The sequence below is a fragment of the Sus scrofa genome, chromosome 1 (assembly GCF_000003025.6).
Source record: "Sus scrofa isolate TJ Tabasco breed Duroc chromosome 1, Sscrofa11.1, whole genome shotgun sequence".
NCBI classification, from domain to species: domain Eukaryota; kingdom Metazoa; phylum Chordata; class Mammalia; order Artiodactyla; family Suidae; genus Sus; species Sus scrofa.
This window is the reverse complement of record NC_010443.5, coordinates 252646505-252718593: the sequence shown is the minus strand read 5'-3', so window position 1 is coordinate 252718593 and position 72089 is coordinate 252646505. Positions and strand designations below refer to the sequence as shown.

General features: G+C 41.9%; 1 protein-coding gene across 2 annotated transcripts; it reads right to left on the bottom strand.

Annotated features, from left to right (window-relative positions):
• UGCG (UDP-glucose ceramide glucosyltransferase) lies at positions 27777-66744 on the bottom strand. 2 transcript variants are annotated; one of them, XM_001925267.7, is made up of 9 exons: positions 66197-66408; positions 48078-48219; positions 40466-40568; positions 39350-39451; positions 36978-37090; positions 33998-34176; positions 32422-32508; positions 31459-31648; positions 27777-30364 (listed from the first exon to the last, which is right to left on the bottom strand). In XM_001925267.7, exons 1-9 carry the CDS (start codon positions 66292-66294, stop codon positions 30194-30196), a joined length of 1185 nt encoding a protein of 394 aa, XP_001925302.2. In that variant the 5' UTR covers positions 66295-66408; the 3' UTR covers positions 27777-30193. The 2 variants fall into 2 exon arrangements, with proteins under 2 accessions (XP_001925302.2, XP_020923191.1); XM_021067532.1 differs by lacking the exon at positions 39350-39451 and having other exon boundaries at positions 27784-30364; positions 66197-66744.

Here is a 72089-nt window from a genome sequence, read left to right as displayed (position 1 = left end):
TACAAACCCCTGCATTTATCACCCAAGACTCTCTGGGAGAAGGAGACCTGGAGTCTGCAGATGCTTCCTAGGGGTTTGCTCATCCCAGCCCAGGATCCTGTAGCGAGAAGGGGATGGAAGAGAGGATGGGAAACGGGGAGAGGAGGAGGGGAGAAGAGTGGCAGAGAGCAAAAAAAAAAAGGCGGGGTGAGGAGGATAAGAAAGTATCGGAGCAGTAGGTTGGGGCAAATCAGACCAAAGCTAGAAGTTATATTTCTTAGCAGATCAGTGGCTTCCTGTTCTCTGCCCACTCCGCTTACGTCCCTCCATCCCACACATACATTTCGCCCCAGCAGCCCCACTTCCTGTAAATAGGGAGTTATGTTCTGGGCATTAAAGCATCTTGACTGCTCATGCCATTCTAGAACCTCAGGACAGACATTAGACACAGATGCACCGATTGCCCAAGAATTCCTTGCTTAGAGTGTCGGGGGTGGGGTGGGGTGGTTGGCTGGGGGGAGAAAGGAGCTGGTGAGGCTCTACAAGGAGGTTTCTAAAGCTGATTTATTTGCAATGGAAAAAATGACCACAGGGAGTTCTGGGTTAATCAAAGAACCTCAGAGGGGTTAAAACTATTGGATTAAACATTCTAATCCTGGAGTTCCCATTGTGGCTCAGTGGAACTAAACCCGATTAGTATCCATGAGGACAGGGGTTCAATCCCTTGCCTTGCTCAGTGGGTGAAGGACTCAGCATTGCTGTGAGCTGTGGTGTAGGTCTCAGACACGGCTCTGATCCTGTATGGCTGTGGCTGTGGTGCAAGCTGGCAGCTGCAGCTCCAATTTGACCCCTAGCCTGGGAACTTCCATAAAAAGCAAAACAAACAAACAAACAAACAAAACAAAAAACCTCTAATACTAATTTATATGGTTGGTACAGATGCAGTTACCAGTAAAAAAGAAAAAAAAAAATGGGTTTGCCTCTTTAGGTTGTAACATACAAAGGGGCTTATCCAGATTACCCTGAGTGTTGAAGGTTGATGAAGTATTTTGAGGAAGGGAGATCGCTTTTTTTTTTTTTTTTGCCACACCCACAGCATGTGAAATTTCCTGGGCCAGTGATAGAATCTGAGCCACAGCTGCGACCTATGCCACAGCTGCAACAATGCTGGATCTGAGCCCCGTCTGCGACCTGCACTGTGCTGGGCTGGGGATTGAACTGGTGCCTCCACAGAGACAAGCCAGATTTTTAACCCGCTGCATAGCAGGAACTCCCAGGAAGGGTGATAAATTGACCAAAGAGTCAGATCTCTGGAGAACCTATAAACAGCACACTAGCTAGTGTCCCCAGGGCCCAGAACATAGCTTGGTAATTAGAAGGTCATATAGGATCCTATGTGGGTCTGGCAATGGGGTGATCTCTGCCCCTCCTCCCTCAGCAGCAGAAGAAGCGAATTTCTCCTCCAGAGCTTCACTACCCTTTGGATCCAGCTCCTCCATCTTTTCTTCCGTGGTCCACACCTCCCTCTAAAAAAATGCCCTTTACACCCCATCTGATCTCACAATCTCTGCTCACTCATACCTCCCTCTTGACAATCTCTAAATGTCCAATGTCTCACGTTCAAAAATCCTCCAAAGACAGAATCTGATGAATTCAATCTGTCACCAGGGTTCCTACTGCCCAGTTTATAGACAGCGCATAGCCTGGCTATCCTTGCATCAGATGCCAATTCAGCAATGGCCAGGCTGGAGGTGTCAGCAAGGTCCACTTGGGACCTCAAAATGAGACAGCCTTGGAAGGCGGTCGTGAGGATGGGGCTGAGGTCATCAGACCTCTTTAGGATGGCTAGACCAAGTGTCTGGGTTTGCTTCCCAGCTCCCACATGACCTTAGCTTCTTCCTGTAGAGCCTTGAAAAACAAGCCCATCAGGTACGCAGGTATTTATTGCGCATTATCTCTAAGGATCTTTACGGCCTTGACAATCTAATTCAGTGATCCCATCAGTCCCCACATAACACCTCTACTCTTCTGGGCTTCTAGTCCTCCCTCCTATACAACTGCCACATGCGCCTCCTATTCCCGATAAGACAGAGACCACTGTCTCTCCTTCCTCATCAGAAAGGATGATATGAGTGCATCCGCAGATGGCCCCTGACTTAGGATGTTGCAATGGAGGAAGCACAGTGCTCCGAGGAAGGCAGGCTTGCTCCCCCTTCCTTACACTGTCACAGAGAAGAGGGAAAAGTGGGGACAGGTATGTCCAGTTCCTCTGCCCTCCCCGAGGTGCTCCCCGAGGGAGGAAGGGTGACTAATTGGAGCAGTGAGGATGTGGATCTCGTCTTTGGGAGCAGCCTGTTCTCAGCACACTCAGATTCTCTGCTCCTTCATGCAGCAAACTCACCAGTGTCCTGCCCCTCAGAGAGCGAGGACTACAACTAGGGGGATAAAGAGTAGGAAGACCAGGGAAGCCACGATCTCCCTTATCAACCGTAAAGCTAATATTTGGATCTGAGTCTATGTAATACCTACAATTACATCTCCATTGTTTTGGGAGCTGGCTTAGGAGGGAGGAGTATGGGTAATCACCTGTTGCCCAATACATGCCATCCCTGGAGGTCTGAGAAAGCACGCCACACCAGTTCTGAGTACAGGATAGGGTGATTTGTCTTAAGGGTCCCTAAGCAAGCTGAGGAATGAAGGAGACCCATCAGGAATACTAGCCTCCTACCAGCGAGTCCCGGTTCCTTGACTCTTCCCAGACAGATGCTGCATCCTTCACTGTCCCCCGTGGCTCAGGACACTGAAGAAATGCACTGGCTTTGGAGTCAGAGGATTGGAACTCAAACTTCAGCTCTGCGGGTTATTCGTTGCATGACGGCACACATGTGAGTCCTCTTCTGAGTCTCAGTTTCTCCCTCTTTAAAGTGGGCCTCATGATACCTGCCTCAGAGAGTCCTTCTGAAGATTTCAATCGGTGAGAAAACAAGTTGGTACCATGTTTGCTAACTCTGCAGATGGGAGTGGTTGTCATCAACCCTACTGAGGATGAGCAGGCTTTCCTAACCCACCCAACTCCCTCTGTTTTTCCTCTTAGGTCCTTGAGGTCCCAGGCTGGAGGTGAAATTGACACAATGGTTTCTTTCTCTCCTCACTTCTTTCTTTCTCTCTTTCTTTCCTTCTTTCTTCCTTCTTTCCCTTCTTTTTTTGTTTTTTTGTTTTTTTGTTTTAATGGCTGCATCCGTGGCATATGGAAGTTCCCAGGCTAGGGGTTGAATCCAGAGCTGCAGCTTCCAGCCTGTGCCACAACCATAGCAACCAGAACTGAGCCAATCTTGGACCTACACCACAGCAACACTGAATCTTTAACCCACTGAGCAAAGCCAGGGATCAAACCTGCATCCTCATAGAGAGAGAGTGTGAGGTCCTTAACCCGCTGAGCCACAATGGGAACTCCCACAGCAGTTATTTCCATGACTGTAGCATTGCTAAGTTTCCCATGAGCCCCTTGATAGAGAACAAAAAAAGAAGAACTGGAGTCTCTGCCAGGCCAGCTGGGGCTAAATTAGACTGGCTGGCGGGAATTCTGAAAAGAGTGGGGAGCCCACTTGTGACTCTTATCATCTGTAAAGTGAATATAATCATTCCAACCTCGGAAGGTTCCTAGAAGGAATAAACAGGCTCGTGGATCTGGCATATGATTAGATCGTCAAATGCTACTTCTCTCCTTTCCTTTAAACTCTAAGATGCTACTCTCAGACGTGTTGCCTACAGAAGGGACTTGTTCTGCATCGGTCCAATTTTTAAGGACCTCACAGCAAAGCCTACCTGGAATCCGCATTGGGAAGATACTGTCATGTGGCAGCTAGATAGATTTGACTGTGATCATTCCTTCAGTCAAAGACCAGGAAAAAAAAATGATTAGCAGTGACTTATTCTTTCCCTTCTTTTTGGCTGCCCTGTGGCATATGGAGTTCATGGGCCAGGGATCAAATCTGAGCTGCAATTGCAACCTATGCCGCAGCTGTTAAGCTGGATCCTTCATCCACTGTGCTGGGCCAGGGATTGAACCTGTGTCCCAGCATTCCAGAGACCCCACTGATCCTGTTGTGTCATCGCAGGAACTCCTAGCAGTGACTTATGCTAAAAATTGGGATTAGGAAGCCGTGTGAGAATTTTGCCCACCATCAAGCTAGAAATGAGACTGCCAGCCATCTCTGCTACCCTGGACCTCGACTCCTGATCTAGTCTAAGCCTCAGTGTTCCTGCCTTGACTATAGTGAAGATCTTTTCCCTGGCCTGGTCTTGGCCTTGTCTGAACTTCTCTCAAGTCCTTTGTTAATACAGCTTCGCCACTGTTGCCAGTTTAATTCTCCCAAGGTGATTATATCAGTTTCTTGCTCAGAAACTGTAACTGGTTCCACAATCACACTTTCTAGATTTCCATTCCTTCTTTTTATGTGTCCTTCCACCTTTCCAATGGAACTAGTACCTAGATGGAATGGGCAGAGTCACCAGTTGCAAGCAACAGAAATCGTCTCTGGATATTGGGCAGTTTGCAGACCAACTGACAAGACCAGAGAATCAGCCACAACTCCATAGTTCCAGGGACCTAAAACCATGCCACCAAACTGGTTTTATGAGAAAAATCACCCAATTTTTCCCCCTGAGACTTAACCAAATGCTATACTTCGGTGTCAGAAATTCAATTTCAGAGCAAATGTGATGGCTGCCAGTATCTGTGGCATCTCTTCACTGAGAACTCAGTCTTGAGGGCTCTGAGAGTCAGGTACTTATTACTTTAGAGACAGGAAAAACCATGCACTACTCCCTCCTGATGTTTGGCGCTTAGAAATCAGTATCTCCGTGGTTACGTCTTACTGATGGAGTCTGGCTTACATGTTTATGTCACATTTGCCAGAAAAGCTGGGAAAGAGAGCCTTTTGGGCGTTCACCTTGGAGGGTGAGGAGTGGGACTTATAAGGTGGTGGATTTCCAAACTATACCAAGGCTGCTCAAAAATCTACTGGGCAGCTAGGAAAGGTGACGATAGCGACAGATAGTCAACCCTTTGTTTGCCCTATACCATTTTTGCATTCCCAGGCTTACCAATAACAGCTTTCCTGACAGAGATAATGTAACTATCCCTTAAGTGAACACAGCCTTGGCGTTCCCTGGTGGCTCAGCGGGTTAAGGATCTGGAATTGTCACTACTGTGGTGCAGGTTTGATCCTTGGGCTGTAGGTAAAGCCAAAAACAAAGAAAGATAGAAAGACAGAAATGATGGCAGAAAGGAAGGAAGGGGAAAGAAAGGGAGGAAGAAGAAAGGAAGAAAGAGGAGTTCCCATCGTGGCGCAGCAGAAACGAATCTGACTAGGAACCATGAAGTTGCGGGTTCGATCTCTGGCCTCACTCAGTGGGTTAAGGATCTGGCGTTGCCGTGAGCTGGGGTGTAGGTCACAGATGTGGCTGGGATCTGGCGTTGCTGTGGCTCTGGCGCAGGCTGGCAGTTGTAACTCCAATTAGACCCCTAGCCTGGGAACCTCCATATGATGCAGGATGGGCCCTAAAAGGACAAAAGACAGAAAGAAAGAAAGAAAGAAAGGAAGGAAGGCAGGAAGGCAGGAAGGCAGGAAGGCAGGAAGGAAGAAAGAAGGAAAGAAGGAAAGAAAGAAAGAAAGAAAGAAAGGGAAGGAAGGAAGGGGAAGGAAGGATGGAAAGAAGGATGGATGGAAGGAAGGAAAGAAAGCAAGAAAACAAACAAACAAACAAACAAGCTTATCCTCTGCCCTAAAAGCAGACAAGTCAAAGTCTCATCAGTTAGATTATCCAGCTTCAAATCTAGAGTCTCTGGACGATGTGTATTCTTTCTCTAGTTCTCTCTGGGTTCTGTCTTTATACCCTGTAACCTGCGGATTAGATTGTGAAGAGTCACTCTCACCACAAGCCTCCATATAAATTAGTACAGGAATAGACAAGAGGGAAAGAACAATTAGTTATGACACATCAAGGAAAACATACGAGTACACTTTCTAGCCTCTCCCTGCCTCAGTGGGTCAAATGGTCAGAGCTGGCATGTATGTGTCTTCTCTCCACTGCCATCTACCCCCTGCTCCTTTGCCCTCAGTGAGCACATTGGCTGGTTGCTTCTATACACGCTCGGTGCCCTCAAGTTTTATTTGCCTGTATTTGGTTTCAATAGTTTTTGCTCAAACTTTCCTGGACAGAGAAGTAGGGAGAGGTACACGGTCTATCCTAGATTTCAGATACCCCTTCCTGCCTCCATGGTGTGACAGAAAGACTCTTTCTCCTTGATGGGCAGGCGACATCACTCTTGGCAACACCAAGACCCCCTATTCTTCAAGTGATAAGCTTAGTCTTCAATAAACAATGTCACTTGTCTTTAAGGCTGGTTGCTTCTGCGTGACCAGGATACCTGATAGATCCCTGAATCCCATGAACACCAGCCCATTTTCTTCTTAAATGGTTAAATGATTTTTTGGGTCAAAACCAATGAAGTCTGTGATACCCGGAAAAAGCGTGGAGAGAAGGGAAGATGAATTAAAACCCAGAAAATAATGTCTCTTCAGGGAGGACTCTCCTCTGTAATGGAAAGAGCCCAATGTAATTAACCTGCTATCAGGTAGCCTACTGGTCCCCCTGCACGATGGCATCGCTTCAGGGGCTTTGGTTTGGTTTTACTGCTAATAATCGAGTGTTTGGTGATGGTAGCAGGCAGGCCAGCCCCGATAGAGGAATCCATGCTTTTGGGGTGTGTAAACCCTTCATTTTTGCCACCATGACTTCCTCTGCAGTGGAGACTTTTGATGAGAACTCACAGGGGACACAGCCTCACCCCTCCACCTGTTTTGTTAGGTTCTTCAGCCAACTTCTTCCATTAACTTTTTGCCACCAATACATTTTGGTCGTTCCAACTTCTTGAACATCTGGCCAAACCATTAGCCCTTTCCCATGAATGTACACTGTACGTTCCCCACCCATGTACACTAAAGATACAGGCTGAGGCCACCTTACTTTATAGGCAAAGTTGTATCTATAAGAGGACTTTCCTTTCTGTCTTTAGGGCCATCCTTCAGGCCGAAAAGGTTTAGCATCCCACTTCTTTCTGGTGCCAGAACATCACAGAGTCCTCTATTGTAGGCCAACTGTATACTCTTCATGAGATGTAGGTATGTGCCAAGGAAGAGGTGGCGGTGTAACAGAGGCACGCCGAGACGTGGAGTTACCTGTGCTTGTAATGTGTTGGCACCTTCAGGACAATTGTGATGCAATTGTTAAGTTATGCTTGACCTTGTGACTTGGTGGATCAGAGAACATCTAGTCCACAAGGGACCATCCGTAGTGCATGAATTCTGGGTGGCCACTGACAGGAATCCAATCACCATGTGCCAATAACAAGCCAAGACGGCTTCCGCACAGGAAAATAGATACTTGCCAAAGAGTACATGGCTTTTCTCCAAAACCTGGAGGCCTTGGTTGGGGTCCCCTGTTGAGGCATCGTGTGTCTACAAACACATATCAAACACCACCGGATCTGCTGGAATCCTAAGTGCAGAATGTTAAAAGCAGCGATGGAGTATTATTCTTGCTCTGGGTCCTGCTCAATCCTGAGAGCCTTTTAGGTCACATGGTAAAAGCATCAACAGCATGCTTAAATGTGGTAGATGGTGCTTCTAAAATCTAAAGAAGCAATGAGGAGTTCCCGTTGTGGCTCAGCAGGTTATGAGTCTGACTAGTATCCATGAGGATGTGGACTCGATCCCTGGCCTCGCTCAGTGGGTTAAGAATCTGGCGTTGCCGTGAGCTGTGGTGTAGGTTGCAGACATGGCTCGGATCCTGCATTGCTGTGTCTGTGGCGTAGGCCTGCAGGGTAGCTCCAATCCGACCCCTACCTAGCCTGGGAACTTCCATATACCACAGGTGCGGCCTTAAAAAGCAAAAAAATAAAAAATAAATAATTTTTAAAAATAAAGAAGTAATGTGCTTCTCTCTCTATTTTTCTTTTTGGCCACACCCATGGCATGTGGAAGTTCCCAGGCCAGGGATCGAACTTATGCCACAGCAGCCACCAAAGCAGTGGCAGTGACAATGCCAGATCCCTTACCTGCTGAGCCACAAGGGAATCCCTCAGGTTCTCTTTGTAAAAATTGAAGTAGAGTTGAGTTACAATGTTTCATGTGTACAACAAAATGATTCACTTATAGATTTATCTATTCTTTTACAGATTCTTTTCCTTTATAGGTTATTACAAAATATCGAATATTGTTCCTTTGCTGTACAGTAGATCCTTGTTGTTTATCTATTTTATATGCAGTAGTGTGTATCTGTCAATCCCAGATTCTAATTTATTTATCCCCCCTCCCTGCCCCATGCTTCTTTCTTTCTTTTTTTTTTTTTTTTTTTTTTTTTTTTGCTTTTTAGGCCCGCACCCTTGGCATATGGAGGTTTCCAGGCTAGGGGGCTAATTGGAGCTATAGCTGCCGGCCAACACCACAGTCACAGCAATGCAGGATCTGAGTTGCGTCTTTGACCTACACTACAGCTTGCCGCAATACCGGGTCCTTAATCCACTGAACAAGGCCAGGGATCAAACCCACAATCTCATGGTTCCTAGTCGGATTTGTTTCTGCTGTGCCATGACAAGAACTCCCGTGCTTCTTTCTTAATGGTAGAAATTATAAGGTACACCTACTCCTTCCTTTGAGGGTGATATCCCAATTCCTGGACTTTAATGAGGTGGCAGCCCTGTATATTTTCATGGGCTGCATCTCTCATTTTAGGCACACTTCAGGTATGTCTCTAACCCAAGGTATCTAAAGCACCTGCTACATCCTGGTTATATTAGTTTGATGTCATCAACGTAATAAGCCAACCTCACGTCCTGCGAAACAGGGAGAAAGTCGAGCACAAACGCAATTATGGCACAGAGGCAGAGTGGGCATAATGCCAAGGCAAGACGGTGGAGGTAGACAGCTCCCCCTGCCAGGTGAAAACAAATTTCAACTAACCTTTCCTTCTCATTTGAATGGATGAAACCGTCACCACATCCAGAGCTGCCTACCAGATGTTAGAAACTGTGCTGATTGACTGCAGTGAAGAGACAACATCTGGAATAGCTGATACAGTTTGAGTCACTAGCTTTTAAGAAGCCTCTGTATGTCTTCGAGATCTGACAGTTGCCTAGACAAAACAGGTACCTTAAAAAGGGATACGAAAGGATGCATCACCCCCACAACTTTCAATTCTGTTTTGATTGCACATCTTTTTGAGGATCTTCCAGGAAAGGGATATTGTTTTTGGCTTATTCGCATAGTGGTGAGGGGAAGCTCTCGAGCTCTGCTGCCCCAAACCCTGGCCACTAGCCACACAAGCGCTTGCAATGTGGTTAGCCTATAATGAGATGTTCTGTCAGTGTAAAAATATGCACCATATTTTGAAGACCTCGTATGAAAATAAATATATTATTAAGGCAACCTATATTGATTAGAAATTGAAATGATAGTATTTTGGATATTTTAGGTTAAATTAAATGCCCTATTGGAGTTCCCGTCGTGGTGCCGTGGTTAACGAACCTGACTAGGAACCATGAGGTTGCAGGTTCGATCCCTGGCCTTGCTCAGTGGGTTAACGATCCGGCATTACCATGAACTGTGGTGTAGGTCGCAGACGTGGCTCGGATCCCGAGTTGTTGTGGCTCTGGCGTAGGCCGCTGGCTACAGCTCCGATTCGACCCCCAGCCTGGGAACCTCCACATGCCGAGGGAGCGGCCCTAGAAAAGGCAAAGACAAAAAATAAAAAAATAAAAATAAATAAATGCCTTATTAAAATGAATTTCACTTGTTTCTTCTTTTTTAAAAATATGACTACTAGAAAATTTAAACTTAGATCTATGGCTCATACTATACTTCTATGAGGCAGTACCAGTTGCAGGCTGCATTTGCCTTTCTTATCATGACAGCCCTCGTGACAGAGGTTAGGAAACAAATTTGGAAATGATGCCAGTGGCTGAATTTACCTATTTCAGCTCTATGCTCAACCACGAGATGGCTCTGGGGTCTCATAGGGCCCATCAGGAGGTTGTTACAATTGAAGCATTTATAATCTGATCGACATAAGTCTGCCACTGACTGGGAATCCATAGCTGCATTTTAGTTTCCCATTATTTCAAAGCCAAAGTTTGGGATATTTTTCTCTCCCTACGTGGACATTTATCCTGCTAAATGGCTGTCTCTGTGGCGAAGAGGAGGAGGAAAAAGCAGAGCAGAAGCCGTCATGCTATCACAGTGTCTTTGGTCAGGGGTCTGGAACTTTCCTTTCATGTAAGGAGCTCTGAGTTTCTGAAATAAATCAGGCCTGAGGATCGAGTGAGGGGGTGAGAATCTCTATCGCAGTGGCCCAAGTAAGGTCTCTTTCCACCAGACTGTGGTTTTTTTTGGGGGGGAGGGTATGGAGGGGTCAGTTCCTAAATCGAGTAAAACCTTGCGGTGGGCTGCCTATCTGTTTCACTTCTGGATCTTCTCTCTTTTTTTTTTTTTTTTTTTTTGTCTTTTTGCTATTTCTTGGGCCGCCCCTGCGGCATACGGAGGTTCCCAGGCTAGGGGTCGAATCAGAGCTGTAGCCACCGGCCTACACCAGAGCCACAGCAACTCGGGATCCGAGCCGTACCTGCAACCTACACCACAGCTCATGGCAACGCCGGATCCTTAACCCACTGAGCAAGGGCAGGGACCGAACCCGCAACCTCATGGTTCCTAGTCGGATTCGTTAACCACTGCACCACGACAGGAACTCCTGGATCTTCTGATTAGGTAACTGGATACCATCCAAGAGCCAGACCATTCAGATCAGCACTGCAGCACCTTAGCCAATTGTAATAATTGTAGATACCATGCCTGGCAGTGTTAAGTCTGATGCTTGGCCTGGCTTAGGTGCCCTGCCCCTGTCCCATTACCTCGTGGAGATTATTTCAGCACCTCTAGTTCCTCACATCTGCATCTTTGTCCTACAAACGCAGGCCAGCGTTTCTAGTTCTTCTGAACTGATGTATTTTTCAACGATAGGAGCGTAGTTGGCCCCACATACGGTTTCTGCATCCGAGGATACAGAAACCCGACTGCACTGTGCCATTTTATTTTATTTTACTCTTATTTTTGGCTGTATCCAAGGCACGCAGAAGTTCCCAGGCCAGGGATCAACTCAATCCAAAGCAGTGACAATGCTGGATCCTTAACCCACTGAACCACCATGAAACTCCCATGACATTTAATGCGAGGAATTTGAGCATTCGCAGATTTGGGTATCCACGGGCGCTGGGGGTGGTCCTGGAACCAATACCGAGGGTCTTGATCTTTATTGGGAGGGGAGGCTGAACTACGTATGATAAATCCACTCCAAAATCCCTGTCTTCCTGTCTTTCTATTCTTCCTCTCCAGTTGACCCTGGAATCTCTGACTTCTTGGATTTATTTGGTGGGGTCCCTCTTTGAGTCACTTTGCCGTCTGCCAACTGAGAAAAACAATTAGCTCCAGCTGCTAGAGCTCTCATTTTCATCCAATATCTCTGGAAAGAATGCCATGTTGAAAAATGCAGCCTAATCTTTATTTATGTCTGTCTTTCCTTGGCCAAGCCCTTAATCTCACATACATTCTCCAGGGTTTTGCTGATAAATTAGGAAAGACTTAAAGGCTTTTTTAAGGTCTTAGTCTTATTCCTGGTTCTGCGTCCCTGGGGACATGCTAGGCTATAATTCTGGTTATAAGTCTGGAGACAAGCGGAGAGGGTAAAGATGAGGCATGGAGAGAACTGGCTCCCTCTTGCCAGGTAAATCCCTACATCAGGATCCTTGTGGATTTCCAGAAAGAAGAGGAGTAGGAGAGGGGAGAGGGAGGGGAGGATAGGTGGAGGAGGAGGTGGTGGCTGGAGGAGAAGGAGGAGCTGAGTCTGCTGCCAAGAGAGGCTCAGTGGGGATTTGGGATACTCTGAGTCACATGAATTCCCCTAAGTTGATTCTTGGCACCTACTTCTTTCTGGTCCACACCACAAATTTTGCAAAAGACCTGGTGAAGCTGTGAATTTCACCAAGGTTTTAATTTAGCATGCTGCAGAATCTAACTTCGACTCTTAGGAAGCAGCAGGGAGCACCCAGCTGGTTATCATATCCAAGAAGAGGTTGTAGGAGACTGGACAGGGAGATACGACAGTGGGATTGAGAGCCAGTCACCTGCAGGAACAAATTGGAGAGTGATGGCCTGGAAAGGTCACATAAAGGCAGGAAGTCAAATGAAGTGCCTGTGGTCCTGTCATGGAATCTTTCTTGGGTGTCAGGCTCCTGGAACTTTTGCGGGGTGGTGGTGGTGTCAGACTCAAAAGGGCACGTGTTGGGATTGGTATGAAACAAAGAAGGATTCTCACTGTATTCCGTGCAAAGTTTATAAGTGCTATGTTCCAGAGGAGTTCCCGTCATGGCTCAGTGGTTAACGAATCCGACTAGGAACCATGAAGTTGCGGGTTAGATCCCTGGCCTTGCTCAGTGGGTTAAGGATCAAGCGTTGCCATGAGCTGTGGTGTAGGTTGCAGATGCGGCTCGGATCGCGCGTTGCTGTGCCTCTGGCGTAGGCCAGTGGCTACAACTCTGATTAGACCCCTGGCCTGGGAACCTCCATATGCCATGGGAAGCGGCCCTAGAAAAGGCAAAAAAAGACTAAAGAAATAAATAAACAAAGTGCTATGTTCCCATCAAAGCTGTACAAAGGGAAAGAAAGAGAAGTTTCAGGCCATATTTGGGTCATAGGGGCAGATAGGCTTTCTGTAAACAAACAGAATTCCTCGCTGGCATTAGAGCAATAACTTTCCTGCCTGTCTCGCTGTCCTGAAGTTCATTCTCTCTGTAAGCTGATTCATCTCCACACAGCAGGCAGGGATATCTTTCTAATGCATAAAGCCTTTAATGGCTCCCCATTGCCTTCAGGAAAAAGCCCAAACTCTTTAACTAGCTTTTTAAGGCTCAGCTCACTCTGGCCCTGCCACCTCTCCATCCTCATTTCATTGTCTCCAGCTCCATCCCTACCCCTAATCTCAACCCTACAGCTTTCCATTGAAAACTGACCCCGAGGAACTGTTCTTGAAAAATGCGCAGCCTTTGGAGTCCCTGTTGTGGCGCAGCAGGTTAAGAATCTTACATAGTGTCCATGATGTTGCGGGTTTGATCCCTGGCCTCAATCAGTGGGTTAAGGACCCGGTAGTGCTGCAGGCTGCAGATCCCAGAAGTGGTTTGGATCCAGTGTTGCTGTGGCTGTGACTTAGGCCTGCAGCTGCAGCTCCAATTCAACCCTTGGCCCTCAGAACTTCCTTCCATATGCTGTATGTGCAGCTCCAAAAAGAAAGAAAAGCAAAGCACGGCATTCTAATGAGGGTGGATGCTGCAAAAAGAAAGACCATAATCAAGGGTTTTAGCAGTCCTTTTTATTACTAAAGGAGAAATTATTCCTTTTGTTTGGCTGAGCATCTTGACGGATTTTTGGATGAGCATAGGTGTGAGTCTGGAGGAAATCCATAGCCTATTTGTAGTTAATTTGACCTGTGCAAACAGTGAGCTGAATACGGATGGGGAAAAAAAGATGAGTGAGAAGATAAAGAAAGGAGATAACCAGTTGAAAGAAGAGAGAAAAAGAGAGATAGCACCACTGGTAAGAAATCCTTGGTGGAAGAACAAAGGACTTTTCTTATCTAAGGAGCAATTTTCAGTTGTTTGTTGTGCACTGCAGCTTCGCAATCATAAACCTCAATAAAGCCTGGAGGAGCTCCTGTCATGGCTCAGTGGTTAACAAACCCAGCTAGTATCCATGAGGAGGCAGGTTTGATCCCGGGCCTCACTCAGTAGGTTAAGGATCCCGGGTTGCCATGAGCTGTGGCGAAGGCCAGCAGCTGTAGCTCCGATTCGACCCCTAGCCTGGGAACCTCCATATGCCTTTCATGCAGCCCTAAAAAAGACAAAAACAAGACAAAACAAAGCTTGGAACCATTTTTTACATCCGGGTTTTCTTCTGTCTCATCCCTACTCCTAGATTTGGAGGTAATTTTAGCCAAGGCTCTTGAAATTTTCCCTGGAGTAAGTCTTTCCTGATTCAAAAGTTCTTACTATTCCATGTCACGCTAGCATCATCCATTTAGATGAGGACAATACAAGGGTCATTCAGCACCACTGTTGTCTTGCATTCTTTGTCATCTTCCACGCAGAGATTTTTGTCTGTGGTTTTTTTCTCTATTATTTTCTTGACTAATTTCCTCAGATAAAGTACATGAGTCATATACTTTCCAAGGCCCTATGTGTCCATAGATGCCTTCTTTTTGCCCACATAGAATAATGTTTCAATTGAATGTAAGATTTTCAGATCTTAATCCACATTCCCCCCAGCAGCTTATAAATAGCATCCGTTTATCTTTCAAGAACCTCCAGTATTGATGACAGTCCAGTGATGCCCTCTCCTTTGTCAATAACATGTTTTTTTTTTTTTTTTTTTTCTGGCTGGCTGATAAAAGTTAAATTAATCCTTGAAGCTGAGAGATTTCACCAGGACACTTCTTTGTGTGAATGTTTCCTTTTATTAAACCCACCTGGGGACCAGGGGAGTCCTTTAAATAATCAAATCTTTCTTTGGTTTTCTTCTCTTTTTTTGGGGGGGGGGGAAATGCCCAGCATCACATGGAATTCTTGGGCCAGGAGTCACAACTGTAGCTTGGATCTGACCCCTGGCCCAGGAATTCCATATGATGGATCTTTAACCCATTGTGCAGGGCTGGGGATAGAACCTGTGTCCTGGCTCTGCAGAGAGGCTGTTGATCCAGTTGCGCCACAGCAGGAACTCCTCTTTAAGTATTCTCCTATCTTCTCCTTTCTCCTTCTGGCACTCCCATTCTTAGACTATTAAAACTCTGCCTAATTGGTCCCCTGTGTCTTATATCAGTGCATTTTTTAAAAACATCGTTAGCATGCTTTTTTTTTTTCTTTTGCTTGAGTTATTGGAACAACCCCCTACGCTAAACACTCATTAATTTTTGGAAGTTATCATTTGCTTTCATTTCTACTTTGAATTTCTAAATTTAGGAATCATGCTCTTTAGTCCTATAATTTCATTTTTTATGCTCTAATTCTATCTTCTTGAAAGTTCTCATTATGATTTTTCCCTCATTATTTTTTTAATTGAATTTCGTGTCTGCATCTCCCATTAACGCTGCCTCTACTTGCCGACATCTCCTGGCCATTCAGATGGGGCTCTTTCCTAAAAAGGACCTGTTCCCTTTGTGTGTAATCTCGTTTGCCTGATAATTTGGCACCTCGGCTGTTGGAATCCCTCACCCAGAGTTGGACAGATCGCCACTGTGACGTGAGCCGGCAGGAACGGGGACAGGAAGACGGGACGTTTCAGTTGAGGATTTGGGTGGTGCTGGTGGTGGAGTCATCGTTCTTGGATGCGAGAAAGCCAGACCTCCCTGGCATCGGTGGCTTCATCTCAGGTTCCCCCAGAGACAGTCACAGCAAGGAGGAGGGGTTAAGGCCACCAGATCTGGATTCTCATCCCTAAATGCCATGTAACGAGCTCTTAGCCGTGTCTGGACTCTTCCTTTGGTGGCTGAGCCGTCCTAGCTCGGAGGGACGGAGACGGGGCGTGACTACACAGGTTGTCACTTTCCCAGGATTCCCTAAGAACGGACAAGGGCAGCAGTGCTGGCCCAAATCAGTGGGGCTTTGAAGGCGGACACTGCTTCCTCCAACGTCTTGGCAGCTCTGGTTCCATCTCATTAGCTACAGCCACGCTACACGTCCACACAGGCTCCCGCTGGGCTGGTCCATGAAAACAGAGCAAACAGTTCCAGTTCCAGGTATGCTGGTGACAAAGATCAGGATTGCAGTTTCTAAGGGAAAGATGCTTGAAGAGAAAGAAAGCCTGGTTAACTTTTCAACACGTTTTCCTCTCTTTCTATTTCTTTTGTTACCAGACCTCTTGTTTGCCGCTCAACATCTGCTGTTTGGTGGAGCCTGAGTTGCAGGCTCCTGGCGGTGGTGGCGACCTCTGGGGCATACACGTCTACAGGGCTACCATTTGGTTCCTGATCACAATTGCAACGTGTGGAGGAAGAGTTTCCGCCACGCTCGGGGACACCAGGCAGGGTCCAAGAATTCAACTTAATTCTGAGACTATCCACCTGGAGACAGTATCAGATTCCACAGGTTAAGGGCTCAGTCCTGCAAGACTGCCGACCCCCCACCCCCACCCCCGCCTTAGACACCGATTTCAAGTCCAGGTTGTCACCTGTGTTTGACCTACTGGCCATAAATGGGAGAATCCCGTGACCCCCTCCTTGGCTTCAGTTTTTGCTGGAGCATCTCGTAGAACTCAGAGAAACATTTTACTTACTAGATAACCATCTTATTAGAAAAGGAAAGAACTCGGGAACAGGCAGATAGAAGACACATGCACAGGGCAGGGGATGAGGAAAGGGTTTGAGGCTTCCAAGTACAGCACTCTCCCCAGGTTCATCAATCTGGAAGGTCTTTGAACTCTGTCCTTCTGGGTTTTTATGGAGGCTTCAACACAAAGACACAGCTGATGATATCATTGTCTACTGGTCACTGATTCAACCTCTTTTCTTTTTTTTTTTTTTTTTTTCTTTTTCTTTTTGTCTTTTGTTGTTGTTGTTGTTGCTATTTCTTGGGCCGCTCCCGCGGCATATGGAGGTTCCCAGGCTAGGGGTCCAATCGGAGCTGTAGCCACCTGCGCTGTAGCCAACGCAGGATCCGAGCCGCGTCTGCAACCTACACCACAGCTCACGGCAACGCCGGATCGTTAACCCACTGAGCAAGGGCAGGGACCGAACCCACAACCTCCTGGTTCCTAGTCGAATTCGTTAACCACTGCGCCACGACGGGAACTCCTTTTATTTTTCTTTTTTTGGGTGGTGGTGGGGCATACCCACAGCATGTGGAAGTTCCTAGGCCAGGAATCGAACCTGTGCCACAGCAGTGGCAATGCTAGATCCTTAACTCATTGCGCCACAGGGAATCTTCCAAACTCATTCAACCTCCAGCCCCTCTCCCATCCCCAGAGGTCAGGGAGGTGGGACTGAAAGTTTCAACTCTCTCTAATCACCTGGTTGGCTCTCCTGGCAACCAACCCCTGTCTTAGACGTGATCCAAGAGTCACCCCATTCACCTAATGAAAGACGGCTTCAGTGCCCTCACACTTAGGGAATGCTGAGGGGTTTAGGACCTGTGTGCCAGGAATGGGGATGAAGACAAAATATGTTTCTTTTTTTTTTGTCTTTTTTGCCATTTCTTGGACCGCTCCCGCGGCATATGGAGGTTCCCAGGCTAGGGGCCGAATGGGAGCTGCAGCCGCCGGCCTACACCAGAGCCACAGCAACGCGGGATCCGAGCCACATCTGCAACCTACACCACAGCTCACGGCAACGCCAGATCGTTAACCCACTGAGCAAGGCCAGGGATCGAACCCGCAACCTCATGGTTCCTAGTCGGATTCGTTAACCACTGCACCACGATGGGAACTCCCAAAACATGTTTCTTATCATAAATCATAACCATTACAATCACTTCACCGGGAGCACAACAAGATAACGTCCTAAGAGCTAAGTCTCAGCCCTCCTGCGCCAGAGGCCACCACCCCTGCTCCACTGTCCATGACCTTGTGTAAATTGCATCCCCTGGGGATAGACTTCCCCTGAAATGTTCCTCAAAGGGGGCTGGAAGGTGCCTGCATCAGAATCTCTGGAGATGGAGTTTCCATCATGGCTCAGCAGTTAGTGAACCCAACTAGCATCCACAAGGACTCAGGCTCAATCTCTGACCCCACTCAGTGGGTTAAGGATCTGGCGTTGCCATGAGCTGTGGTGTAGGCCAGCACCTGTGGCTCTGATTTGACCCCTAGCCTGGGGACTTCTATATGCTGTGGACTTCTTTATGCATCCCTAAAAAAGAAAAAAAAAAAAAAAGAAAAGAAAGCTGGGAACATGCCAGTCTGGGAAAACTCCTTGAGTGTTGCTCACGTCATGAGTGCATCTCATTCCACAGAACATGGAACAAATGCTGTTTCCCTGCTATAAAGTCTCGCTTCTCACAGCCTTTGGATTTTGGGCACTCTTCTTGCAGGAAGGCGGGCCCGTGACCTGAAGCCTTATAACTGTCTGCCATACCTTGCAGCTCAGTCCATGTGTGCTGTGCTAGCGTTCTGGACAGTATTGCATGGGCTACAATAGCACAATTTCTAATCGTTCAAATGAATCAGGTTGATTTCCTCCTTGAAAGCTAGAATGTTTACTCTGAACCACCAAGGGCCAAGGGGCAGTTGCCCTAGGGACGATTGTGTGACCGTCTCCACCAGCTTGTGAACCATTCTTTCCTCAAGCCTGGAAGGAAAGAAGAGCTCCTTTGTCACCTGGGTAAGGAAGCTTTGTTTTTCTTTTTTCTTTTTTTTTTTTTCTGCCTTTTCTAGGGCCGCACCCGTGGCATATGGAAGTTCCCAGGCTAGGGGTCAAATCCGAGCTGTAGCCGCTGGCCTACACCAGAGCCACAGCCATGCGGGATCCAAGCTGTGTCTGCGACCTACATCACAGCTCACGGCAACACCGGATTGTCAACCCACTGAGCAAGGTCAGGGATCGAACCCGCCACCTCATGGTTCCCAGTCGACTTCGTTAACCACTGAGCCACGACGGGAACTCCGGAAGCTTTCATTTTCACTTGGCGACCACAGCCTAACACTGGAGATCCTTATCATAGTAACACTCCTCTTTTATTGAGAATGTAGCTTTGCCTATGCATTATTTCCTTTCATTTTCAGGTTGACCCAAGAAAGAGGTACCACTGGTGTCCACTGAGGCACAGTGAGGTAGAGAGAGCAAGTGGTGATGCTTGCTGGCAGGTGCACCCAAGCCGCCTGGCTCCACAGTTCGCATTCCTAACTCTTACGTGATTAGCTATAAGCATAAGATTCATGATAAAGGCATACTTATCTTTATTTGTTCATTAATTCCTTCAATATAAAGGACTTTGTGTCAGGTGCTAAGCTAGGTGCTTGGGACACTCCCTGCCCTTGACGTCTCCCAGACTAATGATGAACACAACTAAGAGGCCAATTAAAACAATGAGCATTACGTGCTTGGATGTAAGTGAGAGGAAAGGCTGTGGAGGCACAGACACGGGGGAGGAGGGGTACAGAACCCACGGTTAGAGAAGTCACAGAGAAGGGGAGGCCCAGGGCAGGAAAGGGCAGGAAGTTTTCTACAAAGAGAGTGTATCTGAGGAGGTTAGGGCCAGTGGCAAGTGCTGGAGGGGTTGACAGGGAGGGGATCTTTCTTAAATGGCCTCTCCAGGAGTTCTTGTTGTGGCTCAGTGGGTTAAGAACGCGACACAGTGTCTGTGAAGATGTGGGTTCGATCCCCGCCCTCGCTCAGTGGGTTAAAGATCTGGCATTGACACAAGTGCCGGTGTAGTTGGCAGATGAGGCTTGGATCTGGTGTTGCTGTGGCTGTGGCATAGGACAGCAGGTGCAGCTCCAGTTTGACCCCTAGCCTGGGAACTTCCATGTGCCGCCCTTAAAAAAAAAAAAAAAAAAAGAGCCTCTGCAAGGGAAAAGCTTGGGCTTTATCCTGTCAAGCCTTTCAAGTGTTTTAAGAGGAAGAGTAACAGAGCCAGCTTTTTTTTTTTTTTTTTTTTTTTTTTTGCTATTTAGGGCCAAATCCTTGACATATGGAAGTTCCCAGGCTCGGGGTTAAATCGGAGCTACAGCTGGTGGCCTACACCACAGTCATAGCAATGCAGGATCAGAGCTGAGTCTATGACCTACACCACAGCTCACAGCAACGCTTAACCCACTAAGCGAGGCCAGGGATCAAACCTGCATCCTGGTGGATACCAGTCAGGTTCATTAACTGCTGAACCATGAAGGGGACTCCAGCTTCTCTTTGTATTAAGAGGATACTGGTGCCATAAGAAGGGTGGCCTTCCCTGCCACTAAGCTCTTTGATCACAAAGGCCCAAGTTCAATTGGCACAGGTGCTGCAAACATCCTGAACAACAGCGTATGTGGTTGGAAAGTTTGTAAAGAATTATGAAACTGTTAGGTGCATCTCTATGGTGTAAATAACTAAAACTGACTTTTAAAAAGTGTAGAAAATATGGAGTTCTCGCTGTGGAGCAATGGGGTAGCGGTGGTTCTGCAGTGCTGGGATGTAGGTTTGATCCCTGGCTCAGCACAGTGGGTTAAAGGATCTGCCATTGCCACAGCTGCAGTGTAGTTCACAACTGTGGCTCAGATCTGATCCCTGGCCCAGAAACTCCATATGCCCTCCCCCCAAAAAAAAAGAAAAAGAAAAAATAATCTACAATATTTTGTAGAAAATATGAACAGATTATTACCAATGAAACAAACTGAAAATGTTCTAGAAGTTCCAGGCCCCCAAAGTTTTTGGGGTTTTATATTTTTGGCTGCATCTGCAACATGAAGAAGTTCCTAGGCCAGTGACTGAACCTGAGCCACAGAAGTAATCAGATTCACAGCAGAGACAATGCTGGGTCCATAACCCACTGAGCCACCAGGGAACTCTATCCCTGAAGTTTTATAGATAAATTCTTTCAAACTTCCAAGGATCATAAACTCCTGGCTAAATATTTTTTTTCCTAGAGCATAAACTAAAAAAAACAAAAACAAAAACGCCCAAGTGATTTTGCAGTTAACATAAACTCACTCTACAGGTTAGAAAATATTTCATAAAATATGATCAAATAAAGTTCAGAAATTGGAGTTCCCATCATGGCTCAGTGGAAACAAATCTGCCTAGTATCCATGAGGACAAAGGTTTGATCCCTGCCTTGCTCATTGGGTTAAGGATCAGGCGTTTCCATGAGCTGTGGTATAGGTCACAGACACAGCTCGAATTCTGTGTTGCTGTGGCTGTGGTGTAGGCCAGCAGCTCCAGCTCCGCTATGACCCCTAGCCTGGGAACCTCTACATGACACAGGTTCGGCCCTAAAAAGACAAAAATTAAAAAAAAAAAAAAGTTCGGAAATTATTAAAAAAAAAAAACAAAAAAACAGTACCCCAAAGCTTTAAGTAAGCTTTATTTCATAAAGATAAATATATGTAGACTCTGAAAATAATGTTTCTTCAGAGCTGAAAATGGTTCTGTGTTAAAAAGGGAGAGAAATAACATTTGGGAACACTGATCTTGGATCTGGACACTTGTGTGGGTGGTTTGGTTGCACAAATGCTGATCAATTATTTCCATGCCTATCCCATTTTATCTTGGAGAATTATTACCCTAAATGCAAAGATTTTAGCAATATGTTTTGGTTGGCAATATAAATTGTTTTATATGGTGAAAAAGAAAAGTGTAAAAAGCAATAAGAAAGCCTGAAGACTCTCATATCAATAAGATTAAGAAATGGAAAATTCCAACGGCTAAAAATCGTAAAGACAAAAATACGCATTCTTACCAGTCATTTAAAAAAATCTGTGATGTAATTGGGGAGATACAATATTTTCATCTGTCAAACTTAAAAAGATTTAGAAAATGGCAATTCTCCACTTGCTTAGGATAGAACATGATGGAAGATAGTGTCAGGAAAAGAATGTATGGCTGGGTCCCTATGCTCTACAGCAGAAATTGACACAACATTGTAAATCAATTACACTCTAATCAAAAAATAAAATAAAGGGGGAAGAAAGAAAACGGCAATTCTGAGCACTCACAAGGATGCCAAGTGAACAAGTTACACACACCCTCTCATCAAACAGTTCAGCAATATGTGTCAGAACACCGGAAGGAGGGATTAATAGTGTTTTTCATTTTTTTCTTTATTTAAAAAATTAAGCTGTAATTCACATGCCATAACATTTGCCTTTTAAAGCGCACAATTCAGGTTGCCATTGTTGTTTTGTATATTCACAATGTGCAACCATCACCACCATCTAATTGCGAAACATTTCATCACGCCAAAAAGAAACCCTGTGTCTGATCGGCTCAGTCCCATCCATCCTCCAGCCCCTGGCAGCCACTAATCTACTTCCTGTCACCATAGATTTGCTTATTCTGGAGAAATGGAATCATTACTATGTAGCCTTTTGTATCTGGCTTCTTAGCATATTTTAATTTATTTATTTATATTTTTAGGGCCGTATCCGCTGCATACGGAAGTTCCCAGGCTATGGGGCGAATTGGAGCTACAGCTGCCAGCCTACAGCACAGCCACAGCTCACAGCAACACCGGATCCTTAACCCATTGAGCGAGGCCAGGGATCGAACCTGCAACCTCATGGTTACAGTCAGATTTGTTTCCACTGCACCACAACGGGGACTCCTACTTAGCATAATTTTTTTCCAAGGTTGTGTAGTGGCATGTATCACTGCTTCGTTCTTTTTTGGGCGGAATGCTATTCATTGTATGGGTATACCACACCGTGTTTATCCATTTATCAGGTGATGGACGCTGAGTCGTTCCCACCTTTGGCCATTATGGTTAATGCTGCTGTGAACATTTATGCTCCAGTTTTTGTGCGGTTATAGATTCCTTGTTTCCAGTTCTCTTGGGTGTATACCTAGGAGTGCTTTTACTTGCATACATTTCAGTGCTTCCATAGGAAATGTGTACTGTTTTTATGATTCAAAAAGCAATGCGTTACCTTAAAAAAACAAACAAGAACCAATAGATTTACAGGGTGTCAGGGACAGGACTTGCCATGGTCACGTCTGATGCCTGGCTTCTCAAAGTTAAAAACAAAACACACAAACAAAAAACAGAACTAGAAGATTCCAGTAGAGTGAAAAAGGAATGTAGTATTTTTCTCACATGGAGAGAAATCTTTTCATCAAGCAGGGGGTTGGAATGAAATAGCAAATGCACTGCTCACACAATGAGCAGGTGAGAAGATGTTAATATTTGAACGAAAGTCAGTAAGTTTCTTCTCACTTAACAATAACAAAACATTACTGAATAACTATTATGTGAAAGTATTGGGAGGCAGGGAAGGGTGCAAAGAGAAACAGGTTACTTAGTCATCAAAAATGACAACTGAGAGTTCCCTGGTGGCCTAGCTGTTAAGGACTCGGCATTGCCATTGCTGTGGTTTGGGTCGCTGCCGTGGTTCCTGTTCTATCCCTGGCCCAAGAATCTCCGATGCCCTGGTGGGCATGGCTAAAAAAATAGCTACTAAGACACATCAAGTTCAGACCCTTAAAAAAGCTGGAAATAACTTGAAGGCACAAAGTAAAAGCAAAATGCCTGCTAAAAAGAAACAGACGGTCACGTAAGTACACAGCACCCTGGAGAGATCCTGGAATGAATGTGAGTGGAGGGTTAAAGGGCAGAGGATTCCCAAGCAGCAGAGCAAATGAAGGTGGAGGGAGGGAGAGGAACCTTCAGGCTACGGAAAGAGCATGAGAGCAAGGAAGCACCAGTTCAATTTGGAGAACAGAGGCTGGGGGTGGCATGGGAGAGAAGGTGGAATGAAGTGAGAAAAGGAAGGACTTTCAGTGATGCTGAGGTGCATGGGGTCAAGAAGGAGAAGCCAATGGAGTTCCCGTGGTGGCTCAGTGGTTAACGAATCCGACTAGGAATCACAAGATTGCGGGTTCGATCCCTGGCCTCGCTCCTTGGGTTAAGGATCCAGCATTGCCGTGAGCTATGGTGTAGGTTGCAGACGTGGCTCGAATCTGGCATTGCTGTGGCTGTGGTCTAGGCCGGCGGCTACAGCTCCGATTGGACCCCTAGCCTGGGAACCTTCATATGCCGTGGGAGCGGCCCAAGAAATGGCAAAAAGACAAAAAAAAAAAAAAAAAAAAAAAAAGAAAAGAAAGAAAAGAAAAGAAGGAGAAGCCAAGTTCAGAGGTTAAGCTCTAGGACATGATAGAAACAGAGTAGGGAGCAAAGGAAGAAGAAAAAGATCAGAATATAAATGTGCAGACTATGGGCAAATAAATGGACAGGGCTGAGGAGCTAAAAACTTTATTGGATGCTGATCATGGTGTAGACAGATGGGTCTTAAATAGTCACAGGACTGGAAGATTGGGAGGGATGATATATCTTCATTGTCTTTTTCTGACTTGAATTATTTTATTTATTTATTTTTTGCCACCCTTGTGGCCGGCGGAAATTCCTGAGCCAGTGATCAAACCCCATACCACAGCTGTGACATGAGCCACAGCAGTGAAAAGGCCAGATCCTTACACTAGGCCACCAGTGAACTCCCTGACTTGAATTCTTAAGAAATTCTTTTAGCCTAGGATCACTGAGACCTTAGGTGGAAAATGCATCACTGTTGTAATTTCCAAATATCTGTTTTCATAGCTATCATTTCCTCCTCACATGCTTCTTAAGACCCCATCATCTGAGGTTTGTACTTTCCACTCTACTGAACAGGCTTCCTAGGAGTGGCCTTAAACCATTTTTTTTTTTTTTTTTTTTTTTTGGGCACATGAGCCAGATGGTTATTCTCAGGGTTGGGAGAGATTTCTGGCTCTGGCTGAACATCCCACCCTTTTCTCTTTCCCTGAAGAAAATATAAACAAGAGAAACCATCCATAAAGAAGCTGTGTTCTCACGCGCTGACGCTTCACCTGTCATTATGAGCCAATTCGCAATGGCCTGCGAGCCAAGTCTGGTGACACTGCAGGAGGAATGTCTGCTCTTGAACTCACTAGCCTTCCTCATTCTTTTTCCGTTCAGGACCCCACGGAGCACTGCCTTTTTGAAATGTCTCTAAGGAACTCATGGCGTTCCTTTTACTTCTTTCTTCTTTGAAAGGGGACAGGAACTACCCATCACTTTATATACATTGCCCCCCCCCCCCCATTTCCACATGGTCAACAAGTGGAAAATGAAGGAAATGGCCTCAAATCCCATAGCTCCCAAAAGGCTTGACTCAATATCAGTAGTCTCTTTTCCTGGGTGTTTTTCTCCCATGGTGTGTCTAAACAGGCCCCCAAGATTCTGCCCTGAGCTCTCATCCATTGATGCTCTGTCCTTGGTCATCACATTCACTGTCTTCAACTGGCACATTTATGGATGTGACCCCCAAGTCTCCCCGCCCTTTTTTAGGACCGAACCGGTGGGCATGTGGAAGTTCCCAGATAAGGCATTTAATCAGAGCTGCAGCTGCCAGCTTAAGCCACAGCCACAGCAACACGGGATCCAAGCTGTGTCCACGACCTACACTACGGCTCACGGCAAGGCCGGATCCCCAGTCCACTGAGGGAGGCCAGGGATTGAATCCACATCCTCACAGACACAATGTTGGGTTCTTAACCTGCTGGGCTACAGTGGGAGCTCCATCAAGTCTCCACTTCTAAATCTACTCCCTTGGTGCTCCAGGGCCACCTGTCAATGGTCTAACATCTTATGTTCCTCCCACTGGCCTGATGTTGGAAGGTGACACAAGTTTCAGGCTGATGCCAAGGGAAGGGAAACAAAGTAAAAACAAGGTGACAATGGGAGCTTTGGAGGCCATAGGGAACAACAGACATTTCCAGTCCTGGTAGAAAGGAATGATACCCTGCAACTGTTTAATTACAAGGCCATGCTATTAGCACAGATGTCTTAATGACTAAGAGATTAAACAGCAAAGCATATGAAACTAATCTGAGTCTCTGCAAATCTCTCCCAGGATAGGAGAGGGGTCATGTCAAGTGTTTAGTACATTTTTTAAAAATGTATTATTTTAAAAAATTCACTGTTTTTGAAATTGGAGTTATAGTTAATTTACAATGTGTCAGTTTTACATGGACAGCAAAGTGGTTCAGTGACATACGTACATATATTCTAAGATTCTATTCCACTGTAGGTTATTACAAGATACTGAATATAGTTCCCTGTGCTGTGCAGTAGGACCTTGTTGTCTATTCTGTGTAGTAGTTTGTATCTGCTAATCCCAAACTCCTATTTTGTCCCCTCCCCCTTTGATAACCATGTTTGTTTTCCATGTCTGGATCTATTTTTTTTTTAAGTGTAAGTGATATATATCTATGATAGTCATCCTTTCTCTGTCTTACTTCACTTAGTATGATATTTAGGTCCATCCATGTTGCTACAAATGGCCTTATTTCACTATTTTTTATGGCCAAGTAATATTCCACAGTAAACATGAACCATATCTTAAGTTATTCATCTGTTGATGGACATTTAAGTTGCTTCCACGTCTTGGCTACTGTGAATAGTGCTGCTATGAACACTGGGGTGCATGGATCTTTTCAAGTAAGAGTGTTCTCTGGATACATGCCCAGGTAGCACCTTTTGGTTCTTAGGCAACTAGCTGCTTATGTATTCACAAAATTTGTTTTTAGAAAATGTGGAGATAGTAATTCTAAGCTATCTTGGAGAAATTAGTATATTTAAGGCAAATTACTCAACCAAACACATTCTTTGCAGCTTTGCAGAAATAACTACTCTTCTGCAATGTTTTTCTTTCCAGCAAAAGTTGATGTAATCATTAAGTATAACTTGAATAAATAATCCAAACAGTATATCCTACTAAACTTCAGAAGGAAATGTCTGAACTATTTTCTTCCAACTGATCGTAATCTTGTGGTTACGTTCTAATCTTATCTATCAAATAATATATGTAAGGCATTTACCTTAAACCAGTTTATAATGAATTACATTTCTTGTTTGGCAGGTTTGAATCTGGTTCTCTAGAACAATTTTTAAGAGTTGAAATATATCTTTTTTTTTTTTTGGTCTCTTCTAGGCCCGTGCCCATGGCATATGGAGGTTCCCAGGCTAGCTATTGGAGCTGCAGCTGCTGGCCTACACCACAGCCACAGCAATGCCAGATCCAAGCTGCATCTGCGACCTACACCACAACTCACGGCAATGCCGAATCCTTAACCCACTGAGCGAGGCCAGGGATCGAACCCGCAACCTCATGGTTCCTGGTCAGATTCATTTCCGCTGTACCACGACGGGAACTCCCATTCCACACTTTTCCTTGGGTCTGCCTTTCCTGGTTGTTGGACTGCTAGGATCACAAAGGTTGTGTTTAGGTTGGAAGCACAGGAGGGAAGGGACTAAAGGACCACAGAGTCTTTTCTAAATGTTATGATGGGCCAGTGCTTCTCAAGTCTGCCTGCAGAGGACAAAGAGCAGTGCTCAGGCCCCCATCCAGAAAAATTAAACCATACTTTCTGTGGACAGGGCCCAGGCACCTCCATTTTTAAAGAAGTTCTTCAGGTGAGTCTACCAGGCAACCAACATAAAAAAAGCCTGGCTTTAAGTCCCAAGTCTCACCTTACGTAGCACAGGTAAAGGGAAGATTTCAAAATTAACACTACAGATGTCTTCAGATAATTTTTTTTTTTTTTTTTGGTCTTTTTAGGGCCACACCCAAAGCACATGGAGATTCCCAGGCTAGGGGTTGAATTGGAGCTATAGTCACTGGCCTATGCCACAACCATAGCACTAGCAGATCTGAGCCACATCTGCGACCTGCACCACAGCTCATGGTAATGCTGGATCCTTAACCTGCTGAGCGAGGCCTGGGATCCAACCTGCGTCCTCATGGATGTTAGTCAGATTCGTTTCTGTAGAGTCACAACGGGAATTCCTTCAGGTAATTCTGATGTGAATGGTGGAACATGTTAGATTACTTATAACAATATAAAATGAAAGGAAAGACAGGAGACAAAAACACAGTATTGCTAATGTTTTGATTGTATTCAAATTTTTATTTTTTGAACAAAAAACTTAAGACAATGATTTTAAATAATAAACATGGTATATTCTAGACACTTGGTTTTTTTTTTTTTTTTGGATGGTTTATTAAATTGGGACTCCTACAGTTCTGTTGTGATGCTTTCTTCAACATTTATATTATTTCTTACAGTTGTATCATCACTCTAAACTTGCTAAACAAAAAACATCACTGTCTCCTTCAGTGAAGCTTCACTTGAAGGAAATACTCCACTATCACATAAAAAACACATATACAGAACAGTCATTTTTTTATATTTACAAACACAAGAAGTCTGTCCAGCCATTTTGGTTTTGTGGCTACACTGCCCATACCGGGATCGGCAAATAGCTAAGTAATTAATAAGCAAGATTTCACTTCAGCAGTGCAAAGGATGGCATCAACCAAACTTCGTTAAGACAAACCAACAGATTACAAACATGGTCAGCAAAATTCAGTTTGTGTGATAGTGACTTAAAAAAAAAAAAACAAACTTAAACACAGAGTGGGTCACAACTAGACCGGTTTTCACTGTGCAATTTTCCTCAGGGAACAATACTACCCCCGTTTCACGCAGAAAGGAATATGCATCAAAGCCTTTGTTCTGAAGAAAATGCCCTTCAAACAAATTCATCATAAGGCAAAGAAGAGAAAGGAACAAAAAAAAAAAGAAAAAAGAAAAAAGAAAAAAAAAGTGAATGAAGCAGTTTGGCCCAGAGAAAGCTTGTATATTGTGTGTATAGGCTGCATATACACATTCACAGATATACCATGATTTCAACCATGCAGATACTTACTGGACAATTAAATGAAATTGGCTCAGTGAGGTGAAAGAGTGTTCATCAAAAAAAATAATAATAATAAATACGTAGTTATGGCTAATATGTGACACATCAGGCTTGGACATGGAAACTGGAGGAACTTAAAGAGTCTAAAGCTGCCATGTGGCCAGTGTCAGCCCTGCGGGAGGCGTTCATATGGACAACATGCCATCCAATCCTGAAGAAAAAGCAAAAAGTCGGCTACCGAAAAAAAGGCAAAAATAAAAAAAAAAAAAGAAAGAAAGAAAGGCTTATGCACTGTCCTTTACATGTTTGCCTGTTTTTTTTTTTAAACAAAAACAAGTCCAGTTCACCACAAGATAAGCACAACCTGACAAGCAAGTTTAGCGGCATGATGGAAGAGAAGAGAAACACAGCATGCATGTACAACCAGCACTGATCTAGTCTATTTTGTCATACAAACTGGAAACAAAAGTCCAGTTTAAATAAGACTAGACTAACCGTAAATTAAAAAAAAAAAAAAAAAACACACACAGTAGACTTAGTTTGATACTGATTAATCTGAAGAGTAAAACTCAGCCTGTCCCCTCCTAATACTCTACTGCAATTTATTTATTGATGGCTAGAATATTTATTTACTTAAAAAAGATATTAAATACCTGTATCATGAAATTACATTCTTTTTTTTTAACAATAAGACATACTGTGTAAGAAAATAGCTCATGTGTGAAATGTGTCTGAAATGCAATTTTCCTCACAACTATCAAAACATCCACTCACACTAAAATAACCCCCCCCCCAAGAACGTTAAGGAAAGACGGGGGTGGGTCAGGTGAAAAGCAGGGAAGGAAAGATTTACCAGCACAGTGATTAACAATGGTTCAAGACAGAACCAACAAGAGTTGGTCAAAAAGATGCCTTTAAGACATGGCTACCATTAAAAACCAAACTCAATCACTTTTGGTTCATTGCAGTGAGACCAAAAAAATATTTCTCACAGATTCATATAAATACTAGACTCCAGCTCTCTTGTTATTATTATTCTCTGTAAAGTTTTTCCATTTGTTTTTGCAAGGCCTAGCTAGCTACCATATTACAATTTATATTTGCTCTGCAACGACTACAAGAGGTAGGCATAAAGCATGAAAAAGTTTCTCAGTTGGTACATCCCTCGGGCTGTTGGCTGCATAATAACCTCTTACTTTAGACATGCAAAGGGATTACCTTCTAGTCTTTTCTAACCCCCTATGCAAAGCTGCGGCCACCCCACACATGATCCAAAAGAGTGTACTCACCAAGAAGAAACTTTCTCTACTGAAGGATACTGTCATAGTGTTTGTTGCAGAACATTCATATACATATATATTTATGTATGTATGTATTTTTAAAAAAAACAAACAAACAACAACAAAAACTGAACCCAGGTTCCTAGAACCAATTCTCTTGATTCTCTACTTCCACAAAATAAACTATAACCATTTGGCCAAGACTACGGATGTGTTTTTTTTTTTTTTTTTCCTCCTTTTCACGGATGCAAGTGCCATGCAAAATAAATTAAAGAACAGATACCAAAACATACATGTGATAAAACTACTGAAGGTAGATTTTTTAAAAGCATTTATATAAACATAATTTATAATACTTCTCTTTTTTCCTTTATGTACAGTCACAGAGTTGCAGTTATACATCCAGGATCTCCTCGGCTGTGCCTCCACAGCGCAGTCTGTAGCGGCCAGTTCTCCAGCTTATTGTAGGGTCCCATAACGCCGACAAAAAAATGTATATTGTCATGGATTCACGGATGAACCAAGCGACCGCGTAATCAAGTTTTGAAAAACACAGTGCGCCGCCCTAGGAATTTTTTAAAAAACGAAAAATTATTTTACTGCCAGACCAAAGGCACAGTTAAAACAAAATGAAATTCTTCAGTTTCACCTTGATTTTTATTTACTTATTAATTTTATTTTATTTATTTATTTCAGGGGGAAGTTTCTGGGTCAGGGATGGACCCCTTGCCACAGGAGTGACCAGAGCGGCTGCACTGACAATGGTAGATCCTTAACCTGCTCTGCTACAAGAGAACTCTGTGTTTCACTTTTATACCGTATATAAAATCGAGTCTCCTTTTTTTTTTTTAACACACCAATGTAAATTAAGAAAACCGGCAGTATAATTTGAATCATCTTTACATTTCATTCTAGCACAACATGAAGCCACAGAACATTTGTATATGCTTAAAAAAATAATAACATATGTAATACCCACATTAGATCTCCCAATTATATTTACACAGATGGAAAGTTGAAAATAGAATAAAATATTTGGTTTTTTTTAGTGTTTAGAAAGCTTAATCCTGGCAAATATAATATTAATTATACTGCATCAATTTGTTTGACTCGGACCATGCTAACTAATGGATTTGTCCTTTGGATCATCTTAACAACTGCATGGGTAGGAATTATAATCATGCACATTTTACAGATGAGAAAACTGTAATAGAAGAAGCATAATTTCTTCCAGAACGTAACCACTGGTCCTTTGTAAAACTGAGGCTGCCTGATGTCAGAATGTGTGCTTTTGAAAGTCTCCTTCTTTAGATGACTTAACCATCACGCGCTAATGATTAAGAAAATATTAATTAGGAGTAGAAGCAGCATTAAAATAATGGCTATCCTAACATATGCTTAGTTGCAAGACTTATTGATTTGCTAATACCATTTTTCTGGCTCCTTAATAAAAAGTGATTGTATAACCAACTGAAAGTTGAAAATCAAGTTCCGTTTTTGTGTCCACATTCCACTAAGGAAAGTAATGCTTAAACCTGATTTTAACCTTCACTGGGAAGCTAAAGAATGGCTCAGATGGATTTTTTTCAACGTTTTCTAAATCAAAAGCGTTTTAGTTCCAACCAAAGACTGCCAGCCTTTTTGTGTCTGTCCACATACCTGGACACCCCTGAGTTGAATGTAGTCAAATATAAACCACGCCAGGCAATGACACATGAAAAATACCATAATATCCCATCTAAATACATGGTGGGCTGCCCATCCAATAATTAAACTGGCAACGAAGCATTCTGAAATTGGCTCACAAATTATTGTAGCAGGAAGCATGTTAATTCTCAATTTGGTCCACCTTAAAAAAAAAAAAAGAAAAAAAAAAAGGATTTTCTTTTAAGTAACAGCCTAGGTAAAAAACTATCAATTTTTTCTCACAATGATCAGCATTTCACCTGTTATATAAAGGTCTTTTATATAATCTTTAGAGAGAATTTAGTGAATATCTTTTCTATTTTTAGTTAGTAACTCAAAAGTCTATCAATACATTTGTATATCGAGTTCCTGCCATGGCTAATGGGAAACGAATCTGACTAGTATCCAAAAGGATGCAGGTTTGATCCCTGGCCCTGCTCAGTAGATTAAGGATCTGGGATTGCAGAGAGCTGTGGTGTAGGTCACAGATGCAGCTCGGATCCCCAGTTGCTGTGGCTGTGGTGTAGGCCAGCAGCTGTAGCTCCAATTCAATCACTAGCCTGGGAACTTCCACATGCCTCAGGTACGGCCCTAAAAAAGTTAAAAAAAAAAAAAATTGTATGGTCTACACTCTGACGAATAAAAATCATAAAATTCAAAGCATAGAAAATGAGAAAAGCATATAAAAAAATTCAGTCTCAACATCTCTTTTTTGAACACTTTCAGTGTTATATAGAAAAGGAAATATATTCAAACATTAAATTTATTTTAATAAAGAAGTTAACCCCTCTTTTCTGAAATTAACAAATCAGATTTTTAGGTTTTTTTTTTTTTTTTAAACAAGTTAAGACCATGTAAAAATTACTCCCCCCTCCTTTTCTTTCAATAAAGTATATTTAAAAAAAAAAAAAAAAAAGAGGAAACCAGTTGATTTACCTGATCATTCTGGATTGAAATTGAGAAATCGAATATGAACCGGAGTTTTGCATTGCAACTTGAGTGGACATGGCAAACCTCCAGCCTCTGAAAATTAAAACAATCGTTAAATGAGCTATGATGATGAACACATGCAAACATGATTGATTTTGTAGTTATTCATCACATAAAGTGTAAGCAGCACTATTTACAAGAGCCAAGATATAGAAGCAACCTCTATCAACAGAGGAATGAATAAAGAAGATGTGGTATATATACTGAATGGAATATTACTCAGCCATAAAAAAGAATGAAATCCTGCCATTTGAAACAATGTGGCTGGATCCAGAGGGTATTATGCTTAGTGGAATAAGTGAAACAAAGACAAATATTCCATTATTACTTCCACCAATATTCAGAGGTGGACTCTGAAAAATAAAACAAATGAATGACTAAACAAAAAAGAAACTGACTCACAGATTTAGAGAACTGGTGGTTACCAGTGAGGAGAGGGAGAGGCAAAATAGGGATAGTGATGAAAAGATACAAACTACTATGGATAAAATAAATAAGCAACAAGGATACAGCACAGGGAAATACAGTCATTATTTTGTTTTAACTTTAAATGGTGTTTAATCTATAAAAATATTGAATCACTATGTTGTACACCTAAAACTAATACTGTAAATCAACTGTTCTTTAATTTTAAAAATATTAAAAAAGTGAACAACTGCCAGTGTTCAGGGTAAGCTTGTCCCAGAATAGCACCCTGCGTAGGATGTATTATACTTACAGGTTTTAGCCATTTCCGAGGCCCATGACAGAATCGCTTGAACTGGAAGGAACTACAACTCCTCAGTTCACAGTTTAATAAACTTAAAATACAGACTTTTTGCAAGTATTAAATGGAGTGGGTTCTGCATTTAACTGTTTAGTCTCTGAACAATTAACCAAAAAAAGGCAGGGAGAGGGGCATGTGTGTGTGGATATTCAAGAAGAAATGTAAACAAAAGGTTATATTCTGTATCTCATGGGAAACACTATGAAATCATGGCCCCCATGAACACCAACAGGAGAAAAATTTAAAAACATTCCAATTTTTAAGACTGCATCTTTTCAGTAAATTATCACACAAGGAAATGACCTCCTTTAAAAAAGCAAATGAACATCATTTTGTGATAGAGAGATGTTATTAAGTCAGTCAGCTGAATCACTGGGTGGCTTCCGAGCAAAGTATCAAATAATCTACTGAGAAATTAAAAAATCTGATATCATACCCTTAAGTTTTCAACCACTGGCTTATGACTGCACTGATTTTTAATTTTCCTAAAACATGTAAAAATGTATATCCATAATAATTAAAATTCAACAATTTGAATTTTAATCACTTCAAACCCCATTAATCTGAAAAATATAGAGAAATTAAAATATTTGTTTCATTAGTACATATCCGAGTAAGAAGAATTACTTTCTAAAACTTTTAAATTATGCTAGACTCACTAGCAAAAACTAAAATAGCTCTTAATCCATGGGTTTAACAAACAGAATAAACCAGCAGGAATAAGGAACCAAAAATACTACAGCCTAATTTTCTTACCGGTCAGCTATTGCTTTAGCCATAAAGTAATCTTCAGCAATGTATTGAGCAAAAGCTATAAGCCCTCCTGCTTGATCTAATACATCCTTTCTCATTAAACAAGACATTCCCGTCACACATTTGAAACCAGTTACATTGGCAGAGATATAGGACCTTGGATGAGAGGTTCCAAAATACACCTGCCAAAACAAAAACAAATGTATACAATTAGAATAGAATTTTAAGTTAAAAGTATAATTTATAAGCATAAATTCTTTTTCCTAATGAATTTCAGTATGACTGGGTGAATATTCTATTACTGTTGCGTAAACTACCTGAATCAAAAGTAATTTAAAATAATGTTCATAACAAGTAGAACTTTCTTATCTGACCACCCACTGCTGTTGCTATCATTGCTACAAAGTATTTACTTCTAGGAGGGAAAAATATATTTTAGTCTCAAATAGTCTTCTTTAAAACTCCTAGATTTCATGATTTATCAAAGTAAAACTTAATTTGGACTAAAACAAGACAGGGAAAAAAATCATTGACATATAAAATATGAATATTTAATGTGTCCGGCTTTCAGAATGTTCATGTAAACACACACACATCTCCTTATACAGGTGTACATACGTATGTACATACGTGTGTGTGCGCGTGCTTATATCCACACACATGTGCACACATACATACACACAAGTTACAGGTCTAGCAACCTATGGAACAATCCTATTTCTGAATTCCTTTTCTTGTGTCCTTTTACAGCTAGATGCTTCTTGTCCTTGAGTCACTGAGTTCCTTACCAATTTCACTATTTTTAATGTATTTTTCATCAACAGCATGGATATTAAAATTCTGTGCTCCTTTTTACTGCCCTTTCCTTAGATGTGCTTTGAAGTCAGAAAGCATGCAAGCCGCTAAACTAATGGTAGAATAAAATGGTCATCACCCAACTTATTACACAAAACCCGTATTTATTATTTATATCTTAGATATGCTGCCTTTTCTAATTAGTTATCTCTGTTATCTGAGGGGGACTGGATCCAGGAGCCCCACACCAAAACCTGTGTAGATGCTCAAGTCCTTTATGTGTAAAGGCGCAGTATTTGCATATAATCTACACACACCCTCCAGTATACTTTAAGTCCTCTCTGCAAATTCTATGTAAAGAGTTGTAAATACAATGTAAAGGCTATGTACAGCGTTGTAAATACAAGGTAAATGCAATGTAAAGAATTGTAAATTTAATGCAAGTAATAAAGTAAACAGTGGCTGACTGATAGCAAATTCACATTTTGCTTTTTGTAACTTTCTGGCATTTCCCAAATATTTTTGATTCACGGTTGGCTGAATGTGCACTGGAGGCACACACAGATATGGAGAGTGACAGCGGCTTGAAATAGAAAGCAGTGATCTTTCTCAATGGCAGAAGTCACATACACAGTGTTGAAAACGATAATTAGCAGAGGTGATTAAGAATGTGACTCCTGCTACCTAACTTGCATTAAGTCCAGACTGGAATGAAGCCCCAGTGTCTATGGGATTAAATTAAACCAAATTTGTAAAACCAGAGGCACCCATGTTAAAACCTTAAGCAGTTATTAGGTGAGGTTTTAAGAATGAGGTAAGACCAGGTTACTGTGTTGAGGCTCCCAGGATTTCTTTACAGCGTGGAATGATTCCTCCGGCCTAACTCCATGCATTCTACGTATGGCAGAGTGCCCAGCAATAAATCATACAAATCACAGTTGGATACAGAAATCAAGTTGTATATTTCCAAAACAAAACCACCATGTGGCACATAAGAATAAAAGTTACTTATTTTAAAGTAAACCCAGAGTTTATTTACTAAATAAAAACTTTGGTATTTAAGACTAATGATTGCTTGCAGCAGGCAAATATACTCATAGGCAATATTAAGAAAGACCTCATGATTCAAATTGCCAAAGGTTAAAAAGAAGTTTCTACAATGTACCTTTACCCCCCCAGATGAGTGCAAGTCAAAAAAATATAAATGAAGTATGCTCAAACGCAAGTTGGTACACTTGGTGACAGAGACGGTATATTCCTCCCTTGTAACACAAAGACAAGTGGTTCCTCCTAAATGTTTAACCATATAGGGATGGTTAAGTATAGGATATACATATGATAGACTATGATAGAACCATACAAATTGCTTTTATTGAAAAATTATGAATAATATGGGGATACGTTTATGAAGTGACAAAAATAAGACAAATTATTTTGAGTACTCTCTCAACTTGGTTTTTTAGAAGTTACATAGAACAAAAAAATCCTAGTGCTAAAACGCTAAAACAAAAACAATCTTAGTTTTTAAAAACAGAAACTTGCTCAAATTGATAGGGTTCTGGGAGTGGTTTTTTATTTATTTATTTGCTTTTTAGGGCCTCACCCTCAGCATATAGAGGTTCCCAGGTTCAGAGTGGAATCGGAGCTGTACCTGCCGGCCACACCAGATCCAAGCTGCGTCTGCAACCTAAACCACAGCTCATGGCAACGCAGGATCCCTAACGCACTGAGCGAGGCCAGGGTTCGAACCTGCATCCCCGTGAATCCTAGTCAGATTCGTTTCCGCTGTGCCACGATGGGAACTCCTCAGACTAGATCTTTGAAAGAACTATGTAACATGCAGTTTTATGTAATAGTCTGGAACTGAACTCTAGAACTGAAAGCAAAGTCTCTAAGGAAAAAGAATACTCTGTGCTCAGCTGGTAATAAAACCATGAGATGTTTCGGGGCACACGTGTTCACTGCCAGAGCACAGCAAGTTGACCTGTGAGTGATTCCAGGGGCCCAGGCATTTCTCCACCAATGAAAACAGCTACTCTCAACTGCCGGGATGTAGAAGTTACCTCGGACTTAATACAGTTAACTGTAGGTGGCTGATCCCAACCCTTAGCGCTGTCTTGAGCGTCTGGGAGACGAGGGATCTGACACTGAGAATATTGAGAGTATTATTTATGACCATTGCACTTACCTGTTCTAATGTGGCGGCAAAGCCCTGTCTGTCTGCTACATACGGCAGCCCGTGGACCAGGCCCACTTTCTCTGTCATCTGGTTAACCATGTCTGTGAGTGTGTCTGGAATCACTATGATATGAAAGAAAAAAAAAAAAAAAAAGTACAGAGAGAGAAAGGAAAAAATTTCCTTTTAGTAAAATGTCCACTAATGTAAAATACACATCGTGAATGCTTAAATTATTATCTTTTTTTGTCTCTTGTCTTTTAAGGGCTGCACTCACAGTATATGGAGGTTCCCAGGCTAGGGGTTGAATCGGAGCTATAGCTGCTGGCCTACACCACAGCCACAGCAACTGGGATCTGAGCCACATCTGAGACCTAAACCACAGCTCACGGCAATGCCAGATCTTTAACCCACTGGTCAGGGATCGAACCTGCGTCCTCATGGATACTAGTTGGGTTTGTTAACCACGGAGCCATGATGGGAACTCCCATGAATTCTTAAATTCGTAATCAATTCATTCTCTATATTTGGACCTAATAAAATGAATCTCAATCACCTTTCTGTGCAGGATACAAAATTTCAAAAAAGGCTAATTTATGATTGAGGATTTATTCTCAACATTTGCTGCTATAGACCTGAGAGGTACCAGAGACAGGGTCTACCTTGAAAACGTCAACAGGCCCTGTTGCAGAACCTCCAAACTGGAATTACGGACAAAGTGTTCTAGTGGAAAAGGTACAGGAGCAGAGGCCAAAGGACCTCAGAGGTCATCCTGGCTCCTCGCTTCCAACTAGAGGAAATGAGCCTCCTCTTTCTTAGAGGAGATGAGACATTCTGTCTCTTACAACTGTCAACGTGAACTGAATTAAGAATTACACATGACAGAGGTCTGTACACTGAAAACACAGCAAATGGACGACAGTAAGAAATTTAAGATAGGACACATGAAAAAGGAACATAGTCTCTGGCTGTGAATTGACAGATCTGCAGTGATCTAAAAATCAGGTGTGTCATGCTTACCATCAATTTTCAGCTGTGCACATTTTAGGCGGGCAAAATTTAAATCACTGTCCCCTCTTCATACAGCCAAAACCTCATATCCTTTTACCCGACTTCATTTTTATTTCCTTCAAGTATTTAAGGATTAAATCTATTGTACAGAAGTGTATCTGGAGGAGTTCTGGTCATGGCTCAGTGGTCAATGAATCCGACTAGGAACCATGAGGTTGCAGGTCTGATCCCTGGCCTTGCTTAGTAGGTTAAGGATCCGGCATTGCTGTGAGCTGTGGGGTAGGTTGCAGACGCGGCTCGGATCCTGCGTTGCTGTGGCTTTGGTGTAGGCTGGCAGCTACAGCTCCAATTGGACCCCTGGCCTGGGAACCTCTATATGCCACAGGTGCAGTCCTAAAAAGGCCAGAAAAACAAAAAAAAACAAAAAAAAAAACAAAAAAAGTGTATTTGGACCTTGAACACACATACATAGTCTGGGCAGTGGCTCTCAACTGCTACCCTGCAGGGGACATTTGGCAACATCTAGAGACAGCTGTGATTGTCACAACTAGGGGAAGGGCACTACTACATCTAGTGGGTAGAGGCCAGGGATGCTGCTAAGCATCCCACGGGATGGCCCAACAATAAAGAATAACCCAGCTCAAAAGTGTTGAGGCTGAGAAATGTGAGGCAATTAGAATATAAAAAATGTCACAGAACACTGAAATTATTACAAGTATACATGCTTAAAAATGCAAAAATACAAATGATACTTTCTATACATAAGGCCTCCTGCTACAATCAGCCTAAGTAAAATGATATAAATATATTCTAATAAATGCATATAATTGTAGTAAAATTTACACTTTTTTTTCCCTTTGGCTGCGCCTGTGGCATATGGAAATTTTGGTGCCAGGGATGGAACCCGAGCCCCAACGGCGACCTGAGCCACTGCAGTGACAATGCTGAGTCTTTAACCCACTGAGCCACCAGGGAACTCCAAACAGGCACCTATTAACTTCTGTCCTTTGGCATGAAACAGTATATTGTGCATGTCACAAAGAGATTAAAATAAAAGTTAAATGTCACATGGATAAGGAAAAATTTACAACTACGAGAAAGCTCACAGACTGTGTAACAGACCATGACAAATTTCTTTAAGAGTTGGAATTTTCTCTTCAAAATGAATACATTTTCATACATGTAACAGTCTAGGTTGGCATAAAAAACTTAAAATCTTAGTCAGTATAACTTGCTATATTACCATGAAATAACAGTAAAATGAATTACTTTATGAGGCAAACAAATAGGGTTGATTAAATTTATTTTCAGACTGCTTTGGGCATTTTATCATTAAATGAGTAGTTTTATAAAATAAATAAGAAAAGCCTCACCTCTTATTCCACTATCACAAATCCATATAAGATCATACTTTGCAACTTCATATCCTGGCATTAAATTATTAATTTTAGGATTAATGCCAACCTTTTTGCCACCTAAAAATTTAAAAATACAGCAGTCAAAGATTTGTGCAACATTGAAAATATTTTCTATTATACATAGTAGACAGAAGTGAAAAATACCTGGGTATTTAATAATTTAAACAAACATACTTTAACATTATGTTTCATGTTTCTTATTATGCATAATAATATATTTAGGAAAAACTGTTCTTTCTCAAAAAGAAAATTACATCATTTATCTTTGAAAATGTATTAGTTTCAGCTTTCTAATTCCTAAGTGCTTGCATTAGTAGTAAATATAAATGAATATTTAATAGCAAACACATCTCCAACAAGTCTGTCTTTATTTATTTATTTATTTTGTCTTTTTGCCTTTTCTGGGAATGCTCCTGTGGCACATGGAGGTTCCCAGGTGAGGGGTCTAATCGGAGCCATAGCCACCGGCCTATGCCAGAGCCACAGCAACGTGGGATCCAAGCCGCGTCTGCAACCAACCCCACAGCTCACGGCAATGCCGGATTCTTAACCCACTGAGCAAGGCCAGGGATCGAACCTGCAACCTCACGGTTCCTAGTCAGATTCGTTAACCACTGAGCCATGACGGGAACTCCCAACAAGTCTTTAGAATAAGCCTGTAGGCTTTTGGAAAAATGTTCTTTTTGCCATGTTACAAAAATGAATTCTATCAGTCATTCCCAATTATAGTCTATAGCAAGACACGGAAAAGGCCACAGATTAAAATTATTAAAAAATAAAAATAATAGATGTTCCTGTCTGATTGATGATAAAAAGATAACTTAGGATAATTTTGTTAATCCCAGATATGAAAAAAAAAAAACACTTCATTTTTATAACTTACGTTTTCTTCAAAGGACAAAATCTACATCCAACACTACATGTTACACTACATCTAACAAACACGTATAAAGCAAACACGCTAGGTACTTCGATGGGTGCCTGACACCCCAATCTGTAGTTTAATGCAAAGACGATGACTGATTCTTAATATGTTAAGGCAAAAAAGGTACTGTAAAACTTGTTACTTACCTATGAACAATCTAGCATCGACATTTGGATATTTTCCAAGAAGCTTCTTACATACATCAATGGCCGGATCGTCATGATCTTGGACACAGAGGAGCACTTCATACTAGCCAAAGAACAGACTTCATGTAAATTCACCTTTTTTTTATGAAGCTAAGCATTTATTATTAGCATTTACCGATGGATTAAAAAGCATTCGGAAAAACACGCAATTGTACAAACCAGGTTTTAAAAGTTCAGAGCGTATTCACAATGGATACGAACACTTAAGTGATGATCAAGTGCTGCTTTAACGGGGAGCAGCTTTTCCAGAAGGGGCCCCTCTGCCAGCCACAGAAGAATGAAGACATTGGTGGGATGCACAGCTGAAGTCCTGCCATTCCCGGACAGGCCTGGCCTCATATACCGGATGCCAAGCTTCACCACAGCCTTCATCTCTGAAGAATTACTAAATAAAATGCTCACGAGGTGCCTGGCAGTGTATCAGCAACACAGAAAGCAAGTGAAATGAACACACTTTCTGTTCTCTGTAGACGCTTGGTCTCTGAACTTCATGATTTCATCAAGGTACTAAAAATTACAGATCAAATACCACCATGAGAAATGTAAAGGGCTTCCCCAAATGCTTCACAAGAAAAGGACAAAGCAGGGTTCGGTTTTTTTGCTGTGGTAAGTAAAATTATGTTCATTAAAAATGTATCATCCTGAAAAGCATACCTAGCCTTTTAACTATGAAAACACCCAGGATTTTATTTTTCCCAGAGCTATGTTTACTCTTTGATAGTAAATTACGGAAGTCATTTCTTAGCACTTGACTGGCTGTGTCAAAATCACCCTGGGACAGTTTAAAGAGAATCCTGGGCCCCATTCTTAAACTTTTGAATCATTCTTAACCTTTGATTCAGGTTTATTTATAACATTTTGAGCTCAACACCTAATTTAGCAGTTAGTAAACTACCAAATTTGTAAAAAGTGTTTGTCTTCCATATAAAGATGCTACTCTATCATCTTGTGGGAAATGTACTCTAAGCAGTAATTTTTTTTTCAAAAGTCATGATAAATTCATACTGACTCAACAGCAAATTTCCTACTGAACTCTTTCTAAAACAGACTGAACATGTTTAAGCCAAGGAGGGAGGTTAATCATATCCACAAACAAATAACAAAGCTACGTGCTCTAAAAAATACAAAGGGCTAAGCACACAATTTTTGAGGTGTCTAACATACAAGGACTAATTCAGGGAATGAGCAGGACTGTTTTACTTACTTCCATTGATAAGTGCACACAAGTAAAAAGTGGAACTAAAATGTGTACGGCATCCTTGAGCACAATAACTAGTTACCGGTTGACTTAATATCTACTATCCCAGCAGCAAGTGGTAAAACAGAATTTAGTGGTTGAGCATATAAGGATTAAGGCCAATGAAGATGGTGTGGCTAACAAGGTAAGATTTTTTTCAAGTGGAAAAAAAAAAGTTTTCTCAATAAAGTAGACGATCAAACAATGCACACTTTCCACATACTTTCTATCTACTGTTATTACATACATTCTATCCAATATCTACTTTTCAAGGTGACTGACCAAAACTGCCACCTCAGAGGTACTGAAGTAATTAAGCAACTTTCTGGCCACGGGTCTCCAGAGATCAGATGAAAATCTGAGAACAGGACGGACACCATTCTTGCCACACCTGAAGATTTCTGCAAGGGTTGACCCTGAGTCCTATAAACCATCAGCCAATCTCCCGACCAAAACATCTGGTTGAGCCACCAAAAGGCAGTGACTTTAACAATGCAGATTAGAAAGGTTAAGTGACTTTGCAAAGGGTGGAAGGAACAATTAGTGTTCCTACTAGAGTAAGCTGCTCAGCCAGGCCTGCTTGAAAAACTTCCTTGTTTTCCAAACATAGCATAGATTTTTTTAAACATGATTTTATAATTTATGCTGTTTTACAGCTATAGGTGATTATAGTGAAAGAAAATGCTTGTAAGGAATGCAATTCCATAAGATATTATTAAAAAGCTACTCTTAGCTTTTTCCCCAGCAAGAGAACATGTAGTATGTAGTACTAGAAATCTATTCGATGGGAGGAAAAAAGCTATACTATGTTGCAGCAAAAAAATTTTGAGAAGCATACGGTGTTAGTATAAGGAAGGGAGGTAGAGTTTATCTTTATTCAAATGCAAGATTTAAAGTTTTTGTTTTTATTGATTACACCTCTTGAACTTAATTTCAAATAAAAAACAAATACTTCCTGATTAGTCAGAGCGCAAATGAAACTGAATCCACTTTATGTAAGAAATGGCCAAACTCTTATTAAACACATAACTTTTGCTCAGTTGTTTCTGATATTGAAAATTACACTAATTTGGAGGTAGAATTCCAAGTGTTTGTTTGTTTGTTTTGCTTTTTAGGGCTGCACTTGTGGCATATGGAGGTTCCCAGGCTAGAGGTCTAATTGAAACTATATCTGCTGGCCTTCGCCACAGTCACAGCAATGCTGATCCGAGCCGCATCTTCGACCTGCACCACAGCTCGTGGCAACACCAGATCCTCAATTCAGTGAGCGAGGTCAGGGATGGAACCTGAAACCTCATGGTTCCTAGTCAGATTTGTTTCTGTTGTGCCACGACAGGGACTCCCCAAATGTTTTTTAAAGTGTTAGATTTTAACAAGGAATCTTCAGTTTTCAGCTAGAATAATCATCTCTGTGTCTTTACAGTCTGATCAAACATTTTATTTGCTAGGAATCTCTATATTTGAATAGTTAAATCACCCCAACTACAATGCAAGTGGTAAAACACAAGATACTAAATTGGTCAAAGCCTTTCTTAATTAACAGCAAAAAAATTATTCAGATATTTTATGCTATCAAAAGACTCAGATATAAATACATGTTCAAAAATACAGTGTTAATTAAAACTATTATACTTTAAAAATACTTCAAGAAAATGTTTATAAATCTGAAAGGGATATAAATTACAGTAAACTCCACTCTAAATATACAATAAAGAATACATTAAATCTAGAAATAACTCCCAGAGTAATTTAGATGAGGTTAGCTTCAACTCTTTAGTAAGTCTGAGTAGGTATATATGAATGCTAAACTGACTAATTTTCCCGTTTTCTTTTCAGTGAAATGACTAGAAGGCTAAGTACAAAAAAGGTACAGACAATCCACAAACTGGGATTTGGTCCTTTGATATTTAAGAACTAAACATCTGAAACGGCAATAATCATAAATGCTACTTTTTTCTTTTATGAATAAGTTTAGATGTATAAAATATTAGATTTAGATATAATAATATTAGAAAAAAACTCATCGATTCAGCCATGTGGACATGAGAAAGGTAAACTTACTACATTAATCAATATAAAATACCCTGGAGTTCCCGTTGTGGCTCAGTGGTTAACAAATCCGACTAGGAACCATGAGGTTGCGGGTTCGATCCCTGCCTTGCTCAGTGGGTTAACGATGCAGCGTTGCCGTGAGCTATGGTGTAGGTTGCAGACACGGCTTGGATCTTGCGTTGCTGTGGCTCTGGCGTAGGCAGGCGGCTACAGTTCCGATTCGACCCCTAGCCTGGGAACCTCCATATGCCATGGGAGCGGCCCAAGAAATGGCAAAAAGACAAAAAGAAAATAAAAATAAAAAAATAAAAAGTACATTAAAAAAAAATCCTCCTAAAATGGAAAAACATTTCAACATGTTAACCAATTACATTGCCTATCAAATAGGAATATCTTAATCTATAAATAACTACACATGTTTAAAGAAAAAATTTATTGGAGTTCCCGTTGTGGCGCAGTGGTTAACGAATCCGACTAGGAACCGTGAGGTTGCGGGTTCGGACCCTGCCCTTGCTCAGTGGGTTAACAATCCGGCGTTGCCATGAGCTGTGGTGTAGGTTGCAGACGCGGCTCGGATCCCGTGTTGCTGTGGCTCTGGCGTAGGCAAGCAGCTACAGCTCCGATTCAACCCCTAGCCTGGGAACCTCCAAGTGCCGCAGAAGAGGCCCAAAGAAATAGCAAAAAAGACCGAAAAAAAAAAAAATTTATGATGATATCAGAATGTAAGTTCTATAACAGAACAGACTTATATCCCAAATGCCTAGATCATTCTCTGGCACAGAGTAGGTGATGAATATATTTGTTAGGTTAATTCATTTGTCCGAGGGTGACTTCTGAGTGAAAGACAGGTGCCTGAAAGATGTTTTATAGGAAAACTGCTCTGCATTCAAAGCCTTGACAAGCTGTATTAAAAATTTACCTGCTTTCAAGAACTAGGTAGTTTATATAGTTTTTCAAATTTATTTGGTAAATCCCCAATCTTTCAGACTTGCCACATGTAATGTGCTGCTCTTTTGATAACTGACCCTATTTTCAATCTTTATTGCCACCATGGACAATAAAGAATCCAAGTATGGCACTGGACTTGTAACATTTTAAACCCATTTTATGTTTGCAAAAAAGGAAAGAAAATCACAATTACTATAGCCTCACTTGATTACTAACTCTAATGGTTAATTTCAAAATTCTTCACATGGCCAGAATTTACTAAAGTAACACCATCAAGCCACTTTGGACACAGATTATTTCATCTTCCTCCTACAGCTGAATTTCTCCCACAATGTCTTCTGTGCTGATGCCAAACGAGTACTTGATTTGGTGAAAAATAAACTGTATCACTTTTTCATTCTTATATTTTTTCTAAGAAATATTTTTTCCAAGGAATAAGTATGAGTATAAAGTAGATTTATTAGATATTCAAAGTATAGATACCTTTCAGGGCACTTAGTATAATAATCATCTCATCAAAATTTAAACCTAGAAATTCAGACAAGTGCCAGTAATGAGGCTTCTTTCACATGTATAAAATTTAAAACTTTAGAATTTTAACATTTTATATATATATGTCTATTTCCAAATGGCCTATAATGTTCCAAATCAAATAACAGGAAAGGGTTATATCCAGAATAAAAACATTTCCATAATTTTACAAAACAATGTTCACGTCTGACAAAAAGAGAATATTAAAGTGTTCTGGGCCTAGCAGTCACACAAATGTTCATTGCATGACACAACAACTCATGTGTTCACACTTGATGACACAAACAACTCGTGTGTTCACTCTCAGATGTGCGTAATTTCAGTGGTTTAACTTCAGTCTCTTGTAGAACATTTGCCATTGCATTTGGACATTTAAAGAACAAATAAAATGCTGTAAGAATGACGTTTTCCTTTAGACTGCAGATATTTTGCACTTTTCCTCTGCTTTCTAAATGTTCTATTTACACAGTTAACAATTCTTTTAAAATCAGGAAACGAAACTGTGAACTAAAAAAGAAAAAAACAATCTCCTGCATATAATGTTACTCATTTTGTCAAAACAGCTTTCTCTTCAACCAATTTAAATGACTTAGTGACATAAGTGAAAAGTGAAAACTAGAGCTCTGGAGATAATTCTGAATTATAATTTAAAAAAACTTCATTCAAAAGAAGGAATCAATTATTGATGCATCCCAAATGTTCATAATTAAGAGATACATATGTTCCTGGGGTTATTTTAAGAAACTCTTTAAACCCACACTTACTTCCAAAACTATTTAAATTCTATGACTATCATCTTCCAAAAGCTGCAACATAAAAATTCTGTAACTAAATTTTAAGAGTGGTTGAATGGGGGAGGGGAAATGGTTGGATGATGGTTAAAAAAATTGAGATGTGAGGTTAAGTTTCCCACAGATAAATGCATATGGGTCACGCTATGTTCTGAGATTTATTCATAATCAATGAAAACATTCTTTCATTCATACAAATAAATTCTCCTTTGCATTTACCTACATAACGTGAGGCTTGAAAAAAAATTTCCATTTTTCTTACTGCAAAGCTTATTTGACAATTTGATTTATCTCATTCTTCCTGAGTTATCAAAGGACACATTTTTGCATATTTAGTTTGGAAAAAAATGAAATGCATATCATATTTTTAAAAAATTATACATTAAATTTACTGAACAGATAATGCATTCCAGAGATTTGGAATCTCTGAATCTACTAAATATATATACATAAACTAGAAGAAATATATAATTTTCTGCTTCAAATTAGCTTCAAATGCCTAGATTCCTCAACTCCACAAGTGATAATATAGCAACCCTAAAAAATAGCTGAATGATACTCATGTCTACATACTTAATAATAAGAGCTGCTTTAAGGCTATCATGGCTATGTCTTCTCTGTTCTTTTCACTGGCTACAAGAAAAGAAATAAAAGCATGAAAACCAGTCGACAAGAGAAGTGTGGCTATATTGTACTAAAGAAACAGAAGGGGACGTGTCTCCAAGCAGCCAAAAACTATGGAAAAACTGAAGCAATGGGGGTAAAAATTGAGATACGTGAGTAGAGACCACATAGGGAAAAGGCAACTGGACTCCAAATCAGGCAGGCAGAAATCTCCAGACATATTTTCCCAGGTAATCTACCACCACCAGAATGCCCTTGCAAAAGCAGTGCCTCAAACCGGCAATTTAAAAAGCTGCCATATTGGGAGTTCCCGTCATGGTGCAGTGGAAACGAATCTGACTAGGAGCCATGAGGTTGTGGGTTCGATCCCTGGCTTCACGCAGAGGGTTAAGGATCTGGCATTGCTGTGAGCTGTGGTGTAGGTTGCAGATGCGGCTCGGATCTGGTGTTGCTGTGGCTGTGGCGTAGGCTGGCAGCTGTAGCTCTGATTACATCCCTAGCCTGGAAACCTCCGTATGACATGGGTGCGGCCCTAAAAAGACAAAAAGACAGAAAAATAAAAATAAAATAAAATAAAAAGCTGCCATCAAGCTAAATATAAAAATTAAGGAATATTACGTTTTCCTAAGAAGCTAAAGGCAAGAAATAAAAAGAATACTCCCATCTAAGAAAACTAAAGGCTCCAAGGAAGGGAGTACAAATGAGTTTATAGTTAAATAGATCCTATAGGTAAAGGATATAAGCAATACAATTAGGTATTAAACCCCAGGAAAATAAAGGAATGCAAAAACAAGGTACTGATGAAGCGCCACCTTATCACTAATTCTAACCTCGAAAGCCAGATTATCATGGGGATTGATCATTATTAGTTCGAGCTGTTCCTACATCCCATTTCAGACCGCTTAACCCTGCTTTTTCACTCTCACCATGACTTTCGTGGAATAAGATTTTGATGCTCAGATTACCAGGCACTTAACAATGTCTGAGTTCCAGGAGCTTTGCTCAGGGATCTCTAACTCGGACCGACACACGGGGTTAGTTGGGAAAGGAATCTATAACCTTTCATCAACTTCCGTTCTGTCCTGTGACGAACCAGTACTGCTCCTACTATTGCTCTTACTACAACTATTACTATTATTGAAACTACCACTACTACAAGGACTGCTGCTACTACTATTATCATTACTGCTGCTGCTGCTACTTCTTCTACTAAAGCGTAAATTTTATGAGGCCAAAACCATTATAAATTTTTAATACCTTCACTGATATTATCATAATTCCTCTGTAAGTGTTTCCTATGGGGAAGAAAAAAAAAAAGAAAGAAAAGGCATGATCTAGCCCATTCCTATGGGTACAAAACTGCACTTACTTTGGGATAATCCAATTCAAAGAACGTTTCCAAGTTGTTGATCAGGTTAGGATCTACTCCTTTCAGTGGTTTCAGAAGAGACACCCCTGGGAGCTTGCTATATGGCTGTTTGTCCGTTGCCTTCTTGTTGAGGTGTAATCGGCTAAAAAGCAAATGATATGTATATTAACAGACATTTCTGGAGAATACATTAGAGTCAAAATTCACATGAAGTATGTATCCAGTTACCAATAGATTACTAAATTCTAAATTAAATTTTTTTTTAAACTGACATCTTTCTAAAGGGATAGCTGCAAATGAAGGACAGTAGAACCAGGTAAGCTTCCAGCTGAAGAAAACCAGAACTAAGCAGAAGGAATGTGCCAATGACGGCTAGAGCTTAAGACAGTTGCTTATTGCTGCCCTCTCAGTATCTAGAACTATGTCAGGCTTGGAACAAGCATTCGATAAATACCTGGTAAAGAAATGAATGTCAGCCCACACACTGACTGCCCTTCCTCCCAAACTGCCATCAAAGAGGCCAAAGAACTATGAAAAGAGCAGGGGAAAAAAAAACACCCTATCCGCTCCAGAATAATATGAAAAGTTAGGACCCCAAGGGTGCTCCAGCACAGGGCTCTTCATGAGGGAGGCCACATCCAAGAGAGAGACTGAGCTCCAGTTCGTGTCTGGTGGTCACAACAAAGACAGGAGATGCTGTTCAGCAGCGTGCTCAAGTTTCTAGAGGAAGTCACCCACTGCGTCTTCCCTTCTCATAAGCAAGCCTCCAAGCACTCAACAGTAATCAGAGGCTGGCACAAACATGAGCCATCTGCAGGATATTTTAAGATGCACGTTCTTCCACGTTTCAACATCTCGGAAATCAATGGCATCATACAACTGCCGGCAGCCAGATGGCAGTCCGGCCCTAGCAGCATGAAAAGCAACCCTTCCAGAAGATCAAGAAAACGCCAGGATCAATGCATCTTAGATTTGATGAGATCCACTATTCATCTACGAAGGCTGTCTGGAAGTACACCAGTACCATCGGCCAAAGCAGTGAGCCACAGGCTCACTCCCCCAGTTAAGGCAGGGCTGTGCTGCAGCAAAACATCTCGCATGAAGCCATAATACATCTTTCCTGAAAGAAAGCAGGTTACTACCTACAATGGAAAAAAAAAAAATGTAAACCAAACAAAAAATTTAAAGAACAGTGTGCTTTCGGTTTCTGATCCTCGATACCAAATGCCAGAAAATAATGAGCACCATCTAGAGCAGTACTGCTTGGTGGGGCGGCCAACCACAACTGCTTTTTTACTGGCCAGGGATGAAAAGAAATGGAGAGAAAGTGTTTAGAAATTTTTATAGCAGTTTGACATTGCCATGCCATCCAAGCATGGGATTGGTAATTTATTTTCATTGTCGTTGACCAAAGTATGAGTCTGTGAAAGATTGGAAACTTTTAAAGAACTGATCCTTTGCCACAGAGAGTTTGGAAAATATTGATCTACAGGGTTCATCTAGAGGGCTGGAGAGAGGTAACACTATGATCTAAAATTTATATAACCACAAATATGATCACTATTCCACTTCTAACAAAATAGCAGACTAGATGTTTGGAGAAACCCACCCAGAACAGAACATCTAGATTAAGAGGGGGGAAAAGTTTATATTAGACATTTAATTGGCTGAAATGGTAATATACCCACATGATGGTTCAAATCACTAAAAATGCGAAGAGGTGCACATGAATATGAAGCCTTCCTGTTCCCCTGTCTCCCATCCGTCTCGCTCCCGTCATCACCTCCTTAACATTATCAGCGTCCTGCTTCTCTTTCCAGAGATTTTAAAAAATGCATCTGCAAGCCAAAACCCACACAATACATATAAAATTCTTCTATAATATTTATATTTTCTCCCTTCCTTTTCAATATAAGAACCTAAAAGCATGTTTTTAAATAAATGACTGAGCTGCCGGGAAAATAAAGGAAAGCGCCCAGGTCAGAAATGAGGAGAAACCTCTGAGTGAGTGAGTATTGGCTGAGACTTGCCCTGGGACCACCCAGGGGTCCCTAATGACCTAGAGATAGTGACAAGCCTGGGACAAGAAAGAGAGAAAATCTGTCCTGAGAACCTCGTATAAATACATGGAATCCCTGAAAGGCAAAGTAGAACACTCCCAGCCCACAGAGGGAGGAAGAAGGTGCCTATCTTTGATTCAGTCCTAAGTGAAATGGAATAAAAACAAAAGGTCTCCATGGAGACCGCCTAACAACCACGTGGGTCTCGAACCCAGAATGCAAACTACAGGGGTTGCTTGAACAAAACCCAGGAGACGGAATGAGAGAGACCATCGCATGTGACCATGAATCCATGCAAAGAGCCACGCAATGTCTAGGAAAGAAAACGGGGGTCACGGACAGAAACGCAATAGACAGAGCAGAGAGAAGGTGGCATACAAACAGTTCAAAAGACAACTGGAGAACTGGAATCTGGATTTGAAGAAATTCTCCAGAACGCGGAATAGAATGAGAGGCAAAGACACTGAAATCATGAAAGAGTTTGAGACCTGGAGGATAGAATAAGAAGTCTGGGAGTTCCTGTTGCGGCGTGGAAACGAATCTGACTAGGAACCATGAAGTTGTGGGTTCAATCCCTGGCCTCGCTCAGTGGGTTAAGGATCCAGCGTTGCTGTGGCATAGGCTGGCAGCTGTGGCTCTGATTTGACCCCTAACCTGGGAACCTCCATACACCACAGGAGCAGCCCTAAAAAGAAAAAAAAAAAAAAAAAAAAAAAGAATAGAAGTCTAAAATCCCAGCAAATCCCAGTAATTTTAAACTATTATATGATCAGGAAGTGCTATTAAACTGAAACAAAACATGGATGTGAGGTGAGGACCAATTACAGAGAAATCTAGCCCACTAACACACTGTATTTGGTGAGGCTTTCAATGGAAAACAATTTAAACTGCTAAAGACTAGATACTCATGTTGCAACAGAACAAAGGGTGGGGAAAAAAATGTAACTGCAAAGTATACATGTAAGGATAACTTGATCCCCTTACTATACAGTGGGAAAATAAAATAAAATAAATAAAATTTAAAAAAAGAAAGGTTGCTAAACTTCTCCTGGGGAAATGCAGTATACATTACATCGAAACATAAAATAAAATAAAAATAAACTGCTAAAGAGTCTAGTGTTGATCCTATTTCCCCCTTCTCTCTCTTTGTCTTCATAAGACATTTTGCTTTAAAAGCTAACAGAGATCACCTCCTATCCTTTCATATCAAGAATGCAGCATTTTATCAAAGACAGGATGACGTGTCAGACAACAGCGAAGACCTCCCCAGGTTCACAGTGAAGCAAACTGACAAATACTATAACCTAAAATTTCTCCTCAACTCTCTCTCAGGATTTTCAAAGAAATTGTCATTTGTGCCTCCCTCAATACCTATCTATTGATCAATTGATCCATCCATTCATTCATCCTTCCATCCATCCATCCATCCCTCTCTCTCCACATTCCTCCCGCCCTCTAACACACACACACACACACACACACACACACACACACACACACACACACACACTTTTCTCTCCACATCCAAAGGCTCATCCTGTAGCGTGCCCCTTACGCTATAAGAATCCTACTTTGGAGAGTAGAACTGTTTTGATTTATGCAATACAACTGATACAGCCCCTAGTTCCAAATTACTTGAAATGTTTACCAAAGCAATAAAAGAATATCCACTAAGTCACACACACACATACACAGTCACACAGCACTCTGCAGAGCACACAGTGGTGCACCATGACTACTTCACATTCCTTTATCCAGCAAATCTATTTCAAGCCCAAATGTATACCCGGCATTGTCCTATGCACTGGTGACACTGTGACGAACAGGTGAATGCCACACTGTTAAGAGCTGCGGTTTAATGAGGGGAGGTGCCCATGTACAGAAGCTCTTCTCCTTCTAAAACTTACAGATGTCAACAGAGCTACGCTCTGGAGCAAGAACGTATTGCTTCTTCCTGCCACACAGAGAAAGGATGTCGATGGGTGCCTTGGCCATGGCTGGCGTTTTGTAAACCAATCTGTATTTTTCAAAACATGAGCAACAGCCCATTTGCTTGCAGTTGCAAAAGTTGCCTGAATGGTGAGGACCCCCAAATGGGCCAGTTTCAGGAGTGGCTCTCATAGCATCCTGCAAGGTTTACAGGTTTCAAAGCAGTTTTTATTTAAGTATCTGAGGTCAGGGCTTCTGCAGTCTCTAGACAGCATGAACGTGAGCTTACTGTAGCCACATCTTGCACAGGATTTCTTGTGGGTGCCCATTTCCACCCTTGGCCTGATTGGGTGACTTGCTCTCTTCCAGGATCCTGGGTACAGCACTTTCTCAGTTTCAGCTGCTATGCTGGGAATCCAGTTCTTCCTTCCTATCATGCAACTGGCTTGCAGCCTTGACCTTTTTTTTAGGGGAACGGGGGAGTACTCTTTTAAAATACATAATACATACCGTAAAGTCCTATGTAATACTCAGTTCGAGGAATTTTCTCAAGGTGAAACATCCATGTAACCTGTACCCAGATCAAGAAACAGTAGGACCAGAACTCCAGAAGCCTGTGCCCTTCCACTGGCTACCTGCTCCTTAAGGTAACCACTGCCCTGACCTCAAACACCACAGACAAATTTGGCTGGTTTTAGAATTTATCCAGGAACCCTCTAGGTCATACTCTTTTGTGTCTGGCTTCTTTTACTTCACCGTGTTTGGAGAGTCATCCTTGCTATTACAATTAGCTCTAGTTTATTCATTCGCATACAGCACAGTGTTCCTTGGATGCATACACCCCACTTTCTACCGACTTTCTGTTGATGGATTTCTGGGTGGTTTCCAGCTGTGGGTTATGACAAATGGTCTGCAACTTCGTCTCTAAGCTTACAAGAGTATAAAGGCTCCTGGCCCCCCTCTGCCACGCCTCAGACCTTCCGCTTCTGGACAAGATGAAGAAACAGGGACTAGATTTACTCTCCCTACCTGAAACAGTTTTTCCAAGTCCAACAAAAAAATAGGAAATGATTTTCGTAAGATACTGGATACCAGGCAAAGAAGTGATTCCTGAGACAAGACAAAAAAAAAACCATGAGGGGAGTCCTCCAATTGCCTCAGCTTCCTGCTTTGCGACAATTTCCAAGCCAGGAGACTCGTGTTTTTGTTTTTAATGTTTAGTATACAAAATGGCCATAGGGAGAAATCACCGCTTACGGGATCAGTGGCAGAGCCTAGGAACCTACATTTTTATAAGCATCCCAAATGATCCGCATGCAAGTTAGCAGTGCGCCACACTTGAAGGCACACCACAGTCGACTGTAAAGCCTCCAGGGTCCAGCAAAACAATGACACATGGTACGTTCTCAATTTTAAAAAATACTGAATGAATGAAGAGTGAAAAACGGCTGGCTAACTAGAGCTCAGAAGGTAAGGTTAGTCTAGAGATTGAAAAAAGACAGGAGAGGAGTTCCCATACTGAATGAATGAAGAGTGAAAAACGGCTGGCTAACTAGAGCTCAGAAGGTAAGGTTAGTCTAGAGATTGAAAAAAGACAGGAGAGGAGTTCCCGTCCTGGCTCAGCAGTTAAGAAACCCGACAAGTACCCATGAGCACTGGGGTTCGATCCCTGGCCTCGATCCATGGGTTGAGGATCCAGCGTGGCCGTGAGCTGTGGTGTAGGTCACAGAGGCAGCTTGGATCCCGAGTTGCTGGGGCTGTGGTGTAGACTGGCAGCTATAGCTCTGATTTGACCCTTACTTAGCCTGGGACCTTTCCTATGTCTCAGGTGTGGCCCTCAAAAGACAAAAAAAAAAAAAAAAAAAAAAAGAGTCCTCCACAGTTTGGTAACTACATAAGCTCTCCTAGATGGAGCATGCCATTAGCAGAGACCACAAATCAATATAACCAATAATATAGAACCGGTAATGCACGAAGGAGACTAGCATGAGTAACAAGAAAAAAAAAAAAAAAAGAAGAAAGAGAGTCAGGAAAAAAGTCACAGAGGTTTATTTGGTGAGGCTGTTTTCCAAAGAGTTCAAGAAAAGACAACACCGAATACTGTTGAAAGGACAAGATAAGAACTGGAACGCTCACTGGATTGAAATGTCCACAGAACTGAAATGTCCACTGGAATGTGTGAACACTGCTGACCTCAGAGCACTCCGGTCAGGGGCAGACAGATAAAAAGTTAAGAAGCAAGTGAATGGGAGTGAGACGCGGCAACAGTGAATTAACACTAGTGTCTCCTAAAATCTGACAGGGACCGAAAGGGCCAAAGAGTAACTAGAGAGCAAAGGGGTTTTCAGTTTCATTTTTAACAATTTTACAATTTTAACTCTTAAGTTTATATATGGTTGGGAAAGAGCTGGTCAAAAGGTCAAGAGAAAGAAAATAAACAATAAATTAATGGCCTGCTAGGGTCCACAGTATGAAGCGGGAGTTAAGGCAATGTGACAAGAATGAGGATAAAGGAGTTCCTGTCGTGGCGCAGTGGTTAACGAATCCGACTAGGAACCATGAGGTGGCGGGTTCGATCCCTGGCCTTACCCAGTGGGTTGACAATCCGACGTTGCCGTGAGCTGTGGTCTGGGTCTGTGGATCTGGTATTGCTGTGGCTCTGGTGTAGGCTGGCAGCAACAGCTCCGATTGGACCCCTAGCCTGGGAACCTCCATATGCCACGGAAGCAGCCCCAGAAAAGGCAAAAAGACAAAAAAAAAAAAAAAAAAATGAGGATAAAATGAAGATTTTGAAGAGGTGCTGGCTGCCAGTCCTGGGTGTCAGAGCTAAAAAGGGACACAAAGCATTGCCAGATACCCAAGTAGGTTGAGCTGAGATTTGAGACCATGAATGTGTAGTAGCACTAATCCACATGGCTGCGTGATGACCTCCATGGGATTTTGAAAGCTGAGAAGCTATAAATTATGAGATGCAGTTGGGATAACAGGGCAGACTGATGCGAGGGAAGGCAAGGGGCAAGGTAATGAAGTGATGAATTGTAACGGGGAATTAAATGGAGCCAAGAGGAAGCAGATGGAGGCCACACCTGTGGATAAAAGTGCCTAGGGCAGTTGTTCTTAGCCTTGACTGTACATGAAAATCAACTTTTTTTTTTTTTTTAAATTCTTGACGCCCAGACTAAATATATCAGCATCTTTTGGAAAGACATCCAGGGGGCAGCGTGTTTTTTAAAAACTCCCCCTGATGACTTCAAGGTGCCAAGTTGAGACCCACGGACCTAGGAAGACTGCTTATTACAGACAGAACAGAAGAGGGCTGAGGTGGAACCTCAGAAAGATCAGCTATGGGGTGGATGGAAAACAAGAAGCTATAAAGGAGCTGTGCAAATGGCATGAGCATGGGGAAGGGTTGTGGAAGAGAGTAGCAAGTAAGTGCTCTCTCCATCGTGACCTAAATGTTGTCAATTACCAGAAACTTAAGATTCATAGCAACTGGAGAAATTCCCATACAGACACCCTATCCCTATGGACCACTTCCAGGGTTATTTTTAGGTTATCACAGGCAATACCTACAGCACACTGGTTTAAGAGCCCAGGCTGGAGGGAGACAGGCTGGATTCCGTACCACCTTCATAGCGGACTAGCCATGAATCCCTGGGCAGATTACTGCTTTGTCTCAAGTTGTTGTTCTTGTTTTTTGAGTGTGGGTAACAGTACACATAAAGTGAATTGTGAGAAAACCTCATAAAGCAGTTGGGAGAAATAGATGAGATTAGACCACAAAATCAGCATTCACTGACAGCTATTATTGGGAACTTTTGAAAAAAACTGCTAATTTTAAGGACATTTGCCACTAAATGTAACTCATCTGAAGTACCAGAGTTCTGAAAAGAGATTTAAAGGTATCAAACATAGATATGGCCAAGAGGAAGGACTGGAAATGCATATATGTAAAGATACCGCCTTAAATATGTATATGAAGCTTAGACTATTATGTTGGTTTTCCTTTTAAACATAAAGTCAACTCTTATGTATTAACAGAGCAAAAGGGGAAAAGGGGACTCATCGAAAGTCTCAGATCATGGTTAAAACAGTTAAGCCAAAACATGGAATAAAACACATTTAATCCAAAGGTTAAGGCATAGCCAATATTTAAGCTAAAATGATTATTAATTTTTTCTTTTTATTTTTTATTTATTTATTTATTTATTTTTGGTCTTTTTTTGCTATTTCTTGGGCCGCTCCCACGGCATATGGAGGTTCCCAGGCTAGGGGTAGAATCGGAGCTGTAGCCACCAGCCTACGCCAGAGCCACAGCAACGCAGGATCTGAGCCGAGTCTGCAACCTACACCACAGCTCACGGCAACGCCAGATCGTTAACCCACTGAGCAAGGGCAGGGATCGAACCCGCAACCTCATGGTTCCTAGTCAGATTCGTTAACCACTGCGCCATGACTGGAACTCCTAATTTTTTTTCTTTTGATAGCCACACCTGCAGCATATGGAATGGCCAGGGCTAGGGGATGAATGAGAACTGCAGTTACAGGCCTACACCACAGCCAAAGAATGCCGGACCCAAGCCAAATTTGTGACCCAGGCTACAGCTTGCAGCAATGGCAGATCCTTAACCCACAGAGCCAAGCCAGGGATCGAACCCACATCCTCACAGACACCATATTGGGTTCTCAACCCCATGAGCCACAATGGGAATTCCTTAGCTAAAATTATATTTACGGTTAAAAATTACACCCCCAATTTAGGAACTAATTTTAAAGTTCTATAGGCATCATCCAAAAGTGTAAAATCAATGCAAGTATGAGAATGAGAAACATTAAATGTCACAAATCACTATTGCCTGACAACGACCTGTTACTGTTCTCTTAGGTGACCTCTCCTTTAAAACCACGGATGGGTTCTCAGTTGGACAGAGGTGTTACACAGTCCTGGCTTCTTGTAATTCCTCCATCCTCAGAGCCTTGGCTTAAAGTGTAGGATCTCACAGCCACAAGCATCTCCCTTCCTTCCGCCCTGCTATACGGAGAGGTTGCCACCGACAGAGTTGAGAGGCAAAGGCAAGATAACTTCCTCAATGCAGCAGGTACAGTGTACAAAGCAACTACTGGTTACTATGTAATTCAGTCAATCCCACCTTCTATCATGAAGATATTCAGAAACATTTCAAAGGAGACTATTTGGTTTTGTTGATCAGGGACTCACCACGCCTAACAGTCCCTAGAGCAACAGTGAGAAGGCAGCCTTCCTACTGGGTCCAGGCCTGGGTCCCCGCAGCCCCTAACACCTGGAAAGCTCTCAGTCAGTGGCAGCATGTCCAGGGCCCAAGACCAGCAGAACCACAACCTGGGATTTTAATAATATTCTCAGGTTTCTTGAGAAAGAACTCCACTCCTAACATGGATGTCCATTTGATTTTCAGAAATTTGCTTTTATTACATTTTCAGGAACACATTAGGCAAAAAAGGAATGGACCTCTTATATACTAGTTAATGGTTTTGATTTGCTTTTTTTTTTTGCACCACACCAGAGGCATGCAGAAGTTCCTGCACCAGGGATCGAACATGCATCACAGCTGTGACAGCACCAAATCTTTAACCACTAGGCCACCAAGGAACTCTGGATTTGCTTCATTTTTGAAGAATAAAATGATCCTGAAACTAAGTGAGCAATTTGCGGGAGACAGGAAAGCACAGTCAATTTTCAATACGTATCATTTTCCCGAGGTGTTATTTCCAAATTACATTTTAACTCAAGAGCTGGAATCACTGGCAAAAAAAAAAAAAAAAAATTGAATTCAGGTAATTAAGGCATGTCACTGTCAAGGACAGGGAGGGGCAGGTGCTCACAGCAAGCTGCTGGCAAGCTGCTGTGGGGCTGTACCTGCCACTGCAAGGACAGGAAACAGAAGTGCAGGCATCACCTGGGGTGCTTTCTCAGGGTAACTTAAGTCTCAAAGGTCACAAGAGATGAATCACAGGCAAGAGAGAGGCCTTCAGGGTCCTGCTTTCTCTTAGGTGCTAGAAGGACATCTATTCAGGGAACACTTCAAAGAACGCCAAGGGATGGTAAGAAATATTCAGGGTTCTTCTGGACTTTCTAGTTGCTTTTGTTTGATGACTCTTAAGTGTCTCTCTGCACAAGGGTTTTCGACTTGTGAGCAGATGGGATCGCCTCATTTCTCCAAGGTGATTTTCGCCTCCTGACATCTCAGTCTCCAAAATTGTTACTGCCTTTTCCATCATTTGAGCTTATTGTTTTGCCTTCTCATCTTTCAGTCTTCTCGCTTCCCCTACTCAACAGCTTATTTAATGGTTTGCACCATTTTAAAATGACTCATTTTACAGTATTGTATTCTAATTGAGTTTTGAGCAGGAGGGAAGCCTGGAATTGGGGGAAAGCTCTTAGGAGAGAGGGCTGGCCCTTCCCCTTCATCAACTCCCCTGCAGCAACAGGAAGATAGCACTACCCCTCCCAGAAAGGAGGCAGCAACAGGAAGATAGCACTACCCCTCCCAGAAAGGAGGCACAAGAATCTCACTCTTAGCTTCTAAGGGGGAATATGGACTCCTTGAGGACAAAGTTCACCTTGCTTAACAGCCCCAGACTGGGCTGCTTTTATAGTTCTGCTGTGCAATTCAGTTGGACCAATTTAACTGACTCTGGGAATTTTCTCCTCTGCTCCCTGCCATCAGGCTTGTTAATATTTCATGTAAAATTAAGCCCTATCAGCAGATCCTCTACTTTATAGAGTTCATGCCAGCAATTTCTTTTGGTAACAGGCCCTGTTGTTGCTACTTATGATTGTGCCCTGGAAGACTGTTACTGTGTTTATGCTCAGAGCCTCATGACGGATGTGACTTTCAAATAGCACATAGCTTTTAAGAAATGGTGCTGCATCAAACTGGGCTTCATCAGCAACACGAAGCACACCGTCTGGTGTACCATTAACTCTGTAGACACACGATTCTCCAGAGAACACAAACCGACCAATAGGGAGTTACCTTTACAGGAAAACACAAACTATTTCCAAGGGACAACAAACTTAGCCAAAAAAGACTCCACCACCAGAAGAAAACAAAGAGGAGAGCTTTATGAATTTTGCTCCCCAAACTGCAACTCCCTGACCTTTTGGTGACAAAAGAGTTAGCTCTGGTGCATAGGAAACGAATAGACCAAGGTGTTTTGTTAACAGCCATAGCTCTGAATTCCCTGGAGGACAGATCTAAGTGTAAAGATGATTAATGGCATGAAGACATTCCCTTTAGGCTTGGGCTGGGGTGGGAGAGGAAGAATTCAGAATCAACAATTTAATCTGTAAGTGAACATGTTGTTGATGCCACCCTGTTTCTATTTTAACCCACAATTCGTTAGAAACAGTGAGATAAAAATTCCATGTGGTCCAATTAATGTCATTAAAGATCATGGCCACTGAACGCGTCCCAAATTCTGTCCCTCTGCCTCCAATAACAATGGCCAAGTGACGCTAAATTAATAGGCAAACAAACATCTACCATTACTACTGGGAAAAAAATTCAAAGATCATTTATTTGACAGGCAATAACGGAGTGCCGAGGCGCACTGAAGACACAATAGTAAACAAGACCCTTCCCTACCCTCAAAAGCGTATAATCTATGTAAGGAAAGAGACAACTGAACACACATTTGCAATTTGGATGGGTAAATTCAAGATGCCAAGGAAGGACATAAGAAGGCAAGGTCTAACCCAGTAAGGAGTGAACAAAAGTCAAGAGGACTTGAAGGAGTAGGAGTCAGTTAAAGGACAAGGGGACGGGGGGAGGGGGGGAATTCTAAGGAGAGTATATGTCACATTCAGGGGAATGTCAGCGATTCAATATTGCTGAAGAAATAGGTACATGAGGATGGCTCAGCTCTTCAAGAACTGCACGTGTCTTGTTAAGGCAATGAATTTTAACCAGGTCATGGGGAACCACGGTAGGATTTTAAGCACCTGACCCAAGATTACTGCTCCAGAAGGATAAGGCTAATAAGTAAGAACATGAAAGCAGACAAAGAGTAAAGTTGTAGGTTCAGATTCCAGAGGGTAGAGATAGCTCAGCAGTCGAGGGTAGAGATAACGTGTACTGAACTAATGATAGCAGAAAAGGAATAATGAATCAAGAGAACCATCACTACATATTAAAACTCAATGGTAATGGCCATTTTCCTTTTTAAAGTTAGCACAACATAGTCCAACTCTGTAGCTTTCCCAGGCTCAGGTTAAAGGGGCTCAACTGCCTCATTCACGCACCTGCAAGTGGGTCTGGCAGCTATGACCCTGACTGATCAACATCTGTCCCTGACTGATCAACATCTGTCCAAAGTCCAGGTGCATCTACAGGACTAAACCCAGAAAACAAAGCTCTCAATTTACATTCTACTAAGGCTCAGGACACTAATGTATTAATGAATCCAAAAAAAAAAAAAAAGTATCATCTAAAAATGATACAATGATTTGAAATGCTAAAATCTATATTAAAAACACAATTACTTTCCGACAATTTATCAGTTATCCTGATACAGTGAGTATTTAAATTCCATTCAAAAGCCGTGTGGCTGGTATAAAAGATGCTCTACTAGAAAAATTAGGAAAAGCAGAATTAACTCGAGGAAAATGTCAGGAAAAGGACCTCTGCTTTAAGACTGGAGGGTAGTTAAAACTTATGGATACAAGAAGCATTTCCACTACACCCTGGCACCTCCGGTCAATTAATAGAAAAGCTAGAGCTGGAGTTCCCTTCGTGGCTCAGAGGTAATGAACCTGACTAGTATCCATGAGGACACAGGTTCAATCCCTGGCCTCACTCAGTGGGTTGGGGATCTGGCATTGCTGTGAGTGTGGTGTAGGTTACAGACACAGCTTGGATCCCGAGTTACTGTGGCTGTGGCTGTGGCTGTGGCTGTGGCTGTGGCCGGCAGCTGCAGCTCCAATTCAATCCCTAGGCTGGGAACTTCCACATGTCGTAGGTGCAGCCCTAAAAAGCCAAAAATAGAGCCTAACCTAAACATTTGGACACTACGTGGTAGGGGATGATAAATCCAAGGCGAGCGGGAGTGGAGGAGTGAGCGAATAGAAAAAAGCAAAGTGTCTTGCTTAGATACTCTTATCTAGCAGCATGGCGCTTAACGGCTAACAAGGAAAGAAAAAATTGGCTCTAGACTTTTTCACCCTCCAAGCTATTAAATCACACTAGCTGTCAAAAAAAAAGGGAGGAAAAAAACCTGTAAAGATCACTTAACTAACTTTGCCTATGGAGGATATAATCATTAGAATTTTTTTTTTAAGGAAAAAAAATCTTCAAAATAAGAGCCTTGAATTTCAAATGCTCTACTCTGAATGTTATCTTTAACATTACAGGCAGGAGTTCCCGTCGTGGCTCAGTGGTTAACGAATCCGACTAGGAACCATGAGGTTGTGGGTTCGATCCCTGACCTTGCTCAGTGGATTAAGGATCCGGCATTGCCGTGAGCTGTGGTGTAGGTCGCAGACTCGGCTCGGATCCTGCGTTGCTGTGGCTGTGGTGTAGGCCAACAGCTACAGCTCCAATTAGACCCCTAGCCTGGGAACCTCCATATGCCGCGGAGCGGCCCTAGAAAAGGCAAAAAGACAAAAAAAAAAAAAAAAAAAAAAAAAAAAACATTACAGGCAGAATCCCACAAATACCTGCCGTCTAAAATATGTTTTGAAATGACTAAACCTCAATCTAAAATCTCGGAAGGGGCAAAGTGGTAGGTAGAGGTACCAGTGAGCAGAGAAAGTTCCAAAATACTGAAAATAACAGTTCTCTAGTTTATAATGCATCTCAATTTTTTAAATTGTAGGCTTACAGGAATTGTAAGATATGTGTGAAATCAGAACACAAAATTTCACTGAATAACAACTGTTCACAATATTAATCACGTTCAACTCGATTTTTTTTTCTTTCCTTTTTTTTTTTTTTTTTTTTAATGGCTGCACCTACGGCATATGGAAGTTGCCAGGCTAGGGAACAGGTGCAGGCCTATGCCACAGCAATACCAGACCTGAGCAGCATCAGCTTGCCGAAACCCATTTGATCCTTAACCCATTCAGTGAGGCCAAGGATTGAACCCGCAACTACATCAACTCTACACTAACCCGCTGTCAGCTCCATTTTTAAATTACAGGCCAATACTTAGCTTTTTATTTCATTGTAAGAATATACAGTATAATAGAACATTGAATCTAAGTTAACTAGGTATCATATACACCGTGTTTAATTTTTTAAAAATAACCAACTGGTTTAAAACAATGCTTTTTCTAAGCAATTTCACTACAACACTTATATTACTTAAACATTTTTAAAAATTAGGAGCTCACAGATCCTGCTCTTTAATCTGAGAACCAGATAGGGAGCCCTGTAAGTTTCTGAAAAGAGGCTCCATTTCCACCAGTTGCAAAGCACAAGGTTTTAGGAGAGTATCAACATCTAATTAATTTATTCATACTTTATCTTACTTCAAAAAGGATGAGAGGACATAGAACACATGTTCAGAAAATATATTCTTCAGTAAAACAGAGAATGCTTAGCACAATATTTTAACCAAAACATCACTGCCAGTGTTCTTTAACCCTGCATGTCAAAATGTTGAGATTATCAAATTGCAATTTTACTAAATATAGTGGAGAGGAGAGGAAAAAAACCTTAGTGCTCTGCCTGAAAACAACTCAAATTAAATTGAGAAATATCTTTACTTCAACAGAAAGGAATCAAATTAAACACAAAAATAATTTTGAAGGTGGCACAAGATGAAAGGAATTTAACTTTTCAAAAGGTAAGACTTTATACAGAAATTAAGTTAATTATTTTTTTATGTTCAGTTATTCATTTCAGAAAGATATTCACCAAGATGCCTGTAATTAGCTAGGCATTCTAATCTGATATAAACTAATTGCATTTTCTTTATTATATTTTCGCATGACTTTCCTGGACCCTGTTACTGTCAATAAAAAAGGTAACTTTGTGGAGCACTGGACAAGAAATACAAAGACTCTTTACAGTATCTTTACTAAGCCAAGTGTTTTGCACTCTTCTCAAAAACTAACAGTACTTTGAGAACACTCTGCAGTTCATCAAGCACAAAATAAAGCAATTCTGAAGTTTCCACAGTCTAAGAGTATAAACACTCCCAGATGGTTATTTGAAATATTAAGCTACATCACTAGTGTTAATTAAAGAAATGTGACCTCATCATTATGTGTACATAATAAGACGGAGCATACACCATGGTCCTGTGTTGAAAGAAATCAACTTTCTTCAAATCAAGCTGTGAATTTAACAACTCCACTTTAAATACAAGATTCCAAAAAAAGGCTCTAAGGTTTGCCTTCAAGTAAAAATATATAAAAACTCAAAAGTTTGCAAAATAATGAGGAGCTAGCCTCAGCAGTAATACGGAAATAAAGGTAATAGTACTTCACTCATTAAAACAGTGGATACTGGTACTCTTTACAAGGGTGAAGTGTAAAACAAAACAAAACAAAACAAAACTAAGAATATTCAAAATACTAAAAGAAAAGCAGATACTAACTATATAATAGTTGGGGGGGATGGAGAAGATACAAAAATGTTAATAGAATCAGGGGAAAAAAGACTTGACTAGTACAACACAGTATTCTCCATGTTAAATATATGTACAAAGTTGAAAGACAAAAGAAACAAGCTAGGAAAAAAACTGCAACACATCACAGAAGGACAATCTTCCTGTTAAAAAGATTAACACAGCAACAGATTGCAGCACAGGCCAAAGCTTATGAATATGTAATTAACAACTAAATGTAACTAGCATTAAATATACGAACAACATTCAATGGAACTAGTAATGGAAGGAATAAAAATAAACACAAAACAGCAAAAAGCCTGACACTTAGTAAAGGGAAAACTGGAGACCATTATACAATGTTACGGGGGACCACGATTAAACGCAATCTTCCCACAGGGCGGTATGTATCAAAGTTTAAAGTGTGTACCATTTCTGGCCCAATCATTCCTCTTTCAGAATGTAAACTAAGGAGCTCACTGCTCAAAGATGTAAGGGTATGAATTCATCACAGTGTTGGCTGTAATCTTGACAAACTGAAAATAACCTCAATGTCCATCAATAGTAACAATGTATATCAGTAGCACATAAGTGAAAATGTCACGCATCTATTAAAAATGATGGAGACAGGGAACTATACCCATTCACTTGTGACAGAACATGATGGAAGATAAAGAAAAAGAATATGTATATGTATGTATGTATATATGTGTGTGTGTGTGTGTGTGTATATATGTGTGTGTGTGTATATGAATGACTGGGTCACTTTGATGTACAGCAGAAATTGCCAGAACATTGTAACTCAACTATACTTTTAAAAAATTGTCAACAATGATGGAGTGATCATACATTTATTGACATGAAAAAATTACTAATGACATTTTGCATGGACACTCCAGGGATGTCTTGTTCTTCAATCTCATTTCCAGCACCTAGAACAGTGCCTCGTACAAAAGAGCTTCTCAGAAAGTATTTATTTAATACATGAATTTTAAAGCTGGTTAGAGAACAGTAATCCTAATACAGTCCCTTTTTCTCTCTTTCTCTCTCCCTCCTTCCCTCCTTCCCTTCCTTTCCTTGCCCCCTTCCCCAATGTAACTGTGAGGACAGTCACAAAAGGTTGACAGGTAATGGAGTTTTGGTGTGTGTAACTTTCTTCTTTATTCCTTTCAGTAGTGTCTAAAGACCCTATATAGTGAGCATGTTTTATTTTTATGATTGGAAAAAGTAACAAAATTGTTTTCAAAGAATTCATACATTTAAACCAGCTCCAGAACGTTCAGCGATTACAGCTTACAAACTCCAAAATCTAAGATCAACTGTATCCAAGAAGCATTTTTCTTGCATCTTCAAAGAAATATCACTATGCCTTGTACAATGGTATAGCATCTTTGTCCAGGACCAGGAAATGCCACACTATACTAGTAAAATGCAGCATTTCCAAAAGGAAAAGCACACTTTTTCTGTAGCGAAAAAGAGAAAAAAAACTATAAGTAATTAACTGATTAAAGAATTCTCCTCTAACAACATATATCTTATTCTAATTGGTGGTAAGGTAACTATCCACAATCATCTATTTCTCTGGCTAAAAAATCCGGCGAATCCAAGAGCAATGTGCTCTATGCCAATTCTTTCATTTCCTTACGAAGGCTTTCTTCATTTTAAAGATATTTAAACAACTGAAATATCAAAAGTAGCTGCACACGCTATGTCATATTCATTCCTTTATCCGGTTTTATTTTATTCAGTCTTCAAGAATATCCGAAATAACCTTATTCAATTATTATCTGTCTTTCCCTTCTGGCATGTAAGCTCCACGAGGACAGGAATTCTGTCGTGCTTGCCACTGTGTCCCCAGTGAATGGCATCTAATGAAAAGGTGTTGGGGGGGGGGAGACACACAAATCTAACCAAGACAATAAATAAAGACTTGGGGGGGGGGAGAGAAAACCACACTGAAATGTACAAGCTGACAAGACTCCAGGCTATAACGCCAGCTCAGAGGCTTGGTGACATTTTCCAAGGTGGACAGGTGCTTCACACCTATCTAAAGGCATAGAGCTCTTCCAGGAAGAAGAAAATCCACAGGGAGGTTTCCAGGTGGCTGAATGCCGCTCCCAGAAGAGTGGAAACGATTATTACCATAATAGAAATATGGCCCAGGTCGAGAGAAAAAAACCAACCAAACAATACACCATACATTTGGCCCAGATGAAAAATCACACGAACCCCCAACACAGTCAAGCAGCCTTCCGCTCGACTCGTAAAAAGAGCACAGCCTCCTTTCCCCTGGCTGTGCAGTCGTCGGCAGCCCAACCACCCCCTCACTTGCCACTTTTCTCTCCCAAGGAACCCCCCCTCCCGCCCCCGCCGCCCCAGCTGGTCCAAGGGGAGAGGGAATGGAAGGAAGAGTCTGAGAATTAGCTTCCTCCACCCTTATCCGAGCCCAATTCCTTCCAAAGCGAAATCCTGTCTACTCTCGCCGGTCGCCGAGGCCTCGACCCCCGCTACGGGCTCCTCCGGTTGCCCCTCACTCACGTGTAGATGATGGCCATGAAATGCATCAGCCACAGCACCAAGAAGAGGACGAACCCGAAGACGGCCATTCCCTCCAGGGCCAGGTCCAGCAGCGCCATCCCCCGGCCCGGCCCGGCCCGCTCCGGCCGCCGCCGCGGACAGCGCTCCCGTAGGAGGACGACAGGGTGGGCGCCCGGCGCGGGGGCGCAGAAGGGGAGAGGAAGGTGGGGAGAGGAAGGGGAGGAGGGGGTGGGGACGGAAGGGGCGGGCAGGGCCTGCGCGCCCCCGCCCGCGCGCACTCGCCCGCGCGCTGGCCTGGGCGCGCTCGCGGCTACAGGCGCTGCGGTGGCCGGGCTCAGTGATCAGGGAGGCCGTGGCCCCACGCTCCGGCTCGCCTCTCCCCCGCCTCGGCGCCGCGGGCCGGACCCTGCGCGCCTACGCCCCCTCCGCCGCTGCCCCTTCCGCCTTCCCGCAGCCTAGTGGCTGGGCTCCTGGCAGCACAGATCCGAGCCCTGCTCAGCCGCCGCAGCTCCGAGCACTAATCGAAACCCGCGGTGGCGCCCCGACTCCCTGGTGCACCCCGCCCCGCCCCGGCCCTCCGAGGGGCGGTGCATGCGGCTCCTCTCCGCCCACCCCACCGCCCTCGCGCCCGTAGCGTCACGGTCGTGAGCGCGCCCCTGGGTGGCTTCTGCCGCCAGAGGCGGGCGGGGCTTTACCCCAGCTCCGGGTTCCGGCCGCCGCCCACCTCTCTGCGTCCGGCGGAGGCGCGCGGGAAGGCCAGCCCTGCAGTCCTGGGCTGTCCTCTGTCGGTGAAGCGGAGCCCTGTGTCCAGCTCAGAGACTGCTTTCCCTTTGTCCGACTCTGGTGTTCCAGGGCGCCCAGGAAAAGACCTGGGGTTCCAGGGGGGCCCCCGAGCCGTCTCGCAGACCAACTCCCCAATGCTGTGTCCACAGCCTCTGCGCCGGTCCTTGCTCAGAGCCGCTTAGGCCCTCCTCCAAGCCACGTTCCTGGGCGCTGGGGTGTCCCATTGCATTCCTCCCTCGCTGCTTTTAATGCTTGTGGCGTCTTGGACCACAAGGGATCGTGAAAATAATCTCCTACTTCACAGATCTCTAAGTACCTTAGAGACAGCGTGTAACATACAAGAAATTGTCAAACTCAGAATGTAAAGAATCAGCTAATATTGAAGTTCCTTAAGGTTCCTGCCCAATATGATAGCCATAGGTGGCTACTGAGCCTTAACATGAGGTTAGTAGGAATTGAAATGTATTTTGAGTGTAAATCATATGCCGGTATCAAAGACATCTCCTTAATTTTATGTTGATTACATGTTGAAACGATAGTTTTGATATATTGAGTTAAAGTATTCAAATTATTTCAGTGTTTTACTTTTTAAATTTAGCTAGCTACTGGAAAAATTTTAATTACACAGATAAAAAGAAAGTGAAGGTAAAAAATTAATAAATTACACAGTTGGAGAGCACTGCACTAAAATGGAAAGATGTAGCATTTTGGATAGTAAGGTGACTTAGTGTTTATCTTAATTTTAAATCAGTTCAGGGAGATGTTTTTATCTACCACTAAATGTTTCTGTTTGTTTCTTTAGCCTAGATGAGTTTATATAGTTTCACCATTGTTTTTATGTTTAGACAATGTTTATTATGTCAAGTGATTTCCTTTTAAATAATCCATGGCTTCCCTTGAGAGATTTCAGAATTGAATTCAGTTTTGAAAAGAGGCTGTTTATTTTTATTACTGCTATTTATTAGAATTAATGTTGATCAAATGAGCTACCTCAATCTACAATTAGATGATAAACTACAAGCAGAAAGGAGTTTAAATGAATGCCTGCCTTGAGAACCAATCCGGGATTTGCTGTACTCATTGTTTTACCTGGATAAAGTCAATAGGAAAGAAGAACGTTTAGAAACCAAATTTCCATTGTTGAGAGTTAACCGGTTGATAAAGTTATAGCAGGATAGTACACCAGCATGGAAATAACACTACAAGTGGAATTTTTTTTTTTTTTTTTGTCTTTTTAGGGCTGCACCCCCGCAGTGTATGGAGGTTCCCAGGCTAGGGGTTGAATCGGAACTGTAGCTGCTGGCCTGCACCACAACCACAGCAATGCCAGATATAAGCTGAGTCTATGACCTACGCACAGCTCACAGAAACACCAGATCCTTAACCTGCTGAGCAAGGCCAGGGATCAAACCTGTGTCTTCATGGGTACTGGACAGATTCATTTCCCCTGAGCCATGACAGTAACTCCCAACAAGTGGAATTTTTTAAATGCTACTGTTGCAATCAATTCTAAGACGTATTTTTAAAAGCACATGTAAACACAGTTTAACATTTCTGAAATGGAAATGCATCTTGCAGTCAATGGCATCTGACAACTAATTGATAGGCTTTTTTCTTAATTGTATATAAAATACTACTACGTTTATTAATATAAATTAGTTAAAGAAGTTCCCGTTGTGGCTTAATGGTAACGAGCCCAACTAGCATCCATGAGGACACGGGTTCTGTCCCTGGGTTAAAGATCTGGTGTTGCTGTGGCTGTGGTGTAGGCTGGCATCTGCAGTTCCAATTCGACCTCTAGCCTGGGAATTTCCATATGTCGCAGGTGTGGTCCTACAAAGCAAAAATAAATAAGTAAATACAAATTAGTTATATTTATTATAATTAATGTCATCTAAGATTTGATAAATTACATCAATTAGACAATTTAAGCACTTTGTTGTATTCTGCATTTCTCCAAAATGGTTTTTGGACTCTGTAACAAAGGATTTTATACAGTATGATCACTGACATGGAAAATGAAGGAGGCCATAGAAAAGCAAAAGAAGCAGATATTCTTAAAAGTTAACAAATCTCTTCTAATTGAGTATAATCAGTAGATAAAAGATCAGCCATGCTGTACTTGAGCCTAGTTAAAGTTGGTCTCTCCAAATCTGGTTGATGATTTTAAAGTAGTAGCTTTAGGAAGTGTAATCCTAACATTCTATAGTTATGGTAAAAGTGTACATTTCTTCCACGTAACTCGGCAGCATAGTAGTCTAGCAAAGACCCTGTCCACTGATCTCACTTTTGGCAGCAACATTGTTTTAGTGCTTGTTTGTCTAAAGGGCCCTCCTGTCTTCTGGAAAACCAGTTCCACCAAGTTCAGGGCCTCGGACTTTTTCCAGTGGAAATCTAGTAACAGGATATAAAAGAATTCATAGATTTTTAAGGAGCAATGTCTTTCAGAGGCAAACAAAACCCAAATTTGACTGTCATTTAATGGCCTGAGATGTTTTAGTTATTAAAACTTAAAAAGAAAAGGATTCAAATGCTTGGTTCGAAACAAATAGTTGAAACGCATTTTTGGTTTGAACCAAACCCAAACCAAAACAATTTAACTACAGCAGATTCCAACTGAAACTGAAATGAAATTATGTTGATTCTAGTCCCATATCCCCGAAAAGAAAAGAGTAGGGGCTGGGAGAATATCAGATACACAAGTTACCTCAGAGAAATAAAACAAACTTTGGCAAGTTGATATTCTTTGTTATATTGTGCCTCAAATGCCAATATTTAAAAGTTAGTCTTATGTTTTTAAAAGTAGCATTTTCAATAATCAGGATTCTTGATTTGGATTGTATCTAAGAAAAACATCATCTTTGGAGAGATTTCTAGAAAAATCAAGTTTACAATGTGACACTGAAAAAGCTATGTACAGAGAAAAAAAAAAGAAAGAAAAAATACACCAGTCAATTATAAGTATTTTGAGGAATGAAATATGTTGGGTTTCCCCCCCACACACACACCACCCTGTGGTATAAGGAAGTTTCCAGACCAGGAGTCAAATCAGGCTGTGGCCTAGCTGCCATCCTAGGCCACAGCCACTGCAAGGCCAGATTGAAGCCACATCTGTGACCTATGCTGCAACCTGAGGCAATGCTGGATCCTTAACCCACTGATCGAGGCCAGGGATCAAACCCAGATCCTCAGGGACATGTTCAGTTGGGTCCTTAACCTGCTGAATGGGAACTCCCAAAATGCTGATTTTTAAATCTACCTTTTTATATTGTTGACTTTTTGTAATGGGCATTCGTGTTTCTATAGAGAAAAATGACCATTTTTCTATTTTATAAATGAGTTCATCAATGGTGAAAAACATGTAGAAAATTTTCATAATTTTTAAAAAAGTATGAGTGATAGTCACTTTACAAAACTAAACATACTCATACCATACAATCCAGCAATCATATTCCTCGGTATTTAGCCAAATGAACTGGAAAACATCTATACAAAAACCTGCACATGGATGTTTATAGCAGCTTTATTTATAATTGCCAAAACTTGAAAGCAAACAAGGTGTCCTTCTGCAGATGAATGGATAAATCTGGGTATACCAGACAATGGAATATGATTCAGTGCTAAGAAGAAATGAGGTATCAAGTCGTGAAAAGACACGGAGGAAGTTTAAATGTGTATTGCTTATTATTAAGGAAAAGTAGCCAATCTAAAAGCCTCCATACTGTATGAACACAACTATATGACCTTCTGGAAAAGGCAAAACTATGGAGATAGTAAAAATACCAGTGGTTGTCAGAGGAGAGCGAGGAAAGGATGAAGAGTCTGATCACAGGCCATTTTTAGGGCAGTGAAACTATGCTGTATGATACTCTACTTGTAGATACATGAATTATACATTTCTCAAAAAACATAGGATGTACAACACCAAGAGTGAACCCTAATGCAAACTATGGACTTCGGATGATCGTGATGTGTCAACATAGGTTCATCACCTGTGACAAATATACCACTCTGGGGCAAGGTGTTGATGGCACAGGAGGTTGTATGTGTGTTCAGCAAGGAACATGTGGGAACCCTGCGTACTTTCTGCTCAGTTTTGCTGTGAACCTAAAACTGCTCTAAAAAATAAAGTCGGAGTTTCCATAGTGGCTCAGAGGAAATGAAACTGACTCGTATCCACGAGGACACAGGTTCAATCACTGGCTTCGCTCAGGGGTGGGGTTAAGGATCTGGCATTGCTGTGGCTGTGGTGTAGGCCAGCAGCTACAGCTCCGATTCAACCTCTAGCCTGGGAACCTCCACGTGCCACAGGTGCGGCCCTAAAAAGACTAAATAAATAAATAAAAATAAAGTCTATTTAGGAGTTCCCCCATTGTGGCCCAGTAGAAACGAACCCAATTAGTATCCATGAGGATGCGGCTTCAATCCCTGGCCTCATTCATTGCCAGGAGCTGTGGTGTAGGTCCCAGATGGAACTCAGATCTGGCATTGCTGTGGCTGTGGCACAGGCCTGCAGCTATAGTTCTGATTTGACCCCTAGCCTGGGAACTTCCATATGCTGCAGGTGCGGCCCCGATAAAAAGCAAATAAAATAAAATAAAGTCTATTTTTTTAAAAAAAATAGTGAGTACCCCTACTCAAAAAAAAAAAAAAAAGTTTTGGCAATGTTATAAATGTCTAAATTAGTGAGATAAACTAGTTTGTCATCAGATTCCAGGGCTTTCTATTTCTAGGCTCTCAAGTATTTGTAAAACAAGCGAATTAGTTTATTTAAACTAATCTACATTGAGAGAAGTGGAAAATTGCTCAACTTTCTCCTTTGTTTGGAAATACTTTAAGCATGTTTTTTCTTTGTGGGGGAAAAAAAAACTTTAACCACCTACCCCCCTCCATATTACAAAAGTAGATCACAGAATTAGAGAGTGACTACATATTAATTCCCCTAATCACAATCTGAAGACTTCCTCCAAAGCCCATGCTCTACTTTACGGAGTCAATGGTGTACTTTTTATGTCAATATTGGACATATAGTTAACCCTTGAATAAGAGGGCTTTAAACTGTGAGGGTCCACTTATACACAGATTTTTTTTTTTTCTTTCAGTAAATCTC

Bases quoted from the DNA above. Each gene is read 5' to 3' on its own strand.
- UGCG (XM_001925267.7), bottom strand. From the start codon at position 66,294: ATGGCGCTGCTGGACCTGGCCCTGGAGGGAATGGCCGTCTTCGGGTTC. The intron at 39,452-40,465 runs GTAAGTAACAAG...TTAAATTTTTAG, and splicing joins CGATGCTAGATTGTTCATAG to GTGGCAAAAAGGTTGGCATT. The intron at 31,649-32,421 runs GTAAATCAACTG...TTTTTTTTTAAG, and splicing joins TTTCAATCCAGAATGATCAG to GTGGACCAAATTGAGAATTA.